Below are 71515 nucleotides of genomic sequence, written 5' to 3' on the forward strand. Positions count from 1 at the left end.
GGGAAGGGACAGAAGTCACACCCCCCTGGAGAGAGTGACTTGAGCCCCGGGACGGGGCCGAGGGTCGGCGCCCTCCGCGTCTGTGGGCGGGGTGGGGCGGGGGGTCAAGAAGAGGTGGCCACGCGCTCCGGCTTCGGTCCGGCCACGGCTTTGTGACTTCACGGGTTTCGCAACAAGCCGGGGCCGCCTGCGCCCCACCCACCCGGGCCCAGCCGCCTCGCCGCTCGCCGCCTCGCTCGGCTCTTCGCGCTCGCCTTTCCGCCCGCGCCGCGCCGCTCCGTCCGTGTCTGTCCGCGCCGGGGCCGCCGCCTCCAGGCAGCCCGCAGCTCCCCGGCATCCGATCCTTCCGCACGCAGCGCCCTCTCGGCGGCATTGGCGCGATGTTTTGCTTCCTAAAGGGAATGGCTTTGGTTCCCTTCCTGCTGGTGACCTGGTCGTCTGCCGCCTTCATCATCTCCTACGTGGTGGCCGTGCTGTCTGGGCACGTCAACCCCTTTCTCCCCTACATCAGGTGAGAGCCCACGGGGCGGGGAGAGGGGAGGGAGGGGGTCCTGGCAGCCTCGGTCGGTTCTCTTCTGCCTGGATCCCAGAACCCAAGCAGGAGGTCAGGAGGGAGGCATAACTGTCCTGGGTCAGGCTTGCCTGGCGTGCCCTGGGAGGTGGGGGGGGCGGTGATGATTCCATGTATGAGCCAAGGAGCAGAGAGCATATGAAACCCCCTCCCCTGCCCCCTCTTGAAGTGGCTGTGGAGGCTCATGTTATCTGCAGGCGGGGGGGCGGGGAGGGGGAGCAACAACCAATGTCATGGAGGGCCCAGGGATTGTCACTGCAAGTAAATGGGAGAGGCAGAATTCGCTCCGAAATCTGCCCCATGCCAAAAGTGATGCATGCCGTGTCACCTCCAGGTCCCTGGGAGTCTAGCCCAAGTTCTCTTGAAGAACTGAGGGCACTGGGCACCCGAATTCAGAGCCCTACATTTGTCCCCAACTTATGATATATCATCCTTGCTTCATTTGTCACATCTCTGGACCCCACCTTTCTGAGTGAAGGTCATGTCATCAGTGCCCAGTGCCAGGGACAAATGGTTTGGTCCCTTGTGTGTGCCTTCCAGCATTCATTCTCTCGGGTTCTGGGGGCGGAGGTGTTTTGGGGTGGGAGAGAGGAGGAATTGGAAAGGAAAGGAAGGCAAGAGGATGCTAAATTCCCAAGACACAATGAAGACAGCGACAGATGTGGTATGGGCATTGGCAGTGGTGGGTTTGCCCATGCAAGAAAGAGTGTTCTCTAGTTTCCCCTCTGGTCCAGTGCCCCTGGGCTTGGCTTCTCATGGCACATCTGTGTCCCAAGTAGCACTGTTTTGGTTCTCTGGTTTCCAAAGCAAGATTGATCCTCAGACTTGGTTGAAGAGGAAGAACTGCTCTCCCTGCAACACTTTTTTCTTGGAAAAGTAGTGCTGTGTTTGTTCCAGATTGCAAGTCAGAGTTGGACAGGAAGCCATAGGCGCTGGTTGGTAGGGACAAGACTGGAATTTCTGCCGCAGTGTGTTACAGAGTTGTGACTGACCTAACCTTCACGGTGAACCTGAGATGGGAGATAGAGCCTTGCAGGAATAAGCGTTGATAGGGTGCACCACCTGTGGGATATTCAAGGTACACTCCAAGGAGGCCAGGCGTTCACTCAGGTTAAGATGCTGCTTGGAACACTCACAGCGCTTCTCAGAGCACGTGGGCTCCAGTTCTGGCTTTGCTCCCGTCTCCAGCTTCCGGCAGGCAGCAGAGATTGGCTCGTGGGCTCTGGTCCCTCCCACCCATGCAGGAAACCTGCATTGAGGTCCCAGCTTTGAGCTTCTGTCTGGCCCAACCTTGGCTAGGTAGGGTATTTTGGAAGTGGACCAGCAGGTAGAGACTCTCTCTCTGCGCACTCTCTCTCCATCTTTCAAAAAGCATTAAAATACATAAACTGTTAAAGTTGGACAAAGGAAAGTGTTCAGAAGAACACTTGAGAAGCTATGAGACTGGTCTCCCTGTTACTGGGAGCTGTTGGCTGACACACAGCCCATGCATGCTGTGGGAGGCGTGTGCTTGCCAGTTGTTTGCACTCAATTTACGCGAGGAGCGGGAACACTGGATTTCCCCTTACCCTTCTGGAAACCAGAGGCAGATAAGAACTAGATCCACTCAGGAAGTGATGGAAGAAGTGCCAGGAGAAGTTCCTTCTGCCGAATTCGGCCTCACTTTGTCCTTTACTCCTGCGTTGATGTGTTACTGCTTGGGTGAGACTTGCCGTGATTGCTCTGTTTCAAGTCAGACCTGCTGTATCTGGTGATGACCCATTCCCAGTCTTTCTGTTCCCCCACAGTACCTACCACCTCCTCCCAGATTAAGTGACTTTGCTTACATGTTGTATCCGTCTTCTTCCACTGCAATGCCAGCTCATGAAGCCCCTCGGGGATGGTTGTTGAGTGAATATTTCTTGGACACTCTCCATTTTCTCCGGGCAGGGTGGACCCCCTGGGAAAGCATGGTGAGGCCATTCAGCTTGGTGGTCCATAGGCAGTTGAGCCGCCTTTTACATGCTAACATTGTGCACCAATCTGATGCTACTGATATTTCCAATGCAGGTGAAGAGCCAGGAAAGCATTCAAAGTCACTTTTCTTACCAACCATTTTCTTCCTCCTGATGTTTTTCAGTGTATCAGATAGATGGGCAAAAAGCTCGCAGATACATGGAAAGGTGCTCAAGTTCATGAATAAGAATAAAAATTCAAGTTGAAGTACATTGAGGCTGCTTTTTTTTAATCTACTGAATTGATAGAAAGCCAACTGTTTGATAACACTGGTGAGACACGGGGGCAGCAAGCTCTGCTACGGTGCTGATGGGAATGCAAATTGGCATCGGGCTCTAGGAGGGGACTGTGGCACCGTCTCACATGCATGTGCCCCGTGCATGCACACACATTTCCTTTGATTTAACAATCCTTTTGAGAATTTATCCTATTCTTCATATGTGCACATATGAAGGATGTCAAAGCTTCAAAGTTACAGAATTCCTTTTGGAAACAATATAAATGGCCATTTGTAAAGATACCAGTTTATCCAAAGAATACCACAAGAAAAAGCTTTCTATACTTATATATATCACATAGCATAATATATATTTTATATTATATAGATTATGATATAGTATAATCTATAAATCAACACACTTATATGGGGAAATCTCCAAGATACAGTGTTACAAGGAAAAAAGCAAGATACAGAACAAAACATGCTACCATTAGTAGGGGGAAAAAACAAGAAAAATATATTTGTGTTAGCTTGCATAAAGACACTAATAAAAAGCGTTATTTGTATGCAATGCATAGGACATAGCGAGATATTAGCAGATGTGAAATCAAGCCTAGCCTCTCATATGAAGTGCTTTGCAGTTAAGTGGATAAGTTTGCTATCAGAAAGTTTAGTTAAAATCGTGAGATTCAAACAACCACTAGATACAGCAAGTTGGATGAGCAAAAAGTGATAATTCTGTATTATCGCAAAACACCAATACAAAAATTTCAAACTCATGGAAGTCAGCCTCAATAGATTAGCTTTAGTGTTTTGCAAGGCCACACTCACATTCTCATGCATGCTCATGCTTAACGTGTAGGGTTTCTCATGACCCAATGCCCCGAGAGCTCTTCAGTGCAGTTACCAGCACCTCCCGGCTGATAGATTCCTTTTCTTTTGCATCTTCTTGGGCACACGTCTCTTGCACCCATGACACCCTGTGACCTTACACTCAAAGCTTTCCCAGCGATCATCTCACTTTCCGTGCAAGCACCCCTTGGGTGGGCATGGCTCCACTCACAGCCACAGTCTGGGCTCAGGAACTCATTGGCAGAAACATGAGTCATTTAAAATTAAGCCCTTTTAAAAGGGGAACCAAAATTGAAGTAAATGAGGTCCGGGGGGTGGGGGGGGGGGTTGGTCAGGCCTCTGACTTCAAAAATAAAACTAAAAATCAGGAAAAGATAACTTTGAACTTGCATTGTGTGAACAATCTCAAATTTTGGTTCACAGTCACAACTATGTGCTAATTTTTTTTTTTAAGATTTATTTATTCATTTGAAAGTAAGATATACAGAGAGGAGGAGAGACAGAGAGGAGGAGAGACAGAGAGGAAGATCTTCCGTCCGATGATTCACTCCCCAAGTGACCGCAACTGCCGATGCTATGCCGATATGAAGCCAGGATCCAGGAACTTCTTCCAGGTCTCCCACATGGGTGCAGCGTCCCAAAGTTTTGGGCCGTCCTCGACTGCTTTCCCAGGCCACAAGCAGGGAGCTAGATGGGAAGTGGAGCTGCCGGGATTAGAACCGGCGCCCATATGGGATCCCGGTGCGTTCAAGGCGAGGACTTTAGCTGCTAGACCATGCTGCCGGGCCCCTACGTGCTAATTCTTACAAATGGACTAAAATGACTCTGATGTTGATTTTTTAAGATTTATTTATTTATTTTTAATTGGAAAGGCAGATACACAGAGAGGATGAGAGACAGATAAGATCTTCGGTCCAATGATTCACTCCCCAAGCGGCCACAATGGCTAGAGCTGAACCAATCTGGAGCCAGGAGCATCTTCCAGGTCTTCCAGGTCCCAAGGGTGCAGGTTCCCAAGGCTTTGGGCTGTCATCGACTGCTTTCCCAGGCCACAAGACTGCTTTCCCAGGCCACAAGCAGGGAGCTGGATGGGAAGTGGAGCTGCCAGGATTAGAACCGGTGCCCATATGGGTTCCTGGTGCATTCAAGGTGAGGACTTTAACCGCTATGCTATTGCACCGGGCCTGAATAACTCTCTCTCACACAATGTGTACCTTCCAAGAGGGCAGACGTGGCGTATACTCACCTCTGGCATTTACAACAGGTCCTGACATGTGGAAGGTAGATATTGGTTGAATGAAGACTGAGATAATTCATGCCAGATGGGCTCATTTTATTCTATGGTCAGTTTTCTTCAGTTGTTAACCGGTTGTGCTAGCATCTCATCACTCAGTGGCTTGTGCATAATTTCCTATGTTACCCATCACCACTGCTACCTTCATGAAATCCCCCAGGTTCTGTAAGACTTGTGATCTCAGTAGTCATTTCACCTTGCATTGCTGGGTATTCTCACCGTTTGATAATCCTCTTGGGAAGGAACAGAGAGCGGAGGCTAAAATCAGCAGCTTTAGAGAAGACAGCCCAGGCTATGTAATTCAGTTACTTTACAAAGTTAATGGGAAAAACAGAATTAACTGGCTTACTTTGCTGCAAACATGCCTCACTTATTTTCATCATATGCATTTTTCCAGAACTTTTTTGAAGACCTCTGCTAGGCAGTTCAGCTCTAGGAGTCTGGACAAGTTGCTTGACTTTCTCTGCTTCTGATGGCTTAATACCTGCACCTGCTTCATGGAGTAGTAGCTAACACTCTCAGAGCTCATTGACACCTTGGCCCAAGAACATAGTGAGTTTCCTGATATCAAGGGCCCACACTGCATTTTCTGGATAGATACTGGTATTAACAGGACAGGATGTGAAATCAGGGACTAACTTAGAAGCCATCTGTTTGTTTGTAGTTGTGATGCCAGGAACTCTCCTCCAACATTGACTTGATGAACTTTCTGAGTTAGCTGATCACTTCCTCCTCTGGAGGACCTCACCCAGTGCTGGCCCCTCTGGCGGCTTGCTCCTCTATTCCTTTGTATTCTTGTGAAATGCCCATTATTTTGATTTCCAAGTGGTATTTACATTTATGTCATTCCATTCTTTATGATCGTGGGAGCTATTATATTTCAACTGTTGACCCATGAACACGGAAGAGAAGGACAGTTTCTGGAACAATCTGGTTGGATGCTTTGGGTTCAAGAATGCCAGGCTGAAAAAAAAAAAAAAGGCAGTCCATTTGGTAATGAAGACTACTGTGAAAACTCAGAAATTACAGAATTACAGAAGGGAAAATTGATTCCGTACTCAAATGACTTCTAAAGTGTTTCCAGGACTTCCTTCCACTTTAAAGAAAATGAAACTGAAAATCAGATGATTCAGAGTAGATTTTAAAAAATGTTTCATTTTAATTTTAATATTATTACATAGTTGAGAGAGATGTATGCCCTTATGGGTCTCCTTTTAGGGTAGGGAGGGCCAAGGTATGGAGAAAGGTGGGTGGGACAAATGTTTTAATTTTGTTTTCCTCCTGTATCTGCAGGGAGGGGAGGGGAGGGGAGGAGCCGCTCCTTGCGGTCAAACTACATCAGCACTGGGGACAGAGAACGTCTTTAGATTATTCCTGTGACCCTGATGTGGGGAAAAGTGTCCTAAGGGTGTTACTTGAATAGTTTCGGTTAGTTCTGAGAAGTTGTTTGTTTCACTGCTCCTGGGTTGAGAATATCTTTCCAAGGCCTGTTGGTTGACCAGGTCTACCTTAGTGTATCCCCAGGCCCAGGAACATGTTACAAATCTTTGCAAGGAGAGTTGTCCAGCTTGTTCTGTTTTACATCATATGTTGAGGCACTCAATGCCCTCTGCTGGCCTAGCTGAGCTGGCCATCATGTCTTTTATGTCTATCTGGGCATGTTGTCCACTGCACAGGCAATAACTACTGAGGAAACTCAGTCCTGACACATGGACTCGGGTTGGACCACATATATTACAATTTTGCTTGTGGCTAGGGTTTGAGTTCAACAGTCTAGCTGAGGAGTTCCCTGAAAACCTCACCTGGGGTGACCTCAGACTTGACTCTCGTGTGCACCGGCCAGTGCAGGATTAGGTGCAGTCTGTTACCTGAATCAGGCAATGCACATACAGTTGGTGCAGCTGCCTGGTCAGTTCTACCACCAGCCCATCCCTCGCATGGAGTGATGGGTGCTGCGGCCTAACCCAGCTCACCATAGACCCTGTCTTCATACACACCAGTGTGTGCCACAGCCCGGTCGAGACAACCCCAACGTAACTCCCACCAGGCCCACCCCTAGCTCTGGTTTTTGTGTGCCAGCGTGTGCTGTGGCCTAACCTGATCTGTCTTGCGTCTCCTCTGGCTCTCGTGTACACCCATTGGTGCAGCAGCTTAGCTCAGCCCACTCTGCCCCAGCCCTGGCCCACGCGTATGCTGACAGGTGCTGCCACCTTGAGCAATCTGGCCAGTCCCTAACACTGGCTGTCATGCTCACCAGCGCGAGGTGCATACCAGGAGGGGTTAGCCTAAACTCCAGTGGCCTTCATCCATGTATCTTTCAGTGCTCTTAGATAAAAAAACAATGTATGTATGCCCACGTCACTTTTGATGACTTTTGCTTCCATAAAAACTAAATTTAATAATTGAAAGGCAGGAAGACAAAGAGTCCTCCCAGCCACTGGTTTACTTTCCAAAAGCCCATTGCTGTCTGGAACCAGGACAGGGTGAAAGCTGGAGCCCAAAATCCAAGGCCTTTTTTTTTTTTTTTAAATTATGATGATTACACAGAATTTCAGGAAGTTGTGACTTCCTTCCCTATCCAACCATCCCAATAGGGACCGGGTAATGAGGTCTGTGTCTGGATTCCCCTTTTCTGACATGGTGGTAATAGAACTTCCATTTACTGTGCTGTGACTATTTTCCCATTGAATGTCATAACCATAATTTAATAAGGATAAAAATACAGGCACGCCATCTAAAACTTCTAGATAGAGAAGTATCAGCCTTGAAATGGCAATTCATAATTGACTACTTTATTCAAGGAAACATGACCTAGTGTATTCAATTCTAACAAAAATGTAATAAGAAAACTGGAGACCCCAAACCTTCACTTCCTGAAAATTAATCAAGGTGCTGGCATGCAGTGTCGTTTGACCTCTGAGGCAATTATAAATATGTGCTTCCTCTTCTGTTGGTTCAAAGTTTCCACTTTCATTTCAATACATTAAACTCACCGAATTTTTGTTTTTTAATTTTATTATATTTTTGACAATCTTTACATAGTTAATTAGGGTAAAAAGATTCAAGGGCTATAGGAAAGTGGGTAAGACTATTATTTCCATATTGTTTCCTTCACGTTTAAAGGAGAGTATTAAGAGAGAAGGCCCACCCAATTTCCCACCCTCCCCAGGTCCCGGATGTAGGGTGTGCTCCGAGGTTCTTTCTCAAGTGCTTTTGATAGTTCACCAGTTATGAATCGCTGCCAATCTTGCTACTCCAAGCACGATGAGGTCTTTGAAGAATCCACTGATTGACATAGTCCATCACAGAGTCTCCGTTTGCCCTGTATCTTGCTGCCAACATATAGCTGAGATGGTTGATTGACCTGTTCTGTCTTCTCTCTTTTCTTGGTTAGGGTTCTGAGTCTGGCATTTCGATTGGGAAGATCTCCAAATAAACTTTGTGCTAGCAGGTACAGGGCCCGGCTCAGTCCATGGCCCTGATTAGCTGGTGGTTGCAATCGCTGGGTTGGTTCTGTTTCCAGCCCAGACTTCCACTGGAACCAATGGGTGTTGCAGTCCAGCCTGGTTCTGCACAGCACATACTCGGCCCTTGCATAAACCAGTGGGAGCTGCAGCCTAGTTGGAGCGACCCACAATAACCCCCACCAGGCCCGCCCCCGACCCTGGTTTGCCAGTATGTGTAGCAGTAGTCCAGTCTGTCCCACACCCCCCATTCCACCAGCCCCTGTCCTGGTTTTCATGCCTTCCCATGGAAGTGTTTTATTTAAGATTTATTTATTTATTTATTTATTTATTTTTATTGCAAAGTCAGATATACAGAGAGGAGGAGAGACAGAGAGGAAGAACTTCCATCCGATGATTCACTCCCCAAGTGACAGTAATGGCTGGTGCTGTGCCAATCTGGAGCCAGGAACCAGGAACCTCTTCCGGGTCTCCCACATGGGTGCAGGGTCCCAAAGCCTTGGGCTGTCCTTGACTGCTTTCTCAGGCCACAAGCAGGGAGCTAGATGGGAAGTGGAGCTGCCGGGATTAGAATTGGCACCCATATGGGATCCCAGGGTGTTCAAGCCAGGGACTTTAGCCACTAGGCCATGCTGCCAGGCCCAACTAACCAGATTTATTTATTTATTTATTTTATTATTTTTTTAATAAATTCATGTATTTTCATTTTTTAAAAATAATCTTACTTAGTTGATCAGGATACAAAGGGTCAAGGGCTACAGAGTGAAAGTGGGTAATACCATTGCTTCCACTTAATATTATCATTTTCCCTGTATCTGGGGTTAGGGGAGAAACAAAGGGAGGAGCCCCACCCAGCCTCCCACCCATCCCAGGTCCCCTACAGGAGGCATGCTCCGAGGGTCCTGCTCAAACAGTTTTGAAAGTTCAACATGTCTGAATTGCTGCCAGTCTCGCTGTTCCAATCGCAATGAAACCTATTCAGAGTCCACTGGCTGACAGTCTCTTGATGATTAGGGTTCTAAGATCAGCAGTTCAGTTGGAGGGATCTCCAAAGAAACCTCATCTGAGATAATCCCAGACCTGATTCTTGAGTGAGTTTGCTAGTAAAGACTCCAACACTGTCCCTCACACCAATCAGCTTATGCACACGCTGGTTGTTGCGATTGATGGTCCATTCTGTTTCCAGCCCTGTCTTCCTCGTGAACCAACGGGTGTTGTAGTCCAGCTTGATTTTACCCACTTCATACTCGGTCCTCACACAAACCAGTTAGAGCTGCAGCCTAGTAGGGGCAACTCCCCATAGCCCCCCTACCCTGGTTCCCATGCTTGCCAGTATGTACCGCAGGCTTGTCCAGTCTGACCCACATCCCATTTAGCTCTCGCACTTGTCAATGGGCATTGAAGCCTAGTTCAACCCAACCAACCTACTATCCAACCCATACACCTACTGGTAAGAGCCTTTCTGTCTAGCCACCGCTGCCCCTGTCTTGGTTTTCGTGCTGTCCAGTGAGAGAGGTAACCCAAGAGGGAGGTGCCCACTATTTCCCTTCTAGGCCACACCCACTCCCAGATTATGCATTCTCCAGGTGGTTCTGGCATTTGACTTGATAGAATTACCCCCCAATGCCAGTCTCTTCCAGCTAATGCTGTGGCTAAGCGCAACCAACCCTCACCCACTCTAATTTTTGCTTGCACCAGTCGGAACAGTCAGCCCACTGTGGCCCTTCCCTTATCTACCTCACATGAGGCCCACAGGTGTTATAGCCCTGCCTAGTCTGATCTGCCCCTATCCCAACTCATGCTTTCCAATGAAAGTAGTTGTCCAGCAGGGGAGCCCACATTCTCCTGTTGGCTTTGCCTCCTCCCCTTGATTATCGCGTGTGCTGTTTGGGTGCTGCAACCACATCTGGCACGGCTCATCTCACCTTGGCATTCTTTATTGTGTACTGGTATGTGTCACAATCTGGTGCTCAGATTCGCCAGTGGATGATATGAACAGGTTCAGCCTGGTCTGCCCCCAACCCATGCCATGTGTATGCCAGTGGCATAATTTCCATTGCCTGTTCTGAGCTGTTTCCTATTGTGCTTCTTGTGCTTACCTGCGGGAACTGTCCTGCCAAAGGAGTTGTCCAGGCTCCTCCATCAGAAACTCTCCCAGTGCCAGATTTCGCGCATACCATTGGGTCCATGAGCCAGCACTGCTCAGTTCACCTCCTGTCCTGGAAGGGACAGTAGCTTTTCCTGACTGGCCTTCAACCCAATCTGGTTTTTACTGTTGGATGTTTCAACCCAGCCACGGCTCTTCCATACCCCCATACAGCTCACACATGGTTCAGTAAGGGCTGAGACCTAGCCTAGTCTGTCACACATCTCCCCTGGTCCTCCAGAGCCCCAGATGGTGTTGGAGTCTGGCCCAGCTTGGTGCTTCCAGTCCCAGTCCACGCTTGTGCCAAGTAAAACTCACCAAATTTAAACATGTGAATATTTTTTGTCGTTTTTCCCACTTTTTTCCCCTTCTTCCCACTTTTAATAAAGTATTGGGGGCCAGTATTTTAGTGTATTGTATAATGCTGCGGCCTTCAACGGCAGCATCGCATCTGAGCACCAGTTCGTGTCCTGAATGCTCCATGTCCGATCCACCTCCCTGCTAATACACCTGGAAGAAGCAGCAAAGGATGGCTCAAGTGTTTGGGCCCCTGCTACTCATGTAGGAGACCTAGAGGAGAGGTATTCAGCCTGGTCCAGCCCAGGCCATTGTAGCCATCTGGGGAGTGAACCAGCAAATGGATTACTCATTTTTTCCCTGTCTCTGCTGTTTCTTCTTTCTTCTTCTCTCTTCATAACTTTCAAATAAATCTGTTTTTAAAGGCATTAGGGTATTGTTCAAATATCAGTTGCTACAAGGCTGGCAACTATTGGACTTGTTTTCAGTCTAAATTTTACAGTGCTGCATGTTACGGTCCTCTAGTTTACCTGACTGCTTGCATTGCAGTTCATTAAGAACCTGCACGTTACTGATGGATCCCGAAGGGATAGTGGGTGCCACCCTACATGGCTTTGTACGCTCACCCGTGCATGCTAGCACATTCAAAGAAATGCAAAACAGCATGACAGAGTTTCTAAATTGTGACCTTTGAAATGAATTCTAGATGCCCACTTGGACTTTCTCATTGTGTGAGTGGCCCCCCAGCAAGTTCCTTGTCTTTACTTGCGTGCGACTGTTCCCTCACTGTTAAGTATTTTGGTTATGATGTTATGAAGATAAAAAAGATGTGTCTGGCAGAGTCTAAGTGCTGAGAAAATGTTCATTGCTTTTTTTTTTTCTTTGTCTGTGGTAATATTGTGGTCCAAAGCAGGAAAGATTTCTACTGACTTCCCTCAACTAAGGGTTTCTGGCTTGCCCACTTGTCACCTGTCTCTCTCTCATTGTGTTGGTGTGAGCTATTGTCTTCTCTTGGTAATCTACTGAAGGGCCTTCTAAAGGCTCACTGAGCGTGCCTGCCCTCGACAAGGTCCTTTAAAAACATCACTGAACATGTCACTTGGCTGCTCTCAGCTCTCTACAGCTTCCCATCATGTTTAGGGTAGACCCCCAAAGTCCTGGCCATGATCTTGACGCCCCTCCTCCACGTGACACACGCACCCACATGTCCTCATTGTCATGGACCTGCAGCCAGAACCATTCAGCTGCAATTCCCCTAACCCGTTGCCACCCCAGGGCCTTGGCACGTGGCTGTGATTGGAGTTTTGATGGTCCAGATGCTTGAATGCCTGCCGTCTTCAGTGTCGCCCTCTCCCATCACCCTGCAACAATTAGGCAGCTCGCCTTTCTCTGACTTATCCGTCTTTCCCTTCCTTCACAGCATTCATCATTGCTGGATTATTAATCTTTATTGCCTCTATAAAAGTAAATTCCGCAAAGGAGGGGTTTTTTCTGTTTTCACCTCTACACTCACCGTACTTGCAAAATTGTCCATTTTATAAGAGGCGAGAAGGTCAGTGTTCATGGGCCGAATCAAAAAGCTTTGATTTGTGCTACATCCTAAGCTTTTTGAAGATATCCCATCACCTAGCACAGTTTCTGACACATCGAAGGCACTTAATTTTTATGATTTTTGTGGATGAATTGTTAATTTTTTAAAAGTCTGGCTCAAGAAAGGGAGGGGAAAAAGAAGGGGGAGAGAGAGTCTTCCATCTATTGGTTCTCTTCTCAAATGGCTACAATGGCTGGAGATAGGACAGACCAGAGCCAGAAGCCGCAGGAGTGATATGGATCATCTTTCATTGTTTTCCCCAGACCGTTAGTAGGGAGCTATGTCCAAAACTGGCACCTAAATCAGCTGCTGGCATCACAAGCAATGGCTTAACTCGCTGTGCCACAATACTGGCCTCGCTTCATGTCCTGGTTGTTCCACTGCCCATCTAACTCCGTGCTAATGGCCTCGGGAAAACAACAAGAGATTGGACCACCGTGTGGGAGATCAGGATGAAGCCCTTGGTGTTGACCTGGTTCACCCCTCGTTACGACTGTCTCTCACACACTATCTCCTTTTTCTTTGTTAACTCTAACTTAAATAATTATTGTTGCTGTTGTGTGAATAAAGAAAAAGAGACCTCTGATTGATGAAAAGAAGGAAAACTGGGTCAATGTGACTATACTCTGGTGCTTCAGAGTATATCACCCCCTACAAAGTTAACCCTGATCATTAAAGCCATCTAATAAAATGTAGAATTATTTTATTACCGTATTGTTCCTTTCAAATAATGTATAGGCAATAATGGTCTCCTTTTACTGGTGTTATGCTTCAAGTCCTCTTCTATTTTCTGAGTACGGACCAAATCATTTCAGGACAATTTTAATAAGCCGCAGGTCAGACGTAGATTATGTTGCATACTGTTAGCATCTAAATCCTCCCAAAAAACTGTAACTCCAATCCTTGGAGGGTGATAGGCTCACAGATACAGAATGATCTAAAGAACTGCAGTTGACCAAGGTTGGGAAGTCTTTTGTTATCCTGGATGTTTTTTGGTCCTGTTTTTCTTCCTTGTGCATCAAGTCATTATGCATTGACTTCCCATTTCAAATTAGTTTGGAAAAGGAAATGTAAATATGGAAATGTGGACACAAATCAATTTCCTAAGCTCAACATGGTTTAAAACAACTATGGAAACCCAACAGCTGCAATAGCTTCTAAACCACATGAAAATGAACACACAGCTTTCAGTTTCCAGGAAATGCCACCTGCACAAGGAGGCCTTGGAAGGTCATGACCGGGACGTGGGTGAGGTCAAGCACCCTGCCGAAACCACCTGTGCACAATTGTGTGGTGGAAGTTGCGTGAAGAAGTGACGACCATCAGGCTGGGAAGCAAGTGTTTTGCCTCTCACTCCTTCTCCATTGTTTGAATACAGTCCACACGATTGATTCTAAAATCACCTACAGATACAGAAATCAGTAGTTGCTCAAGTCCCTTGAATAATGTGGCATAGTGTTTGTACATTAGGTCTGGCAGTTTGTGCGTGAGTTGAGATGCCCACATAACCTGTTGGGAAGGATGGGTTCAATACCCAACTCTTATTTCCAGCTTCTGGATCACGCAGTGCCTGGGAGGCAGCAGTGGTACTGGAAGTGATTGTGTTTCTGCACTTGTGTCCAGGCCCCTGGCTTTGAACCAAGCGAGAGGTCCATAGATGTTGTTAGGAATTGAGCCGACAGATTGAGCAATCTCTTCCTCTCTGCTTCTCAAATAATTAAACAAAATGTGAAATAATGAACTTGAATTCACTTCTTTTTAAAAATTTATTTATTTGTTTTTATTGGAAAGATAGATTTACAGAGAGAAGGAAAGACAAAAAAAAAAAAAAAAGCTCTTCCATCCGCTGGTTCATTACCCAAATGACTGCAATGGCAGGAGCTGAGCCAGTCCAGAGCCAGGAGTTCCCTCCAGGACCTGCATGTGGGTGCTGGGACCCAAGGACTTGAATCATCCTCCATCACTTTCCCAAGACATAAGCAGAGAGCTGGATGGGAAGTGAAGCAGCTGGGACACAAACCAGTGTCCATATGGGATTCTAGTTTTACCAGCAGAAGATGAGCCTGTTACACCATGACACCAGTCCCTGTTCTTGATCATTCTTGGAAGTGTCCATGTTTTCATTTTTGTTTGGGTATTCTTCATGAATTATTTTTGAGAAATTTCGGCTGTTTCAGTTAGGTACCATTTTGCCACTTAGTGCATCTAAATCACAAACTCCAACACTTTTTACATGATTTGAGAATTTGTGACTAATAAATATTTTGCTAATGAATGATGATTGTGTCTCACAGATATTTTGTTGGTAAGTGAATGACTCTTGTCCTTAATTGCAGAGCCCAATCTCAAATTTTGGAATGGTGGTGGCTGAATCCAACAACCGATTCTGAATTCAGTACATTGCCGTCTCCCCAGTGATTGTTGTAGTGAAGTCCCTTGTGTTTGTGGTGACAAAGTGTAGGGAATTTGGGGAATATCCATTAGTGCTCACGTGTGGATGCTGATTTTATCGACTCAGTAATCCCAAAAGAAATTCAGATTTACCATGGTAATATTTGTCATGGAAGTTTTACAGTTAAAACATGGTATTTGAGAAGCTGTAAGGTCTTGCCTAGTTTGCATATTCTTGGTATCCAAGCCAGCCATGGGATCCCTTCTCTGTGCCATGATGGCTCATGTGGGTGTCCAGAGCCACCTGCTGTGTGCAGCCAAGAGTCACCCGTGAGCAATCCTCGTTCCCAACCCCGTGTCTCCTGACCTGCAAGTTGACAGTCTGAATTGCGATGTGTCAGAAGTATTTTCACTATGGAAACAGACAAATGTTTGCACTTCAGGTGATTCCAAGAGCTGGCTCTTAAATATTGCCCAGAGTGTCCGTGTTTGTTCCCTGCCCCCAACCGTTCTCCTTATCACTCTGCTCTTTGTCTGCTGTTGGAGCTTGGAGGCAAAGAAGTCTGGAGTTAGACTTCTGGATTAGGGTAGAGTCCTCTATGTAGCCATGGGACTTTGAATATATTATGTGACCTTGCTAGTGCCCAGTATCCTTTTTAGAAAGACAGGGCTAGCATAGGGCCCCTTCCCCCAAAGCTCTGAAGATGAATGCACAGTAAGCATGTAACAGGGCCTGGAACTTGGTTCGTGCTTAGTAAGTGGGACCCGCTAGGTCAGTTTTCCCTAAGTACTTACTGATAGTCACTTGCTCGTCCAACAAATACACATGGAATGACTATTTGAAAAATGCTTGTGGTTCTCCCTGTATAGTTTTGCGATATCCAAAGAGACAAGAACAAAACACCACCCTGAAATTCTGAGTTTTCAGATTCCATCTTTGATGTCACATGTTAAGTCTGGGCTTTTGATGGAGGTCTTGGTTGGCCATCAACAGAAGCAACAACCCCTGAGTTTGGTTGTCTTCTCATCTCCTGTTGGAGAACTTAAAAAAAAAAAGATTTATTTATGATTTTTAAAAATATATATATTTATTTATTGTTATTGGTAAGTTAGATTTATAGAGAGAAGGAGAGACACAAAGATCTTCCATCTGCTGATTCACTCCTCGAATGGACACAATGGCTGGAACAGACTGATCCAAAGCCAGGAGCCAGGAGCTTCTTCCAGATCTCCTATGCGAGTGCTGGATCCTGAGGCTTTGGTTCATCCTCTGCTGCTTTCTCAGTCCACAAGCAGAGAGCTGGATGGGAAGTGGAGCAGCGGGGACACAAACCAGTGTCCATATAGGACGTCAGCTATTACGGAGAATCAGCCAACTGAGCCATGATGCCCGTCCTGTCTTAGAGAAGCTTCATGCCCCCAACTCCTGTCTTCCTAAGTATCTCCCTAACTCTTCCATTTCCTTCTATTTTTCTACCAAACTCTTTTCATAGTACATCTGCTCTGCCTTTGTGCCCATCCCTGGCTGGAGGCTTTCTCTACTATGTCAAAATCACCTGCTAACTGCCTTCTCTGACCAGGACCCAGGAGAAGAAGGCCCTCAGAGCTCATCGTCTGGCAGAAGTGCTGGCCAAGGTTGTGAAATAGCTCTGCCTTTTTTTCTCTTGTTGGTTCCCACCCAGTTCTTGTTGTCTACTCAGCATCAGGTGCCAAAAGGGGATTTCACACATTAAGTAACCTTCCTCATTGCAGTCTTCCTTTAGTGTGAAAATGGATATTATAGAAAAGCTGGTCTTTTTAGATTTCATATCCTTTCAGGGTCTGACAGTGAAAGGGGCACTGAGTGGAAGTTACTGACAGTAAAGACATGCAGTGCACAGAGGCCATGTTCCGCTCTTTCAACACTGAGTGTTCATGAGAAATCAGTGCTCCTGCTCTCTGCACTCGCACACAGGGTTCTTGTAGAATTCTTCATACTTTCCAACAGTTTTTCAATATTTGAGTTGAGGTGCTGCTTTCAAATGGAAGTACTCTAACTGGGTACAAGTTGTTACATGTTGGAAACCATTTTTGCCATTGGTTTTTTTTTTAAGATTTATTTTATTTTTATTGGAAAGTGAGATATACAGAGAGGAGGAGAGACAGAGAGGAAGATCTTCCATCCATTGATTCACTCCCCAAGCGGCCGCAATGGCTGGAGCTGTGCTGATCTGTAGCTAGGAGCCCAGAGTCTCCTCCGGGTCTCCCATTTGGGTGCAGGGTACCAAGGCTTTGGGCCATCCTCGACTGCTCTCCTGGCCACAAGCAGGGAGCTGGATGGGAAGTGGGGCTGCTGGGATTAGAACCAGTATCCATATGGGATCCGCATGCATGCAAGGCAAGGACTTTACCCACTAGGCTACCATGCCCTGCCATTGATTTTAAACTAGAAAAGTTGCTACATGAACAAGTAATAATTTTAAGCTGACTCTTTTCCAATTCATTTAATTAAATGGCTGTACTTGAAAAATGCTTTCATATATTTTATTACAATAATTTGTCACAATTAATATACCATCTACTTTATTGTTTCTAGGAGATGTACTAATTGCTATAATGCCCGGCCCCTTGTCATTATGTTTTGGGCAGTCTAAAGCCTTGTACAACCATCCAATTATTTTTAAATTGAAGTAGCATATTTTTATATATTTAATATTTCAATTGTGCAATTTTCAAATGTGGTTTTAGATCAGGCTTTTTTTTCCCCCCAAGGCAGTCAGGCTTAATTCTTGATTGAGAATGAACATATAATAAAGTTTTTTTTAGGTTTGGGGCTGGCACTGTGGTTCAACATGCTAACCGTCCACCTTCAGGCACTGTCATGCACTTTGGGCACCAGTTTTAATCCAGGCTGCTGCAGTGCCCATCCAGCTTCCTGCAATGGGAAAGCAGTAGAGGGTGGCTCAAGTCCTTGGGTCCCTGCATCCATGTGGGAGGCCTGGAAGAAGCACCTGGCACCTGGCACCGTAACTCTGGCTGTTGCAGCCATTTGGGAAATGAACTAATAGATGGAAGAGCTCTCTCTCTCTCCTCCTCTCTCTCCTTGCTTTGTAACTCTTCCAGGCAGAGGTCTGCACTTCTGTTGGGTAATTGCCTATGTCTCTTTCTCAGTGATACAGGAACAACACCTCCAGAGAGTGGGATTTTTGGATTTATGATCAACTTCTCTGCATTTCTTGGTAAGCATACATTGCTATAAACACAAGAGGGCAACAGCCTAGATAATGTCTCTGTATGTGAATGGGTGGGTATGTGTGGGTCTAAACTGGACAGAGGGGAAGAGGCAGTAGGGAAGGACAGCAGTGCCTATGCAGGAGTATTTTGTATTTATTTGAAAGGCAGACTTACAGAGAGGACAGAGAGATCTTCCATGCACTGGTTCACTCCACAAATGCCCACAATGGCTAGAGCTGCGCCAGTTCTAAGCCAGGAGTCAAAAGAAGAAACTCCACCTCTCCCCATGGGTGCAGCGGCCAAGGCATTGGGCCATGCTCTGCTGCTTTCCCAGGCCACATGCAGGGAACTAGATTGGCAGTGGAGCAACCTAGACATGAACTAGCACCCATATAGGACGCAGGCACCGCAGGCAGAGGATTAACTCACTGTGCCACTTTGGCAGGCCCCAGTCAGGACATTTTCAGAAAGCGGCATAAATCTACGTCCTTTTAAAAGAAAATCAGATAATGAAGGTGTATCGATGTACCTTTCTCTTTCAGGTGCAGCCACGATGTACACAAGATATAAAATCGTAGAGAAGCAAAACCAAACTTCGTACTTCAGCACGCCTGTTTTTAACTTGGTGTCATTAGCCGTTGGACTGGTGGGATGTATTGGAATGGGCATTGTAGCCAATTTCCAGGTATGGCATGAGCAGGTTTGGGGCTACCAGGATGATATCCACGTGTCTGGGAACTCAGCTACTTGTGCCCAGGCTGCCTTCAGATGACTGAAGGGTTTAAATCTTTCCTATTTGAATGTCAGCATTGCATGGTATTTGGGAGAGATAGGTGTACGTTTGCCCAAGTTTGAAGGGGGCTGCGTGCTCCGTAAGATGCCTTGGGCCACGCTGTTGTGTGCTGTTATTGATGTTGTGTGATTTGTTGGGAGCAGTTTTCTTCAGCCCTTGTAATTATTTTGCTACGAGTGTGAGAATATCTCTGTGTGTTGATTCTTACCAATTCTGCCCTTTGATCCTCTGGGGTTTAACTGGTGGCATCTGCTCTCTTCATTTTCAAGGTGAGAATAGAGGCTTGTGGAAGCTAAATAAGTTGTTGGAGTTATTCGTCTAACTCATTACAGAGCTAAACTTATATGAGCGCCAGAGTCAACCAACTCATCTAGTGACCATTGTAGAGACTGTTCCATAAATTCATATCGTATCAGATGTTTAAGAAAAGCATCATTCTAGTCTGTGGATTCCTGTTCAGTTCTAGATATCTTTCAGGAAAACATTCTAGCTGCTGAATTTCAGAGTAATGCTAACAAGCGCAGTGTCCACCTTGTAGGAGTGTTGAAATGATTCAATGAGGTGATGAGCAGCAGCCAGAACTCTGCATTGCGTCAGTGTCACGATCATTGTCAGTTCATCACTGTAAGCTGGAAGGAGCCCTGCCGTGTCACCTCCTGTCTCCACGTGAGAACAGAACAGTTGGCTCAGGGTATCTTTCACATCTGCCCAGAGGTAATTCTTTAGCTTGCCTCCCATCTGAGGTGGGATGGTTTTGTGTGTTGTTTATTTTTGCAGAGAGCAGCTTTCACTGCTAACGGACTCATGTCCATGTGTGAAGAACCGCAGCCCTCCGCTTGTAGAATCTGTGATATCTCCTTTCTCTAACTGGTGCATGAAGCTGAGCATTGTCAGAGCCTGGTCTGCACCGTGCGGCCTTGGGCCTGCCGTCTGTTGATGACGGTGGGAGGATATTATAAAGAAGGGCCCCAGAATGCTCAGGCTGATCGAGGGAAAGCACCCTTCCTTATTTTTATACCATCATCAAGAAAATTCACAGGGCAAAGATGAACTCTTTTTTACATTAGATCTTAGCCAAAAGGCTGAGAAGCAATAAAGATGAACACTTTTTCTTAAAAAAAAAAAAAAAAGATGTTTTTTTATTGGAAAAGCAAATCTACAGAGAGAAGGAGATAAAGATCTTCTGTCCACTGGTTCACTCCCCAAACGATCACAATGGCTGGAGCTGAACCAATCTGAAGCCAGGAGCCAGGAGCATCTTCTGGTCTCCCACGCAGGTGCAGGGTTCCAAAGCTTTGGGCCATCCTCTACTGCTTTCCCAGGCCACAAGCAGGGAACTGGATGGGAAGTGGAGATTGCAGTAGCCAGGATACAAACCAGTGGCAATAGGGGACCCTGGCACATGCAAGGCGAGAACATTAGCCACTAGGCTACTGCGTCATACCCCAAAGATGAATTCTTATGTCTAAGAGCCAACCAATCTTAGTATGATGAATGCTGTGATTATTCATGTTTCCCTGTTAGCAATAGAAGCCAGAGAGATGAGGACCAAATCTGTGGCCTCCTGCAGCTGGTGCCTAGGGCTTTGTGTTTCTGCTGAGTGTGTGTGTGTGTGTGTGTGTGTGTGTGTGTGTGTGTGTGCTGGAGGTAGATTTTGTGAGCTACATTTGCTTCTGGCTCCAGTTTATTTTCCTGTCTTTCTAGTCCCCAAAAGGAGAAACAGGACAACCACAGAGTCGCAGTGAGCTGAGCCCGGTGGCCGGGGCTCCCACTGGCATTTCTTTGTACGGCACAACAATATTCTATTTTGCATAACAGCAAACATCCATTTGCATCTTTCTATGCAACTGTATGTTTAGAGATTTCACTCTAGTAAAATCCTTATAACACAAAGACAGTCATTCCTCCCACCGAGGGGAATTGTTGCTGCACAGTGAAGGTGGGCTTCGAAGTGAGATAGGCTGTGCTGGTCCTGCTGGAAAGAGACATCCTCAATGCCAGGAGGAAGCAAATCTGTGGGCGCCCTGCCAGTGCAGGACACAGCCCTGCATGCCACCAGCACAGCGGGAGATAGCAGGGAAAGCGATGGCAGCCGTGCGGAGTGTGCACACTTTCATTGTTCCCTGAACAACACAATGCAATGACTACGTGGCGTAGCACTTACATGGTGTTAGGTGTGACAAACCTGGATTGGAGGATGTGTGTGGGTTATATGCAGATGCAAAACCATTTTTACATAAGCAATGCGTGCAAAGCCCGATACCCTTTGCTCCCTAGAGATACCAAGGAGTAACTCCAGCTGAGAGCTCTACTGCTATGACCGGACAATACGAGCATCATGATAGATTTGTCTAGAGCAGTATGGCTGTGAGTCGTTGAGTGGGAGTAGCATATGCTATACCTAACGTGGGGTCCTCTGGTTCACCCAGCATACAGATGTCCTTGTTCCAAGCCCTGAAAGCATGCCTTTAACTGGCTGTTTGGTTTTCTATAAAGCTTTACAAACACCACAAAGGGGAACCCTTTTTAACTCCCCAGGGAGCCAAGTGTTTACTTTCTCACTGTTCCCATAAATGTATCTTTACAACTTCCTTGTTTGATATCCTGTAATTCATTTTCAGCATGCCCCGAGCCAGCCAGCTTGAAGGGTCAAGAGCGGGGGCGTGACAGCATCTGGTGGTTTTCTTAGTCACAAACGTGACATTTATGAGAAGTTCGCGGACAGCTGTCTTCTCCTCATGAGGGGGTGGGACGACCACATTTTGGTGTGCCTTCATGAATTTCTGTGTTCTATTTGCCCTCAAAAAAGTTTTATCTTCAAATCCTCTTACTTGAGACATCACAGATTGGGCCTGCGGACATTATGTTAAGTGTAATAAGGCAGATAACAGGAAGACACACACCGTCTAAGCATCACATAGTACATAGAATCGAAAGAAATTCAACTTGCAGTCGAGACCACACTGATGGCTGCTGGAGTGGGCGTGAGGTGGAGGGCAGGGAGCAGGGAATGGGAGATGCTGTCCAAAGGCACGAGTTCCAGTTAGGATGAACTTCTGGGGATCTGCTATACAGCACGATGATGGATGCACCATTCTTATTAATACTTGGTATAAGGAATAAATAACAATCAAGCAATGCATTTTGTTTGTTTTGTTAAGATTTTACTTATTTTATTGGAAAGGCAGATGTACAGAGAGGAGGAGAGACAGAGAGGAAGATCTTCCATCCGATGATTCACTGCCCAAGTGGCCACAATGGCCGGTGCTGTGCTGATCTGAAGCCGGGAAACAGGAACTTCCTCCAGGTCTCCCACATGGGTGCAGGGTCCCAAGGCTTTGGGCCGTCCTCGACTGCTTTCCCAGGCCACAAGCAGGGAGCTGGATGAGAAGTGGAGCTGCCGGGATTGGAATCGGCGCCCATATGGGATCCCAAGGCATGCAAGGCGAGGACTTTAACCATTATGCTATCATGCCAGGCCCAAAGCAATGCATTTTGAATGTCCTGACTAGTAAAAACAGCTATATATACAAGTGATGTTGATTTAATCATTGTATGATGTCAACATGTAACCAAACATAAACAAACTCCGCATAAACCAACAGCTGGACTCTGGGGTTGAGCCAGGTACCCAGGCCAGGCACTCCAACACAGAATGGGGGAGTCCTAACTAACAGAACGAACAGGCGGTAGATTTCTGAAAAGTGGCGGGGGTGATGTGCCAGGAGTTCATGTTCTCCAACATCCCAAGCCCTGGTCAGATTCGAGACTTGTGTCTTTTGTAAAAATAGGATGTTTTGATCGGCACAGGATGCACTCCACATTGCAAGTCACAGTATAAGCCCAACTGGCATTGAAACCGGGGCTCTGTAAGTCTGCTGCTCTCAGAGTTCGCAGCCTGGCCCATGCAGTTCACGTATGAACATCCCAAAGCATAAAGGATCATTGAAATGGCCGGGATTGAGGCAGCAAATTCCTTGTTCAGGGGAAGATATGTAAATTCTTAGCATGAAAAGAAAGTGGAAAATACTGGAATACTCAGGTTAGTCCTGAGAAGACTGAATAAGTAAATGCCCTGTGGGAAAGTGGGGTTCTGGGTCATTAGTCTGGGAGCTGCCTTTGCATGGTGAGAGCAGGGATTTTGACTTAGATGGGGTGTTCAGGTGGGGCAGCTCTGCAGGGACTAACCAACTCCATAGAGAGCAGAGACCCTTGAAGCACCAAAAGCACATTCTCGCAGGTGAAGAATTATAGTTAAGCCATCACGCTGATCCCTCAATGATGGGATTTCTGATCCAAGCATGCCAGACACTAAGGCAGATGTCTCATTCTTTGCTTATCCCGCATTTGCAAATTTGCAGCAAAACAAAGCCCCCTCCTGGCAGTATCTTTTCCAGCACTGGAAGGCTGCTTTGGTCTTCTGTATGCAGCCTCACGTTTCAAGGCAGGTGCATCTGAGAGGACCGAGGGCACGGAGCCGCAGGGTGCGAGCACACGCTCCCTTTGACATCGGCAGAGGCCTCACTGCGCATTTGTGACATTCTTTGCAGGAGCTGGCTGTGCCAGTGGTCCACGATGGGGGCGCCCTCCTGGCTTTTGTCTGCGGTGTCATCTACACGGTTTTGCAGTCCATCATCTCTTACAAATCGTGTCCACAGTGGAACAGCCTCTGGACCTGCCACGTACGGATGGTCATCTCTGCCGTTTCCTGCGTAGCTGTCATCCCCAGTATCCTTCTCGCATTGGTCAGCTGTTGAGGGCTGGGGGCGGGGGGAATGTCAATGACCTCATCAAAGCCTGAAAAGGAAGACTTTATTTAGGGCCATGAGGGGCAGGAGTGGGACCACTGCAGAGTCTTGCAGTGAACGAGCAGGACTAGGGGCTCAACTCCAGACACAGCCCAGTCAAGCAGGAACTGCAGCCAAGGAACAGGGCAGGGACTTGTCAATTATGAAGACTGTATCACGGGCTGGTGCTGTGGCATAGTAGAATAAGTTTCTGCCCTCAGCACTGGCATCCTGTATGGATGCTGTTTTGAGTTGCAGCTGCTCCTTTTCTGATCCAGCTCCCTGATAATGGCCTGGAAGAAGCAAGAGAAGATGGCCCAAGTCCTTGGACCCTCCACTGCTCATATGGGAGACCCAGAGGAAGCTCCTGGCTCATGGCTTTGGCCTGGTCCAGTCTGACTGTTGCAGTCATTTGGGCAATGAACCGGCAGGTGGAAGATCCATCTCTTTCTCTCCCACTCCTCTTCTTCCTCTCCTTATCTCTACTTTCCAAATAGTAACAAAAAAATAAATCTTTAATAAAAGGAAATATCTCAGCCTGGCTTGGTCACATCAAAAGAGTCGTTGGGGGAAAGAATGATGGGAAAGGAGAAGGAAGGAAAAATGTAGGAACACTTGAGTCTCTGTTTACTTTCCTTCCCTCAAGTTCAGTTTCACGAGCCATGTGAAAATATTTAGTTTTCTTTCTAGTGCTCGTCTAAAGATGCCAAATATTGATACTGTTCTTAAAGTGATGGGACCACGATGTCCCGAGGGGCTCGACTCTCCTCTGCATATCGGTGGCAAGACAGTTTGATCCACTTAACCATAATTAGGAGGTTTTTAAAAGCTCTACTTCACTTAATACCAATAAGGCCATTAAAATGCATTTAGCCTTTTCTTACAATCACTGATTTTCAAAATGAAATTCACTTCATTTTCTAATTCAACAATGTCAGAAGAAAAAAGATTGCTTATGTCTGTATATTTTGATTCACAGAAAAGGACAAAAATGTATGCATTTGAAAGGCAGAGGAAGAGAGATGGATCAACATCTCCATTGCGCAGAAGTGTTCAACAGCTGAGCCTAGGACAAACTGAAGCCAGGAGCCTGGAACTCTAGCTGGGTCTCCTACATGGGTGGCAGGGGCCTCAGTACTTGGGTCATCTTCTACCTCCCAGGATGGGTTGGAAACTGACAAGCCAGGCGAACCACCGTGGGGCTCAGGTGTCCTAAGAGGTGACTACCACAACACCCACCCCAAAGAAAGTTCTTTATTTCCTCTCTGCCTTTGTCTTCTCTTTGAATAAGTAATCAACACAGAGGAGAACTGTGGTCTTTAAGGGAAGGAGGAGTTCACATAGTAATTTCTGTTTCTAGAAGATTCTTACTTTGAGCCAGGATAAGAGGTGACAGCCCCAGACAAACATGGATTATGCCTTGTATCAAACTAGCCTGAATCGGTTCATCCGCGTGAGCAGATCACTTGTCTTTAACTTGAGCACAGTATTATCATTTCCTTAAAAGAAATTTATTTATTTAATATTCATTTACTTTTATTGGAAAGGCAGTTTTCCAGAAAGAAAGAAAGACAAAGAGAAAAATCTTCCATCCACTGGTTCATTTCTCCCAAATGGCCACAACGGTAGAAGCAGTGCTGATCTGGAGCCAGGAGCCTCTTCCAGGTCTCCCATGCAGGTGTAGTCCCAAGGAGGGAGCCGGATGGAAGTGGAGCAGCCAGGACAGGAACCAGCATCCATACAGGATCCCTCAGCCTCCCCACTCCCCGGCTTGAAGGAGGAGGATCAGCCAGTCAAGCCATCATGCCAGGCCCCCTTAAAAGGCATTTAAAGCGTCTTTATCACCACCTTTTTCCTTACCGTCATGCTTCTGTGAAATGGTGTCATCTGATTGTTAAAAAAAACACACTGGGTGAAGCAGGGGTGCTTCCCACCTTTCCTTTTAGCAGATCTGTTATTCTGGCTTCCAAAGCTCACCCAAAGCCATCGCCAGCATCACTACCAGGTTGCTTGGGCCGAGACCCAGTCCTTCCAGCCCTGGCCTTGTTGCTTTGCATCCTTATGTTCCCTGTGGCTGTGCCTCGTCCCCTTGGCCTCTCTAGAGCTGTAGTGCTGGTCCAACGCAGTAGCCCTGCCTGAATTCTGCACACTTGAAATGTGCTTGTCGCAACTCTTACACAGAATCCCAGTCTCAAAGATGTAGTAAAGAAAAACATTTTGAAAAAAAAAATATCTCATGATCTCATGAATAGTTATATTATTATACACTGAAACAATATTACCAATGGTAATACCATCTGATTAATTATATTTATCAATATAAAAGATACAATGTTGCTGTTATTAGATTGACAATCATTCTTTGGTTAAATAAGATATGTGATCAGGATTCATCTCACACTTTGGGAGACAGTGAGAGGAGCTCCAAGTCTTCAATGAAGTGTGTTGACCTTCCCCATCCCAACTTTTTTCTTAAGATTTATTTTCATTTCTATTGGAGAGGCAGATTTATAAAGAGAAGGAGATACAGGGAAAAAAATCTTCCATGTGCTGGTTCACTCCCCTAGTGGCCACAACAGCTGGAGCTGAGCTGATCCAAAGCCAGGAGCCAGGAGCTTCTTCCAGGTCTCCCAAGGCTTTGGGTCATCTTGTGCTGTTTTCTCAGGCTGCAAGCAGGGAACTGGATGGGAAGCGGAGCAGCCAGGACAGAAACTGGCACCCGTATGGGCTTCTGGTGCATGCAAGGCAAAGATGTAGCCCCTGAGCAATCATGTCCCCCACCTCTATAATTTTATTTTACTCAGTTCCTTTAAAGTTTTAGAAATGTGGCTATTAGAAATTTTATTTCTATTGTGAGTTGTATTTGAAACATACGGAGGGAGAGAAAGACATCTTCCACCTGCTGATTCACTCCCTGTATGCTCGTAGCAAGCAGGTTTGGCGAGGCTGAAGTCAGATGACAGACGCTTCATCCAGGTTTGCCATGTGAGTGGCAGAGGCCCAAGGGGAAGGCGGGAAGCTGGCTTGAACAAGCAGCGAAGCTGGGACTGGGTCCTGCCAGGTCACTCCAGCGTTGTGGTGCAGCCAGGTAAGCCACCGTGTGCAGTGCCTGCATCCATACGGCGAGTCGGTTTGAGCCCTGACTCCCGTCGTTCTGACCCAGCCCCCTTGCTCCTGCATCCTGGGAAGCGTCAGAAGACATCTTGCTCCACTACGTGGGCCTCTGCCACCCCAGAGGGAGACCCAGCTGGGCTTCTGGGCTCGTGGCTTTGGCCGGCCCAGTGCTGGCATTTAAGCACATTTGAGGAATGAACGAATAGATAGGAGACTTATCTGTGTGTATCATTCTACCTTTTACAAAAGAAATATTTAAAGACGGGCCTGGCGCGGTGGCGCAAGTGGTTAAGTCCTCGCCTTGCACGCCCGGGATCCCATATGGGCGCCGGTTCTAATCCCGGCAGCCCCGCTTCCCTTCCAGCTCCCTGCCTGTGGCCTGGGAAAGCAGTCGAGGACGGCCCAAAGCTTTGGGAGCCTGCACCCGCGTGGGAGACCCAGAAGAGGCTCCTGGCTTCGGATCGGCATAGTATCGGCCCGTTGCGCTCACTTGGGGAGTGAATCATCGGACGGAAGATCTTCCTCTCTGTCTCTCCTCTCTGTATATCCGCCTTTCCAATGAAAAAATAATAAAAATAAATCTAAAAAAAAAAAAAAAAAAAAAAAAGAAATATTTAAAGAAAATATTTTTTTTTTAAAGAAAAACATTCCCGAGGCATAATCATGTTTTCCTGTCATGATTCAAACTGTTTTCATAATTGAGTGTTAAGGTTTAACATTGCCGGAAGTGAAGGCAGCTGGCTGGACCACAGAGATGTTAGTAAACAGTGTTAACATGTCACGATGGTGCCAGTAGTAGAGCCGCCTAGCTCGTGCTTACGAGGACCTGTTTTCTGCCCTAGTTTCCTTAACGATGCCCCTTTCCTCAGTGATTGCCTGTGCCTCACTCATTTCCATAACCAAGCTGGAATGGAATCCGAAAGAAAAGGTAATAACCTCGCGGTTGTTCACGGGGAGACTGGCAAGCCTGCCCACACGAGCACGCTGCCCGCAGGAGCCCGCTGCTGGCAGAGCCCGTGCAGCAGCCCTGCCATTTCCTAGACAAAGTCCCATGCTCCAGCAGGTTCCTGGAAAATGGAATGAAAAGATGGGCTTGTTTTGGTGCAAAAGTATGAAATCCATGCAGAGGGTTTTTTGTGACAGGCTTTTCCCTGTGGTGGTTGAAGGGCCTTTGCCTCGTCTATCATCAGTTTGCTGTTTGGTTATTTTGTATTGCGTGTGTTGCTATTCGCTGCCAGATGTAGGGGCGGAGGGATACTCCCATTCACTCCCTGAATGTTTGTTGGAATACTCTGGCAAAGACTAAACAAGGGAGCTGATACAGGAATTTGTTAACATGCATACGGGGGCAGGGAAGTCACAGAAACGCACATGCCCCCTTTCCCTACAGGAAACGGGGACAAGGAGAATACAGATTATCGAGGGACAAGTGAGTGAGATTTAGAACCTGTTGGGCTTGTAGGATGTACAGAATGCTGGGTGACATCTCCAAGGCCCGTGAAATGGACGGTGGCTTGGCAATGGCTTCCTGTGAGGCTGAAGGGGAGGACAGTGACCAGAATGAGTCCTGGTGTATTCGTGGTTGTCAGCTTTTCCTCTTGTAGTGAATTCAGCGGACGAGAGCGCAGGGAAGGGGCCAGAGCTGGTGGCTGCTTCAGTGGGCGCAGTTTCCAGAGGCTGAGGGCACCTTGCAGGAGGGAAGGGGGGACCCGTAGGCAGGCCAAAGGGATGCGATGGTTCCAAGGACACACGCAGGTCTCAGCACCAGTCTTAGCAGTGTGGTTTTCTGAGCTCCCAGCCAGCCTGATCCCATCTGGTTTCAGGGATTCTTTTTAAAACTAAGCTTGGTAAGAATGTGGGCATTTCAGGGCAGGTGAATAAAGTGTGTGGAAGTATGTGTGGGAGAGTGAGGGTGTGAATGCCAAGGACAGCGGAGGAGGAGAGCGGCTTGTTCCAAGATGGAGAGCAAAGACAACTGTGGCCAGGCACGGCTCTCCCGGGGAGCAGTGGCCTTACAAGGCAGGCAGGGAGGCTCAAGCTTGACCGAGGTTATTAGAGCACGCCTCCGGAGACTTCTGCCCAGCAAGAAAACTGCAAGTATTATGGGATAAGCGCCAGGCAGAAGCGACCCGTGGTGTGGAGTGAAGAGAGCTGAGCATTAGGCGACAGGAAGAGGCTAGTTCTGTTGCTTCAGATTTCCAATCCAGAGGAGCTAATATTGGAAGTGACAGAGGAGACATGTTTGATGGGCACTGACAAGTGACACGTACAAGCAAGAAGGCACAAGTTGAGTCCAAGATGACTGTCAAGATTTTATCTTGGGTGAGCCAGACAGCGTGTTGCTGGGGACCAGAGAAAGAGTGCCTGTGACAGGGCCGATGATTTCACAGGCAGACGTGGGCAAGTGTGGATTTTAGCATTCTGACGCCAAGTCCCTCGTGAGACATCAAGGTGGACCGTCCACTGAGAGATGTGACACGGACTGGGCTTCCATCCTCTCCGTCCTCAGTTTGGAGGTGGCCAAGGCACAATGCTCCTTTGGTTGTCCCAAGTTGGGGTCCATCTAACCCTAGCAGCCTCCACCACTCCCACCCACGTTTGACCCGAATCAGCTACAAGTCGTGTCCCTAAGCCGTGGCAGGGTTGGCATGTCGGCTCCAGCCCCCGAGATCAGCCCCATGGTCTGTTGGCGGAAAGCTTGGCGATGACATTGCTGGGCAGCTGGTGGCTGGAGAGGAATGAGGATCACAAAGTGAGCGCTGAGAACGCGCAGGCGTACACAGAGGTCGTGCGTGCTGTCCCAGCCCTGGCCATCACCGTCTTCCAGGAGCCATCCAGAGGAAGCTGCAAAAACCCTGAGCACAGGGGGGCATTCACGTCTGATGAGATTGTTAACACTGCTTCACAAATGGACCAGTCCTCTTCAGTCCTAGAACTTTCTGGAACCATTAAAGAGATCCGGGGCACTGCCCAGCCCGTGGCTCACACGTGCCACTCTCATGATGTTGTATTGAACATCCACAGTGGGGTCCTGAAGAAGTACAAAAGCAGAATACTCCAACAGAGCAACAGGCAGATCTGAGCCCAGCCCTACGGAAACCCAGACGGAGTTTCTGAGCCCTTAGGCCACAGAAGAAGGGTGGCCAAGGAAGGTGGTAGCTTGTAGTCATTGCCAGCGGGACGTGCCTCCATTTGTTGAGTGCTATGTGTAACACTTTAAAAGATAAAAGAAATGCTGAATTGAAGTGTACACAGCATGTTGTGAAGATGCCAATGGGTTCGCACCGGAAGCTCACTGTGGGAGCAGAGGCGGCACCCGGAAGCCAAGGGACGGAAGGGGATGAGCTATGGCAAATGCAGCCACACAGTGTGTAGGACAGAGCGCGCTGAAGGTGGGCAGAAGGGAGCCCCCGCCGGTCATCAGGTTAGGTTTGGAGAAATGGCTTATTCAGTCACCTGTCGGCCACATGTCTGGGTCAGAGATGAGAGAGAGGGGAGAAAGAGCTTGGAGACAGGATGGGCGTCAAAGAGTTCTTCCAGACAGGACGGTGGTGGGGACTGGACAGGGGGGAGCTGGGCAGTAATGTGAGCGAGGATCTAGCCGAGAATTTGAAAAGTGTTTCCTTTGATGGTGACTTTAAAATGAACAAGCTGGTGAACAGGTCAGACACAGGAAGAAAGTACTTTTTTTTTTTTAATCTGAAGTTTGGGAATTTAGCCCCATTTGTAGGGGCTGGTTTGATGATGGGGTACAGCCGGATGATAGCCCCCATAGCAGTAGGAAGACTTCGCTTCTCCTTAACTTAGTTTCAAGCATAGCTAAACAAAACTGCAGCCATCTGCTGCTGTAAACACGCTTGCTAGCTGATTGGCTTAACGTGTGGCCTAGATGTAAATGGATTGGATCACCAAAAATTATTGAATGGTTTTTGGGGGGTGGGAGTCGGTAGCTGTTGTGCACCAATGGGAGCTTAAAAGCCCCCTGCCTTTGCCGTGCAGTACGATGGTTCCTGGAGTGTAGCGAGATCTGCCATCGCCGAGCTTGCCTAATAAAGACTCCTGCTCTTACCCTGCACTTGTGTCCTGTGTGGTCTCTCTTGGTAACAGTCTTGCCATGGGTGATAACCTTTTTCTGAGACTTTTCAGCGCAGTGCCGCGTGTAGTTCACTCGGTTACCACAAGGGGGAGGGCCTCTACCGCGAATCGAACACAAATCAGTGTATTTTCCCAGGCAGTTAAAATGTTACATTCCACTTTCTATCCTAAAAGCGTGAAAAGTACATGGTCTCCTCTTTACTCCATCACTGACAGCTACCCTTGTTTTACCCTCCATCCTTGGGATCAATGGCTGCAAACAAAACCCTCGATGTGAGTTCCTCGGGTAATGATATAAGGGCCCCCCAAGTTTCTGTGCAGCATTTTGCTGTACACTGGCTGGCTTGTTAGGGATGGTGAGTCACTCTCAGGTCTCATTTCACACCGCAGAGCTCCAGCTGCGCCAACCTGCACACAGGTGCGTCGAAGTTGTCAGGAATCCTGGTTCAAAGCAACTTCGTTAATAGTAGGCTAAACAAATTCACCAGCTGCCCCTGGTTGTCCTGTCTTCGTTGTCCAGGCATGACCTGCAATGATGCAGGCGTTCTGTTGCTGGCACTGAACAAGGAAGCTGAGCTGTTCGCTCTCTGGCGTGGTCTGCTCGGTTTCCCCCGGGATGGGAGGACAATGGGCCGATGAGACGGTCCCTGGGGAGAGTGAAGAGCATTGGCTATGGGATTGGGACATCCCTCGATTGTGTCTTTTTGGATGAAAAAACGGAACCCCAAAACTTGCAGTAGAACATCTGCGTGCTCATTCTTTGTCACCCATGGCAGAGCAGAAAGAGGAAGAGTGTGGTGGAGGGGGAGGGGCAGACTGAGTCTTCGGGCCGGATTTGAGATGTGCACCAGTCAGAATGTAGATGTGCGTTTGGGACTTGGAATTTAAAAATGCTTTTACATAGCTTTGCTATTCATACTCTTTCTCTCTCTCTTTCTCTCTCTCTCTCTCTCTCTCTCACACACACACACACACACCAAGCGGTGTTTTCATTGTTTCCTTTCTGAACACAGAGTTGAGTTGATGAGGCAAAGTCCCCTGGTTCCCCCCCCCTTTATGATCCAGAAAAAGCTTCTGAAATAACTGCATTTCTGCTCTCTCCACAGCCTGCCTTACTGGAGGAGGGCTCTTCCAAAAGCTTATAGGAAAAAGGGATTGATAGATGAGTTTATTTTGGTGCAATGTTTTTTTTTTAAATTCATGCACACAGGGGAAAGGACGGACTGCAAAGATATTATGAACAGTATTCATGGATTTCAATTTTTTTTTCAGCTCCATAGATGAATCTTTTAACTACAGCAGTTTTCCATGAACTTCTGAAAGTGTCCTGGTATTGCTCAAAGCCACGCTTGAGGTGTAGGCTAGAGTGAGTCTTTTAGGCTAAATCCTATTTCTTTGTCGTTGCTGTCAGGATTATATGTACCATGTGGTGAGTGCCATCTGCGAGTGGACCGTGGCCTTCGGTTTTATCTTTTACTTCCTCACATTCATCCAAGATTTCCAGGTAAGTATTTATTCATTCAAATGTTAGTATTTGTCAACAACTAGAATAAGTTAAAAAAAAAACAAACATTTTTTATTTTAAAGTGCCCTTTCTTTTTACTCTTAATTTGCTTGGGGGTAAAAATGTGTGTTGTGCAACTTAGTTTATTAGCTTGTTCCCAAAGGGAAACATCTTAACAGCTTTGCCAAGCAATGAAATGCTCATTTGCCCTCTGCCATTTGATGCTAATTGTCATTCTGGTTGTTTTCCTGCTGGGGAAGTCTCACTCATTCCAAATCATTGAAATTCTAAAACAACTGAAAAAAAAATTTTTTTTTAAACTTGAAAAATATTCCCAAGGCACAGATAAAGTGGGACCTACCAGATTTGGCTACAAGAGAAAAAAAAAATCCTACATTTGGAAAAAAGCTTGACAGGTTCTAGGAAGCCAGGACAGTTCTATAGGGCGTGGCTCAGGTTAACCCACAGCACGGTGGGGTCATTCCTGCGGTGGTACCAAGCTGTTGGAGCTGTCATCGGCAGCCCCAAATCTCCCCTAATCGTTTTTTTTTTTCCTTCCCTTCCCCTTTTAAACAGAGTGTCACCCTAAAGATATCTACAGAGATCAATGGTGATGTCTGAAAAAAGAAGAGTTCTGTCTCTGTCTCCCTCAGGGAATGTCCCAGACAAGTTGGAGAGGTGCAGAAGACCAGCAGGGTCTGGACTCCGCCCTGAGGCCGGTCCAGGACTTGAATGTCATTAAGAATTCCCCGTAGTGGTTCTGTCCCCAAAGGCACGTTTCCCTGGAGAAGGCACGGACGCACCCGGCACTTGGAGCAATGCATCAATGCCTTTCTAGGTAGACACTCTTTCATATCGACATTTGTACACAGGAGAGAGAAGATGTTACAGGAAATGCAAAGATCCTATTTTTGTACTGAGTTTACAGGCTTTTGTCTGTGTATGAGTACTCTAAGGTGCTTACGTAGTGTTGAGGGCTCATTTTTACATTGTATTTATACAGAATGTAGTATAGGATTTTTTTTTTTTAAATCACGAGAGCATTTGTAAAATTCTACTTAGAGTGGTCATGCACCCAAATCTCAAAAATTTATTTAATAACGGAACACTAAGTTACACTGGCTTTTAGTCAAGCTGAGCAACAGAGGCCCGCCTTCCTGCATCACTGCCCACGCACCTCCTCTCTCAGGCACCATGGGAGGCCACGTCTTCACGTCCCGCCGCCTCGTTGCTCCGTGCGCCCAGGACCGCGAGTTGGCAGTGTGTGGCGGAGGCAGGTCCAGCTGAGTCACCTGGCAAGGCAGACTAGGAGCCGCAAGTCCTTCCTCTCTGGTTCCTGGCGTATGGCTGCCACGCGGCCCACGCCAGCGCACACGCCCCTGAGAGCCGTGGCCGGAACTTGGCAGGTGCAGGAACTTGGCAGGTGCAGGAAAGTGGCCGGTGGCAGGTGCACCGGATTCGCTCCTCCTCTGAGTGCCTGTGGCTGCACACCCCGGAGCAGCGTGGGACCTTCGAGCCAGGCCCTGGGGGCCAGCCCAGCCTCCAGAACACACCCAAGTCACCAGCGACAGGTGGAAAAACCAAACACCACCCCAAACCACAAACCCGTAAGGGGAACGTCGGTGCTGAAAGAGCGCAGGGGTGAGACTGGCTGGTCAGCCCCCTCTGCCATGGCCTGCCCTGCCTCCTCTGAGTGTCGCACGGTGGGAAGCCACTAAACGTGTCCCGATGTGCTGTAACTGGTGATGCTGCAGTTCCCCGTTGTCACACTGAAACCCAAAGACACTGACCGACGCCGCGTCAAGCCTTCACCCGCCGAAAGAGAGAATGTACCTGGTCCGTGGAACCTGCAGTGGAGTGAGTCCACGCGTGTGTCTGGCTTGGAGCAGGTATCACCTGTCAGCATTAAACTGTCACGTGACCGTGTTTGCACATCCCTCCCTATAGTTAGACCGGAAGCCCCTGTGGGCAGACGAAGTGACCTTTGTAAACCCAGCGGTTCGCACAGTGCCTCCTTGCATCCCATAGGTGCTTAATAAATATTCATTGCCTACGTGCATGAATACATGCATAAACCTCTGAAAGACCATCTGGAGTACTGCCTCGTGTGTGAGCCCTGTTTGATGATTTTGTTTTTGCTTCCTGAACGGTGCCGCTGTTTGGGTCTCCCCGCGCTCCAATGACAACTCTCCCCGATGTGGACAAGTTACACAGAGTTACAGGGACTGGACGGCACACCTGCCTGGGCAAACTGAGAAGGGCAAAAGCCAGAGTGTCCCATTCTGCTGACTCCATGCAACTGGTAAAGCTGGCCAAAAATCACCTTTTGGGATTATTTTTGTTTCCCATGAATTTGTATTTCCTTGGACCTCACGGATGGAAGAGTAAAATAAAAGGAAATATTTATTTTAGTAATTTGTGTGTCCGTGAAATTGTAAAATGCCGCCTGGGGGTTACTACAAAGGTGCACGTCCGAGAGATGGTGTAATTGTGTCATTTTAGCCTCCGGTTTACTGTAGTTCTGCACCCGGGCCTGACTGGGCTACCTTTGTGCAGATTGTCAAACATGAGTTTCAGAAGTTCCTATCCTTCGAGACCTTTAGAGTTATAAGTGTCTGAAGTGCAACTGCTGAAGGAGAAAAAAGGCAGCTCACTGGCTCAAGTCCCTGAGAAGTCCAGCCGGGGCTGGCGTCGGGACACCTGAGTCAGACAGAGCCTCCTGGACTCCCCCTCATCCGCTGGCGTCATTCTCAGGCAGACTATCCCGGAGTGAGAGTGAGAGGGCTTCTGGAACCTTCCAGCCCCCAATCCATCCAGTGAAAAGAGAAGGCTCCTCAATGTTTCCAGCAAAAACTCAGTTTTGAAAAATCCCTGTCTCTGACGGGTTGGCTTGAGTCACATGCCTAGGGAGGAGTGTTGTTCCGATTGGTCAGACCCAAGTCACATGTCCACCTCAGGAGCAAGCAGGGGTCAACGGCACCCAAACTCCTGGGCTGGTGGTAGATGAACGTTGTAAAAAAAGGGGCGGGGGAGGGGAATGAGCTGGAGCTTGGACCAACCAAACAGGAGCACATCCCCCAGCAATCCAGTCCTCACCTTCCCCACCTGAAGAAATTCCTCGCACTTACAGTTCTTTCAGATCGAAAAGCAGAGGTGAGCCTTTTAGGTAAGAGATGCCTTCCGCTAACCTCCAAGTTCTGTTCACGTTTTTTGCGGCTCTGTGCTTCACTGACCCCACCCCACCCCACCCCCCATCCCGGGCCTGTCAGACAGTTGGCCATCTCAGGTGAGACATCTGTACCGAGAGCTTCAGCGACCTGCAAGCACTTCCCCGCCAGCAGGCTCTGGTTCCAGCCTGGGGGGTTCTTTGCCTGATTCCTCATCAAATAGCCTTTCCCCCTCACTTCTTCTATTTTTTTTTTTTTAACCACTAACAGAAAGGATCCCACAGAAATTGCAAACTGCATTTCATAAACCAAATTAAGTACATCAGTGTTGTGTGTGTTTGGGTTTCCTAACATCTCTTACATGTGGCATTGTCCCATGTTCCCATTCTTTGACTCAGTTGGAGACATCTTGGCGTGGTGTTTGGGCCTGGAATGAGGAAAGGGGAGTGGGAGGGAGTAAGTGGTCTCCCGTGCTCTCCCACCCCCTCCTCCTGGCACGCCAGCAAGCCCAGCCGGCTCCCCACTCACATACTCTTGGTCTGGCTCCGGATGCTCGGCATTCTCAAGGCCAGAATGTCATGCGTCTGTGTCGTGGCTATTGCACAAGAGAACAACCACAGCATCCAGCCCTCGGGGAGAAGCTTCTGGCACTGCTCCCCGCCTCCCCAGCAGGCTTGTCTCCCGCAGGGAAGGGCAGCAGCGGCTGCACTCATTTCAGGGTGGTGGTGGTGGCCTCCAAAGTCTGTACTTGGAAAAGGACAGGCCTGCAGAGCCTAGAGTTTCAGTAGTAGAAAGGGAGGAGAGGTGGGGGAGGGAGAGTGGAGGGAGGAGAGGAAGGAGGGGAGGGGGGAGAGAGGAAGGAAGGGGAGGGGAGGGGAAAGGAGAGGAAGAAAGGAGAGAGGAGAGGAGAGGAGGGGGGGAGGGGAGGGGAGAGGACAGTTTCCGTCTGCTGATTCATTTTCCAAATGGCTGTGATAGCTAGGGCTGGGTCAAGGCTGCCCAGAACCAGGAGCTCCATCCTGGTCTCCTATTTGGGTGGTAGGAGCCCATTGCTCAGGCCGTCTTCCACTGCCTACCTAGATGCAGTAGCAAGAAGCTGGGCCAGAAGTCAAGCAGCCAGGACTGAAACCAGGCACTCCACATGCCTGGGTCTATCTTGCCGTGCCACAACTTCTCCCTCCTCCTCTGTCCCGCTCCCCTCTCCCCACAAACTGGATGCACATTTTCCCAAAAGGTAAAAACAGTGAACTGCTATTAGCTGGAGTCCTGGCTCAGGGCAGGAAGATAATCTCCAGGTAAATGGGATTCAGCTGCCTCCCTCACAGCCTTTACTGCCTGAGCCATTTACTGTTGTTTTAAAATGTTTAAATGAGTAATCCCCATTCAAAAGTTAAAATAACAAAAAGGCATATGATGAAAAGACTCTGTTTGCCTCTGCCATTTGCCCCCACTCACTCATACCCTCATACATACCCTTATGAGAAGGCAAGACAAATATTTTTAAATGTTTTCCGTTCAAGTATTACCCTATATGATTGTTAAATTCAGCTCCATGCCTTGGAGATGTTTCAACCTTTCTTATCTGCCTCTCTCTCTCTCCCTCACTTCCTTCTCTCATTCCTTCCTTCCTTTCCAGGCTCATGGATTCTTTTCTTTCACGTTAACTCTTACGCCATTACCCATATTTCACTGTATGGCTGTGCCATCATATACTTCAGAACGTCTTCTCCAAACTTCTACTCCAAACTTCTACAATTCCAGGTAACTGGTGTGTGCAGCTATTGTTTTACACATGTGCAATGATAGCTAGCTCTCCGAGGAATCCCGTGGGTGGGATGTGGGGCCCGTGGCAGCTGGAACGTGACAGATGTGGTCATCTTGCCATTGCAGCCCTTTCACATGAACACTCCTTCTGGAAATCACCCAACGAGCTGTACACACTTCCTTTCCAACCAGGAACACTGCACATCCACTCACCTCTGGACACTGCACCAGAGTACCTGAGGTCTAGGTCGGGCAGGGCTGCGGGTTCTGTGGAATGTGTTATGGGACAGAGGCCAGCCAACCTGACCACCAGCCCTCTACTAACAGCCCCCTCTGTTTCCCATCACCTTTAAGCCCCTACACTTAGGGTTCACTAGCATAAGAGGGCAGGTGGGAGAGGCTGTGGGCCCTCCTCTCTGGGGCAGCCCAGCTCTTGACTGCCCTCTACCTCCTGCTCCAACTTCCGCTCCAGAGTCTCTTCAGCACACTTGGGTTTCCCTTTGTGACCTGGCCCTGTCAGCACAGCTCTTGGAATATTTTCCTTTTCTACCCACTTCCTCCTTTCTCATTGTCAACTTAAGCATAATTTTTCTTGAAAAATTTTTTTTTTCCATTTGAGAGTGTTCCCTCCACTGGTTCACTTCCCACTAGGTCTGGGCTATGCGGAAGCGGGGACCCAGGGACTCCATCCAGATCTCCCGTGCGGGTGACAGAGACGCAGGCACCTGAGCTCTGCCTTACAGGGTCTGCATCAGCAGATACCTGGAACCACGTGTAGGCGCGAGGATTGAGGCTGCACATCTCAATTCTAGACTACACGCTTGCTGCCACTATCCCCTTCCTGTAAAAAGATTTCTTTTTTTTTTTAAACACAAAGGTTAATGTGAGCCAAGTGGTTGAGGTTTTAGGGAAGCTTCTGCATAGAAAACCTTTTAGGTAACACTTTGATATTCCAGCTAAAAAGTAAAATTTGAGTCATAGCTCTCAAATGATTGACGTCAGTGTGGTAACGCTAGCTGAGAAAATACTACACTGGTTTTTCAGTTTTTACCAGCGTGAGTACAGAGATATGGTTACATAAACATCCTTATGGCTATTTCTGTAACCTTAACCTGTTGTCTGCAGAAACCAAAACATACACACATGGGTTTCTGAGTGGGGAGCTGGTAACGCACTGAGGGAGATGCCTGCATCCCACGTGGGGACATCTGCTTCAGTACCAGCCTCTGGTCCATGACTCCAGCTTCCAGCTAAAGCCTGTGCTGAGGTGGGTGTGCTGACTCAAGCCACTGTGGTCCTGCCATTCACAGGAGAGACCTAGCCCAGCCCCAGACATCACAGACATTGAGGAGTAAATCAGCAGACGGGAGGTCGTTCTGCCTCTCTCTATCACCTTGTTACTCAAGGAACTATACACATATATAGGTATGTGTGTGTGTAGATAATGTGTATCATGTCATATACTGTATATATTTATGTCAAATTAAGATTCACTAGCTAATCCTTAAAAGGGGTGGAGAAGGACAAGAGGCAGAGGAAGTGAGAGTAAGTACGGAGCAAACGGAGTTAATGATGAATCGGTCGAGGCGCAGATGTGTCTGCTTGTGCTCTTTCTGGTGCTTCTTTGCAGGCCTGTTACTCCCCATTAGAAAATGTGTGAAAGATCTGGGTAGTGGGGCTGGTGCACTGACTCAACTGGGCAATCCTTCACCTCCAAGCACCAGTTTGTATCCAAGCTGCTCCACTTCCCCATCCGCTTTCCTGCCTGTGACCTGGGAAGAAGCAGAGGATGGCCAAAGCCTTGGGGGACCCTGTACCTGTATGGGAGACCTGAAAGGAGCTCCTGGCTCCTAGGTTCAGATCGGCTCAGCTCCGGCCATTGTGGAAGAGTGAACCAGTGGAGGGATGATCTTTGTCTCTCCTTCTCTCTGCAAACCTGCTTTTCCTTAAAAAGAAATTAAACCTTAAAAAACAAAAAGAAATATCTGGTTGTGCCTCCATAAGGACAGGTCTTGGTTGCACGCACTGGACAGCTAAGACTTAGGGAGCAAGTAATAGGAGATAGTAAAAACGGTGATTTTGAGTGATGCAATCCTTCTCCCCAGGGGAGTTTGAAAGTCGTTCTTCTGCACCCTTGGGCCCTGAGAAGGAGCCCTGGAACAGCAAGGGTCCCGCAGGCCAGTGCAGCTGGAGGACAGGGGCTGGAGCCTTCAGGACTGCTAAGGCTCTGGGGTGTGTGAGGTATGGTGTCTGAGGGCTCTCTCATTGTTGCTGGTTGGTGTGGTAAGAAAGCTGGGCGCTGCCTTGGCCTTGAAAAGACTCCCCTGTGCTGGGCCTCCCCAGGAAGAAGTCCTGGTGGAATCTGGAAAAGATTATTTTAGCTGCCCCTGAATCTGGGGAAAACCAGAGTTTGCTTTTATAACGATGTATTTTACATGTTTATATTGTGGTTAAAAATATGTACAAAATATTATTTTAAGCATTAAATTTTTTTTTAATTTATTTGAAAGGTAAAATTACAGAGCCAACAGAAAAGACGGCAGGAAAGATCTTTGATCTGTTGGTTCACTCCCAAGAGGGCCCCACTAGCCTGGGCTTGGGCTTGTCCAGGCCGAGGCCAGGAGCCAGTAGTTTCTTTAGGGTCTCCTATGTGAATGCAGAGACCCGGGGACTTGAACCATCTTACCCTGCTTTCCCAAGTGCATTAGCAAGGCGCTGGGTCAGCAGTGCAGCAGGTGGGTCCAAATGAAATTGCCAGCACTGCCTGCCATGGCTTCACCTGCTGTGCTACAGGGCTGCCCCCCCCCCCTTTTATTTCTTCTCGATAATAGCCATATGATTGGCTAGTAGGTTGTATTTTACTTTGGTTTTGTAATTTTATTTGCAGTCCCTTAATACTTGGTGATTTTGAGCTTTCTTTTTTTTTTCTTGTTGGCCCTTTGGGTATCTTTTGAAATCTCTATTCAAGTCCTTTGCTCATCTTTGACTTGGGACAACTGGTTTTTTTTTTCAGCATTTACACCTGTCAGAGCATGAGGTTGAGAGCAGACTGCCCCAGGATAAAATTTAGCCTTCTCGGAGCCTGAGGAAGCAGGTGAAGGACTCGGCACCCTGGAGCCCAGCTCTCCTAGTCTCTTGCTCATCAAGCTAATATTAGTACACGTGATTAGAAAGCCTCACAGACAAACTGCACCTTCTGTAAGGATCCTCAGGGCAGGGTCAGCCTAGAGTTACAAGTTCCAGGCACCTCCTGAGCCATCTGATAGAAGGTGAGGAGTGATGTTTTCAGAATTGGCCAGCCTTTTGACAGCTGCTAACATAACCTTTAACACGTGTATTAAAATGGATGTTGGGCTTAGCTCAGCCTTTCATTTCCTCTTAATACTTAAAAAAAAAAAAAAAAACCCACGCAGTTTTGTTTGAAAGCTCCCTCAAGCGGCTCTAGCGAACGAGTTTCTCCTTCCATTCGACCACACGTGGAACTCTTCCACAAGAACCACCTTGAAAGTGAAACTGGGAAAAACCTGGGTCTCTAGCCAACAGAGACAGCGAAGGTAGGTCTGCAGGTTTATTAAATAATTACCTGGCTGTTGACATGTGTTGGCAAATAGGAATAGATTAAATCAGGATCTTTGGTCACCAGGTTTACAAGTGAGGTAGAACATTCTGGCATTCCTTGAGCATTGGCTCAAACCAGGGCATGCGTTCTTGGTTCTCAATGATCCAAACCTTGACGTGCTCCATTTCTGGAGTGACCTCAAGTGACCATCGTCAACCGTGAGCCAAGGAATCACGAAGATCTGCAAGGTCCTTGGTGGTTTGCAGCACTCACAGCAGCGATCTGAAGCTGAGAAAACAGCGAGAAGCACAGCGAGAAGCCAGGCTCAGAGCAGATGCCTTTTGGACAGCCCAGCTGGGCTTGGGTTGATGAGCAGATGGCGCAGTGAAAGGCGCTTTCTGAAGAGTTACACTCGGCATACATTGTCTGATGCCCATGGAAATGTGTGGGTTTCAACACCTCCTTTCTCTTTCCCAGTTCCCACCCTCGAGGCTCAGTGCTGCCTTTCCCAAGTGTTGGCTAGACTAGTGCAGCAGCGTGTAACTGTCCTTGCCTGCCATCTTGGTACTTTGCTACATACGTGTGCGCGTGCACACACACACACACACACACACACACACACACACACACCTTTGGCGGATCACCCTTTTCCTAAAGATCCTTCAGGGGCTGCCCACAATTTCAGAAGAAATTTCAGATGTCTTAGCATGGGTTAAGAGATCATCCATGGCCTACTGCTTTTTCTCTCTCCAGTCTGTAGGCTTATTTGCCTATTCTTTCCTTCAGCATTTATTGAGTGTTACTCGGGGTGATGCTCAGTGCTAGCTTTTAGAAAGGTTTTGATGGATGAGATGGATTTCTGCCCTTCAGATATCTACAGTGGAGTGGAAAAACATTCAAGGATTTTTTTTTTCTTTTTGAAGATTTATTTATTTGAAAGGCCCTCTCCACAGAGAAGGAGAGATCTTGTAAACCACTCCCTTAAATGGCCACAACGGCCAAGGCCGAACCAGACTTAGGCCAGGAGCCTGGAACCCCACTACTTTCTCTCACATAAATGGCATGGCTCCCCAGGTCGTGGGCCATCCTCCCCTGCTTTCCAAGGCACATTAGCAAAGAACTGGAATGGAAGCAAAGCAGTTGGGACTCAAACACCAGCACTCATCTGTGATGCTGTTAGTGGCTTAACCCACTGAGACACACTATGCCGCCCCTTCCCCCCACCAAGGTATTGCTGCAGTGTAAGGTCTCATGGGACAAGCACGGTACTCTGTGACCTTGCTAACCACATAGGTGTCCGCTGGGAGCTTTCTAAAAATTCAGAATCTGGGGCATGCTTTGTAGTAGAGTAGGTTTAACTACTACCTGCGACGCTGGCATCCTAGATGAGCACCAGTTCAAAGCCTGACTGCTCCACTTCCTCTCCAGCTCCCTGCTGAAGCACCCGAGAAAGCAGCAAGATAGGGCCAAGCGTGTGAGTGCCTGCCTCCCGCCCGAGAGAGTTCCAGGCTCTGCAACTGCCGCCATTCGCAGAATGACCCAACAGATACGCAGCTCTCCCTTCCTTCCTCCCTCTCTGTAACCTTGCCTTTCACATAAGTAAACAAACAAATCTTCTTAAAGAAAAAATGCGGAATCTCAGTGGCAGACCCAGAACCAGACTTGCTGAATCCATATCCCTAGATCTATAACAAAATGCCTAAGGGATCAGAAACGAAGTCTTTATTTGAAGCCCTGATCTGCGGCGACCACACTAGCTGATCGGTTTGATTCACATCGCCATGGGTGTTTTTATGTCTGGTGGGAGACTCAGGGGAGAGGGAATTTGCTGAATAAGGTCTGATGGGAAAAGATACCCCTTTTGGAAGGGCTGGCAGGTGATGGCACAGAAGCAAAGGCACATGTAATCTGGGGGAATGACATGTCTTCTGTGTTTTAGCCTCACAGGTCGGGCAGGGCAGGGCTGGTCTTGATCAGCAGGTATCATCAACTCTTACCAACAGGTTGGGTCAAGCTCAGCACCTCTGTTTCTTCTTAGAAACCATCTTAGAATGTAGTGATTCAGAACAAATGCTTCTGGGACAAGTGCTCTGACTATCAATTAAGACAGCAATGAGGACCCTTCATCCTATGTCAGAAAACATGGGGTGGGCCCTTGGCATCGTCTCTCGATTCCAGCTGCCTGGTCATGTGGACCCCTGGAGGCAACAGCAAAAGCTCCAGAAATCGGGTTTTAGCCATTCACATGGGAGACATGGATTGAGTTCTTGGTTCTAGGCTCCCGTCCCCTAACTGTTGGAGGCATTTGAAAGGTGGGCCAGTGGACAGGAGGTCTCTCTGTGTCTCTACCTCTTCATTAAATAAATAACTTTAAAAAGAAAATGAGCACTTGGGTTCATAGAAACATAATGCATGAAACAAGAGGCCAAGGATGACGAGGAGAGAAATGGAGTTACTGTTTAAGGGAAGGATGGCTGTTTGGAGTGATGAGAAGCTCTTGAAATGGATAGTGGTGATCATTGCACAACATTATGAATGCCACTGAAACAGACAGATAACAATGGTTGAAGTGGTGCATTTTATGATATCTGCATTTTACCACATGGAAAAAGAAGTTTGTACATAAATAAGACCTGCTTGTCAGCGCCATCACTTCCTTGCTATGATGCCTCTGGCAATTCGGCTAACTTCTCAGAGCCTCAGTGTCCTCATCTGTATAATGGGGATCATGATGGCACTTGCTCTAGAGAGTGGCCATGAAAGCACTGTAGAGCTTGCTGGGGGAGCCTTATGCCCATTATGCTTGTGAAACAGCTGCAGCATTGTGCCTGCCACAGCCAGAGCTCTGCGTTGAATCACTCTCTCTGTGCCTTCCGGTCCTGCTCAATGTCACACCACCCTCACCTGGGTTTGCTCTCTGGAATAGTTTTCAAGCCTGGCTGTTCAGTAGAATCCTGGAGAGCCTTACAAACCTGGTGACCCCCTAAATGTGTCAAAGCAAAGGTCCACTAACTGCAGGGCACGTGGGAATCACGGGCGAGCTTGGTCACACACCCTTCCCGGGCCCATCCACAGTTTCAAGTTTAGTGGACACAGAACAGCCCTCCTACTTTATTCCTCCATCTGTCCAGCGCTCTTTCCTTTTCATTATTTTTTAATCACTTCCTAATAACTTCTTCCAGATCCCCTAATGAAGTTTCCCTTTGAAACACTTAGCTAGGGCCTTCTTCATGCCATCGCTTCAGTATTTCATCTGTTCTGGCTTTAGCCACAGCTGAGCATGTCTCATAATTCTCCTCTTTGAAATTCAGAATTATTGCTCTGGGTTTTCCTCACTTCGTGTTTCTATTCCCTTCTTCTCTCTCTCTCTCTCTCTCTGGGCATAATGACCATGACTAGGCCAGGCAGAAGTCAGGAGCCTGGAATGGCATTTGGTTCTCCCATGTAGTTACAAGGACCCAAGAACTTGGGCCATCTTTTCACTACTTTCACAGACATATTAGCAGGAAGCTGTATTGGAAGTGGAGCAGCCAGGGCTTGAACTGGGGGCTCACGTAGGACGCTGGTGTCTCAGGCAGACTTAACCTGCTGAGTCAGGTCTCTATACTTTTTTTTATAAAGATTTATTTTTATTGGAAAGTCATATATGCAGAGAAAAAGAGACAGAGAGGAAGATCTTCCATCCATTAATTCATTCCCCAAGTGGCCAGAATGGCCAGAGCTGAGCCAATCAGAAACCAGGAGCCAGGAGCTCTTCCGGGTCTCCCACTCAGGTACAGGGTACTAAGGTCTTGGGCCATCCTCAACTGCTTTCCCAGGCCACAAGCAGGGAGCTGGATGGGAAGCAGGGCCACCAGGATTAGAATCAGCACCCAAATAGGATCCCAGTGTGTGCAAGGTGAGGATTTCAGCCACTAGGCTACCGTGCTGTCCCGGGTTTCTAGACTTAACCCTTTAAATGAGCACAGTCTTGGGAGAGAAACAGCCATGAGTCTATCTTGTATTTGAGCAGCTCACTTAAACTCCAGGCCTCATTTTCCTTACTGATAAATCACAGGTGATAGTCATAATGCTGTTGTGATTTTCTAGCATATTGGCTTTTAAAAACACGGTAAAATCTTGAGCCCGGAAAGATCTAAGTGAGGTGGGACTCAACCATAGAATGCAGAGGACAGAGCTGAGAACACCCAAGATACCGCAGGGAGAAATAAAGCAGGACTTACCAAGAGGCACAGAGATGATTCCGAGGGTTTTCCAGGAGGCTGAGGCAGACAGGGAAGTGGCAGATGGGATCTGAGTCTACATTCAAATGTGAGATTCAGGGCTGGCTCCTGCCTGGAGAGGGTGCTATTAGCATGCAAGAGGGGCCATGGATCAGCTCCAGAAAAAAAAAATTCCCCAGAGGATTTCAACCCTAGGGCTGGAATTCAGTCCCTGGCAAAGAATGATGTGATAAGGAACCTGTTACAGTTTGCACCATTTATTATAGTCAAGGGCAAAACATGACCACGAGGGTGTTCCACAGAACTCTCATTCCGAGATAAGGTCTCCAAGAGTGTGCTGGTTCTGGCAGATGATGTGATCCAGCGGGATGGCTCACATGTCGAAATCTGAAACTCCTTGGGTGAAAAATCCCTCTGCAGGCTCCACCAGATGTTGCTTGCGCAGCACCCCAAGCCCAGAAAGATGAGTTAATCCTTGAAGGAAATGAGTTTGAACTTGCATCAAACTCAGAGGCTTTGATCCAACAGGCCATGGCAATTAAAAACAAGGCTATCAGAAGAGCTGTGGGTGGTAGCCCTGCAGCTGAGAACCGAACAGGGCCACTGGCTCAAGGCCGCATTCCAGAACGCCTCCAGCTGCAGAAAGCCTTGCATGGCGCGATGTTGTGAAAACCCTGCACTTTCAAACACTTGCAGTCATAAACAAAATCTCCGCACGCTTGGAAGGCCTACACAGAAGGATCAGCCACTTCTCCTGAGGGTTTCCAGGCTCCCTGACCTTGCTTACCTGGGACCTTCTATCCACATTCCTCAAAGTGCACAGCTTGCCATCTGATCCTTCCCCAGATCCACAGGGCCCTCTCCAACTGCATGATATGTTTCTAAAATTCTTAAGCCAAGTATCTACTTACTGTGTTTCTTTGTGTCTCTGAAATGCTGGCACTCTGAGCAGGCACACAATTTTGGAAAGGACCCCATCCATCTTTGCATCTCTAAAGTCTTGCACAGGTCCTGCTGCAACTCAGAGAGTGAGGAGCTGCTTATTAAATGACAGCTACAGTTGTATTGGCATAAAAAGACAAATGAGAGAAGAAGTAACAGGTAGTTGAATCTCACCTGCTCCCCTCCACTCCCAATGACTCTTCTAGAAGTTTCTCCTCCCCCAGCACCATCTTTGTGGCTCCTTACCGAAATCGGCCATATTGCCTCATGACTCTCTACAGTTGACCTCAGTCTGTTTCAATGACTTCCTCCCTGGGACTTGTTGACTTGGAACTTGAGACCATATTTGTTCTCTTTCTAGTGATTAAAGCTATGTAGAAACACGAGTCAGGTTTTCCATCGGGAGAAAGCAAATCTGCAGCTAGAGCCAAGGATAAGCTCATGTAGGGAGTGCGTGGAGCCACAGACCTGATCTGAGTGCCCTGACGGCGGCGGAGCTCCTGGCACTGGTTGTTCATGGGCTGCAGGCACAAACTTTCTTCGGCTGTCATGGTCATCATGTTATTCCTTGTAAAATCCCTTCTGCTTATACGTACAACCAGGCAAGTCATAATACTCAAGTGTCTGCTGTGTGATAGACAAGTCAGTAAGAAAGTGTCTGCTGTGTGATAGACAAGTCAGTAAGAAAGAGCAGATGAATACAATCTCATTAGGCCAAGTTGCGGGATTTTGCAAACAGATATCTTTCAAAACCTCCTTATTTGTGGTTTTAGTAAGTACCTCCTTGTTATTCCTCACAGAGCCAGGCTAGAACTGGGTATAAAAGAGACACATCACAAGCGCACACCCTGCAGCTTCTGAGGAGTTGATTCTTTCTCACTCCCTTTGCTTTCTGGCATCTTTTTCCTTCCTTCCTCCTTCCTTTTTTTCTTCCTTCTTTCTTTTCTTTTTCTCTTTCTTTCTTTGTGCATGCAGTTTTGGGAAAGTTCCAGTGCTTGGTTCTACAATGCCATCTTTTTTTTTTTAAGACTTCTTTACTTTTGGGTCCAGCGTGATGGCATAGTGGTTAAGGTCCTTGCCTTGCACGCCTGGGATCCCATATGGGCGCCGGTTCTAGTCCCGGCGGCCCCACTTCCCATCCAGCTCCCTGCCTGTGGCCTGGGAAAGCAGTCGAGGACGGCCCAAGGCCTTGGGACCCTATACCAGCATGGGAGACCTGGAAGAGGCTCCTGGCTTTGGAATGGCTCAGCTCCGGCTGTTGTAGCTGCCTGGGGAGTGAGTCATCGGACAGATCATCTTCCTCTCTATCTCTCCTCTCTGTATATCCGCCTTTCCAATAAAAATAAAATAAATCTTTGAAAAAAAAGACTTCTTTACTTTTATTGGAAAGTCAGATTTACAGAGAGGAAGGACTTCTGTCCACTGATTCACTCCTCAAGCAGCCAGAACAATCAGAGCTGAGCTGATCCAAAGCCAGGAGCCAGGTCTCTTATGTAGGTGCAGGGTCCCAAGGCTTTGGGCCATCCTCCACTGCTTTCCCAGGCCACAAACAGGAAGCTGGATGGGAATCAGGGCAGCCAAGATACGAACAAACACTCTTACAGGATCCTGGCAGGTGCAAGGAGAGGACTTTAGCCACTAGGCTACTGTGCCGGGCCTGTGCATCTTTATGGCTAAGGTCATATGTAGCTATGCATAATGAACATCATTCATGAAGACCTTAGACAGTGCACAGGTGTGCTGAGCAGTGGGACTTACCACAAAGAACCACCTGCCTGAGCAAGTGCTATGGCAACCTTTGATTTGCTCCACAGTTGGGAAGCTGGTCCTGCAGACAGAACGCTCCACATTTGCTGAACCTCATATCCAGGCACATGACTCAGTGCATATAAGGGAACTTATGGAAACAGTTACTTTTTGGGTAACCAACTCAGCATCTTTGGTTGCCAGATTTATAGAGCTAGTCCTTAGCGCCAGATCCTTCTCTAGACAGGTTGCTTTACTTAACAACCACCCAAATGGACCATGCTGGTTTCATCAATGGCTCATCCATTCCCTGACGTCCCAGGGCCAGATTTCCCTCCTTCCCTTGCTTCATCTTTTTCTATTCATGTTCAACTCACCCTTCAGGTCCAGCTATCTCCTCCAGAAAATGACTTTTGCCTAAACTGCCACTCTTGCTGTCTTACCACCCATCCTTAGAACGGCAAGTGCACGCCACTCAGTCACAAAGCCACACTCCCCACAAACATCATTCATGGACAATCGTGTGCCTTCTCTCTGTAGTTGGCAAAATTCTCCTAGTTCTTCTGTATGTAAGAATGTAAGTGGTACTTGAGGCGGCCACTAAAGGCTGACTGTGGTTGGCAAGCGACATGAAACCTTGCCTCTCTGATCCCTTCTTTTATAATGTTATTTACAGTTTTCAAGTGTGTTTGTCTCTTTCCTCCAGTGGGGTTATTAAGTCCTTGTGGGCAGGAAATACGTCTCTATAATCATAACAACAACACTAATAACAACAGTGGTAGGCACACAAAGGTGGTTTGTAAAAATTTATGGAAAGGGGACTGAAAAGATGTTGGTTTTGGAACCAAAGAATTTTGAAATATATACATAGTGTTTCTGTACATGAACATTTTGAAGACTGCTTGTATTTATCGAGTACTTGTATGAGCTGGCACTGTGCTGTTTTATGTGTAATATTTAACAAAATTCTGAGCACAATTTGTGTAGGAGGCATCTTATTCCCACTGGGTAGACAGGAAGCCTGAGTCCAAATGCACACAGATGGAACGGGCAGGAGAACCTGACACCCCCTCCCTGCCCAACCTTTGCTCCCATCTGATGTGATGCATTCTTTGTCCTCCTTGGTGCATGGACATGGCAGGGGCTTAATAAGTATTTCCCAGACAGAGATGGCATGGTCATCACATCACCCCTTATACTAACACAAAGCTACTCATCAGAGACAGAGGGAAAATGAATTGAAGAATTTGTAAACTCTTCCTTTAAGGGTTAGAACATACGTGAAAAGGATCTACTTAATTTTCTCAGGCTCCTTGGGTAAAGGCAATGCTACTCTGGACTCAGCAAATCATTATGGTGTATGGATGCCAGAACCCTTAGATGTCCACTCTAAGTGGAGGAGAGACACTATAGGGAAGCAGGCCCCTGGAGCCCTCTGACCAAGGATGCTTCAATGGCTCTGCTGCTGCCCATCTCCCTGGGACCACATTTGTGCCTTGATACATTTGGACGCTATGAGTACTTCCCAAGTGTGTTTCTTGGACTTTTGGCTCTACAAGAAATTGATGTAAGAAGTGGTTCCACTGGCAAGTGTGACTTGGAAATTGCATTTCCATACAGAGTGCTCATTCAATTCTTGGAGAAGTCCAGCAGGAGAGGCCCTCCTTTATTTAATGTTTACTTAATGTTTGATGCTTAATGCCAGCCCTCTCAGTTTTGTATGACAACTAGTATTTCTTGTAATCGATCCTCCACTTGGTTAGAAAAATCATGGACTAAATGGCAGCTTGTGGTGCCAGCATCCCATAATGGAGTGCCGGTGTGAATCCCAGCTCCTCCACTTCTGATCCAGTTTCCTGCTAATGCACTGTGAGAAGGCAGCAGATGATGGCCTAAGTATGTGGGCCACTACTGTTCACATGGTAATCTTGCATGGAGTTCTGGGCTCCTGGCCACAGGCTGGCCTGGCCCTGGTTGTTGAGGGCATGGGAAGTGAGCGAGTGAATGGAATGGAAGATTTCAGTCTCTGTGTCACTCTGTCTTTCAAGTAGATTAGTGGAAAATCATTAATGCTTGATTACATAGTTTCTAAGGATCTTCCTAACAATCTATGAGTTTTTCTAGAATTAGATTTCTAATTCTGAAAATTATTTCAAATTATGAAATCATAATGTACATTGACTATAAAACGCCCTACTGTGAAGTCAATGTAAAATCACAATTTTGATTCTTTGAAGTTTGTTGAAAATTTAAAGTGATTTAATCCTGCCTAAGTTTAGCAGTTCATGCTGCCTGGCTATTTTACTGAGTTGACAATAGAGAGCGCTAGGGGACTGTCGTACAGACCAGCCCTTTGCACACCGGGCAAGAAAAGGCACGACAAAGCGATAGGCACCAGCGGCTCTTGCTCCATCAGGATGGAAAGCTACTGAGAACAAACCTCTTTCCTTTCAGTCTTTTCTTCCTGCCCCTCTCTCCTACAGAGGAACAAAGGGGACACAGGATAGGAAAGATCTGACTTTTGACCTTTAGAGAGAGAAAAAAAAAACATTGCATGAAACAACACTTTGCAACTGCTAAGGGATGCTGTGTGTTCAATTCTGGGTTTCTAGATTGACAGAGTTCTTACAGGAGTAAACATAGAAGCACTGAATAGAAAAGGGAATTTCTGGGGTCTACACAGTGGCACAGCAGGTAAAGCTGCCACCCATAATGCCAGCTTGGGTGCCAATTCAAGTGCTGGTTGCTTTACTTCTGGTCCAGTTCCCTAGAATGTATCTGAGAAGGCACGGAAGATGATGGCAATACTGGGGCTCCAGCACGCACATGGGAGACCCAGCGGAGGCCCATGGCTGATGTGCTGGAGCGTGGACCAGCCGATGGGAGATGGCTCTCCTTTCACTCTGCCTTTCAAATAAGCTTTTAAAAACTTATTCTTTTTTCTTAGTGTTCTTCTTTTCCTTCACTAATTCTCTCATTTTAAATAGAATGTACAGGTAAGGAAAAGGGCATGTTTAGAAAATAGTAGAGGGCTTCAAAAAGACTGTGGTGAAATGGGATTAGAAGCTACGTTTGGCACGCGGGGGGTGGGGGGTGGGCATTGGGAGCTTGCCCCTGACCCATACACTTGGAAGAATTTATAAAGATTTTTTTAGCATCTTCTTCAAAAGGCAGTGTAGCAAGATTCCGGGTAACAGTCCAGACTCAGCAGTGAACAAGAAGCCTGTTGGTGCCCATTGCCCACTGAAACCGCCTACGTTGCCAGCTCAGGGGACCTTCAAGTGCGAAGGGTTCTGAGCATTCACCTCCTTCCCTCTTTCACTAAATGTACCAGGCGGATCAGGGTCTCCAAGCCAGGCAGAAGGATTTCAGCCTTGAGCTCTGGCCACTTGTCCACCACAGTGATACCGTCTATTACCCTATGTTGGACTCTTTCAAGAGCCCTTGGCAGGGCTCAGGTGCCCGAGGAATGGTCACATCCCACCCTGAATCTACCTGCCACATGGAGCCTCTTTGACAATCTCATTCTTGTCTCGACAAGAGCAGCAAAAGAATGAATGCGAAGGGGTACCAGAGAACATGCAAGGTGCAACTGGACCAACTTGGGACCTTCGCTCGCAGTAATACTGGGAAGAGATTGGAAGCACGAAGTGAAGCAATGTTAGCTCTTGGAAAGTTTCTAATGGCTTAGATTTCCAGGAAGTGCTGAATCACAGGGTCACAGAAGAGCAAATGATTTGTAAGACTAAAGATGAAATGAATATTTATCACACTTGCCATATTATTAGTGAGATTACCTTACAAACTCGCAGCCACTCTCAGAGGTCGACACGCTGTGATGGCCCTTCCATAGTGGAAGATGCCAAGAACCAGAGGGGGTAAGGAAACCGACCTGCTGTTTTGCTGGGATTTGAACTCAGTGTTGTCACTGAAGAAGCCACTGCTGAGAAATGTGGCACCCATTCTGCCGGGTTCTCTCACCTGTTTCCAATCTGGTGGAAGATCCATCCACGTCTTGTATCTGTGAAGGATATTTTTCCCCATGTGCATTTGGATTCTGCAAATTCCCAAAGGTAGCAGCACTCCTCGGGCACATTTGTATCTGCCTTCCTCTCCTCCTGTTAGCGTGGGCAGCTCTCCCTCACCCAGACTTCCACTCCGCCCTCCCTTACACCCAACCCTGAGTCCTGCCCTCAGGGAACACGGAGAACTGCAACCCCCCAGTTAGCAGCAGCTTGCTAGTCCCGCTTCCAAACTGCTTCTGTTAAAAGAATTGCCCATTCCAAACACATGCACCAGATGCCTTACCCAGCCCAGCTGCTCCACTCTTCCTGGGGCTCTTTCCAGCTCTGGCCCCATTATGCACACGGCAACTGAGGTAGACGGGGGCTTTCTGCCACTCCCAGTCCTGAGCCAAGCCATGATTGGCAACCCCTTTTCCAAGTCTATTCCAGGGCTGACATTGTTTCTGGAATCACAGAAAGGTTCTGTTTGCCTCTGAGTTGGACCAGCAACAGTAAAAACACAACATGGAGCATGTGGATACTTTGCATGACTGTTTACTAATAGAAAAAAAATAAATAAACGCCTTATGTAACAACATAGCAGGTACTTTCAGAAGTCTGTGGAAAAAGACATTAAAAGTTCATTTTGATGCCAAATATATTTTTAAAAGATTTATTTATTTATATTGGAAAGGCAGATGAGATTTACAGAGAGAAGGAGAAACAGAGAAAGATCTTGCTGCTTCACTTCCAAGTGGCTGTAATGGACGGAGCTAAGCCGATATGAAGCCAGGAGCCAGGAGCCTCTTCTGGGCTCAAGATCCCACGGCTTTGGGCTATCCTCCACTGCTTTCCCAGGCCACAAGCAGGAAGCTGAATTGGAAGTGGGGCTGCCATAATACAAACTGGTACCCACTTGGGATCCCAGCACATGCAAGCCGAGGACTTTAGTTGCTAGGCTTACCGCGCTAGGCCCTACTCGTTTCTAATAATCCTGGGAAGTAGATACTTTCTCTTTAACATCTGCATTTTTCATTTGTGCCAAAGTGGTGAAGCAAATTACCTAAAGCTATAACTTAACACATGAGTGAAAGCAGGCAGTCTAAGTCCAGAGTCCTTGATTCTAACATCAGTTAGGGTTCATTTGCACTATAAAGGACTTGAAATACTAACGGATCATGTTAGGTGGAAGTTTTCTCTCTTGTACAAAAGTCCAGAGGTTGTTGGTTCACAACTAGACCAGAGATTCAGCACCACACAGGGCTCAAGGCTCAAGGATTCTTGTCCATTCCAGGACTTCTAACATGTAGTGCCATTCCAAACATCCAAAAGAGATGCTAGCGTGTCAGTTATCATAACTATATTCCAAGCATGGAAGAGGGGAAGAACAGTTGTTGAATACGGACTCTCCCTCAATGTATCCACATGGCTTTCCTGCTTATAGCCCATTGAATAGAGTGGAAATGGGCCTGGGAGACAATGCCATTCTTCTGGATGGCTTAGAGGACTTCAAGGAAGGAAGGCGAATCCCATTGGAGGCTTGCTGGGCCTGGGGAGAAGTGGAAGCTGGGGAAGTGGGTAGCAGCTGGATGAGAACTTTACCCAGGAGGCACGTTTCACTGTGCCCCATTCCAGGCTTTATCTCCCCTGTAGGCCCACGGGAAGCCAGGGCTGGCCCCATGAGGACCATCACTTATGACCAGCGCATGGTCCTCTGAAGACTCATCATCGGAGCTCCCAGACACAGCATCCACCTAGGACATGGGCTTCAGGCAGGCTCTGGATGGTGGCCCACGGGCTCATGAGGATCCCTGAGGGTGGATACATACCGATTCATATCTCCACAGAATCCATAAGGGGGAGTTGGGATGAGAGGACACAGACTGTTTGAGTGGCCTTTCCTAATAACCGAAGAATAATTTGGTGGTTTCCAAAGCTCTTCCCAGCTATTGTTCCCCTTGAAATACAAAATAAGGGCATAGCAGGGATCACTCTGCTTGTCAGTTAGGACAAAAAGATGCCACCTCAGTGGCATTCAGAAGGATGATACGAGGGTCCTCAGAATCCATCTGTTCATAGGAGTGCCAGGGAATCTGTTCAGATAAACGAGGGAGACAGAAAGCTTGGGAAGAGTGATATGCAGCAGATGAATCACAAGACGCAGACTCCAGGATGACTTTGGGTTGTCTGTCATTGTCAGCATTATATCTCTGTACTTGGCACATATTAATATCTGGTGAAGGAATGAATGGAAAGGAGTACAGGTGTCCATGTATTTTGGGTTCCCCAAGCACCTCATGCTTTTGGGATGCTTGGCTAATGAAGCTTCCATTTGACAGATGTAGAAATTGGATGAACAGCTTATCCAAGGTTACACAGACACTAAAGAGTAGAACCAGGGTTCAGGAGCTGGCATTATGGCATGGCAGGTAAGGCTGCCACCAGTAATACCAGCTTCCCTATATCAGTGCTGTTTCTTTTCCTGGATGTTCCACTTCTTTTTTTTTTTCCCCCTTAAGATTTATATAGATTGCAAAGGAAGATTTACAGAGAGAAGGAGAGACAAAAAGATCTTCCACCTGTTGGTTCACTCCACGAATTGCTGCAATGGCCAGAGCTAAGCCAATCTAAAACTAGGAACTTAAAGAGTTTTTTCCCAGGTCTTCTATGTGGGTGCAAGGTCCCAAGACTTTGGGTCATCCTCAACTGATTTTCTAGGCCATAAACAAGGAGCTGGATGGGAAGTGGAGCAGTCAGAACATGAACAAGCATATGGGATGCTGGTACATGCAGGCAAAGGATTAGCCAGTTGAGCTATGGCACCATATCCCCTAGCTGCTCCACTTCTGACTCAGCTCCCTGTTAGTGTCCAAGAAAGCCGCAATAGATGCCCATGTGCTTACACACCTGCCATCTCTCCTCCTCTCTCCGTAACTAACTCTGACTTTTAAATAAACAAATAAGCAAATCTTGTGTAAGAGACAAAGTAGAGTGAGAGGACAGAACCAGGGTTCAGTCTTGGACATTCTACTCTCTTGTTTTTCTAAGAGAGAAAAACTACTTATTCTTCATTAAGAGATTTACTATAGCTCAGTTCATTCCTTCTTGGGACACAGAAAAAGTCTATTCTGTAGATATTTAATATAACAGCTAACCTAATACACAGATGTGAGTCTTGTCATTTGACACCAATGTTATAGAAAAGTTCCACTCTACTGCATAAACCATTTTTGTTCATATTGAAGTGCCAAACTAGATTGGCCAAGAGGAACGTATATTGACCTTGACTGTTGACTCTACTCCTGAGCCCACATCTGTTTTTGTTAATGGGGCTGAGGACAATCGGAGTAAACTCTCAGGAGCAGACATGCTGGGCGGTGGAATTCTCTCTCCCCATCTGTGAAGTTTGATCATCCCTCTGGCTGCAGGGCAGGTTGTCACTTGGGACAATGTCTTGTTGAACCCAGAGGTTTCTGGACTCTTCTGTTCTCTCAGGAGAAGTGTTGTTCTTTTCAGGGTTGAAGTAGAGGTTTAAGGGGATATGAGATTTTGTGGTGGAGGAACTGTAGCCAAAGGACCTCAAATAGAACTGCAAGAGCAAGACAAGTCTAAAAACCCTCTCTTAGCGAGTGACAAATTCAATGTGTAACAGCTGAGCTGCTCAGGGGCCCTATTCCTGTGTCTGCCTTTACCCCCGCTGTCCCTTCCTAGAGGGAGGGGAGGCTGTCCACACTGTGATCAGGCTCCTTTCCCCTTTCTATTTCTCCATACAGAAAATACACACAGATTGCACTGGCCTATGTTGCATCGGCATGTGTTGGTGTGGCTTCTCTCCAGTTCATCACTCATCTTCGAGGCAGGTGACCTGGCCCTGCACTGTGGGTACTCGTTAAAGGCTTTCCTGGGGCTTTTGCTTTTTCTCCTCAGCTCCCTCTGCTCCTCACCAGCAATGCCTGCGAGGGGGCTTTTGGATCCACCCGCCCCAAGTGATAATGTCTGCTGTTGGTCCACTGAGTGACAGATGCTAGACATTCTGAAACTTGGTTTGGGAAGCTTCTTCAAAGAACAGAGCTTGAGACAGCACAAGACCGGCACACAAAGAGCCTTGGTTAATGGTGTGTCCTTGGGCTGGTGTTCACAGACTGACTTTGGGTTTATTTACTACCTCAATAAAAATTTTTTTTTCTCGGGTGGGCAGAGAAAAAACATTATGGCTCATGATCCAACACTTCCACACCTGAGTTTTAAAGATTGTGATATTTATATCACACTTCTAGAAGTTACTGGTTTTCTAGCTGGGGAAACCATTTTGGAACCCACAAAGCCTTTGGATAGCCCAGCCATATCCCATCACCTCCCCATCCCCATATAGTACACTTAATCTTTTGTGAATTATAGCTCTGTCAAGAACAGCGAACTGGAGGCCTGCAACTTGTCTTCCCGTGGCACTCCCAGACTCGATGTTGAGCAAGCAGTAGGTGGTTAAATTTGGAGCAGGAGAGGAAGCCATGCCCACACCAGTATCTCTGAGGTAGGTAGATCTCCATCAAACATATTTAGTGTCCTCCAGGGTGTGGAATCAAGTGGTGATGTTTCCCCTTGATATAGGTTCCCCAGAGCAACTCTGGGAGGGAGAAGAGGCACTGTGCAGGGCTCCTGGCTCCCACCCCATTTAAGAGACCTAGTATTGAGCTTTCTGCCAATTTTGTTCTATGCAACACTGAAATAGGATTCATTTCAATATAGAAAAATTTACAAGCAGACATTATATAGACAATGCTGGAATGAATTCTTACTGCCAGCTTTTTTTTAGAAGTCCACCCCTAACTTGCAAAGGAACTGAAATTAAAGTGGAAAAAATCTTTTCTCTTTTACATTAGTAAAGATGTGTTTTTGGAAGCTTGCCCTGAGAGATCATGAGTAAGGGTGCATTGAACCAGTCACACAGTTTCATTAGGTATGTAAATCAGTACAGTCCTCTGCACTTAATTTGCTAAGCGCTAAAAGGATTGTATTTTGACCCATAATTCTTCTTCCATCAGGCTGCTATTATAGTGGAAGTTTCTATTATTATGTAATAACCAGAAACTTGGATAAAAATTTATACACAAAGATGTTTATGGTAGTATTATTTATAGTTGCAATAAATGTGATGTCATGCATTTGGTAACAGTGCAATTCTAACAATAATAAAATGGTTAAATAAATGATGGCACATGTATAAGATTTAATATTGAGGTAGACATGAAGGCTCTTCCAAAATAGCCTGGGTTCCTCCCAGATTAAATTAGAGATAAACATGTGTACAAGCCCGCTTTTCCTGCAGAGCAAACCACCACAAAATTGAGTGGCTTAAAACACTATGAAAAAAAAAAGTCTGATGGATTGGCTGGAAGTCTCTTTCGGTCAGGGTTGGTCCAGCAGGGGATGGCTGACTGAGGACTGTGTCACACACATACTCGGGACAGTTGGGACACTTGGGCTTCTCTTGCCATGTCATCTTATATCTCCCAGGTCAACCTCAGACATGCTGAAAGTATTCAGAGAGAAAAGCACCAATGTGGAAACACGTGTTCAGTCCCATCCGTCCATGTTAACTCACACAGTCATGGCCAGAGGCAGAGGAGAGAAATAAACCCAGCCCCTTGCTGGGGGAGGCTTACAGACACACTGTGCCTTTGCACAGATATATCGTACCATGGTCACGTACGGAGGCCATTCGACTCGGCAGACTTTGGGGCAGAAGCCTTGGAGCTCGGGTGTGACATCCCGCATTGTCCTTTGCCTACATTTGAGGTGGTGGTTGCTCCGATCTGGCTCCCTTCCAGACTGGCCCAGAGGAACGAAGCATGTGTGGCATCCTGCACTGGGCTCGCAGCTTGAATGAAAAATAAACCTTTGTTCTGTGAACTCACAAAACCAAGGAGAAGATTTTTTGTTATGGCTGTGAAACCAAGTTTCTCTGAACTAATATGAAAATTATGCAAGTCCTGAAATATTTCTGGAAGCTATTTATGTGGGAAAGAATTCAATATATAATTTTATATAAATAAGCAGCCTATACTTGTGTATGTTATATAATCCTAAATTTGTCAAAACAAGCTAAATATGTCAGAATGTTAACAGTGAGTTACAAGTCCTTTTAGTTTTCTTCTTGCTGTATTTTCCAAATTTTTCATAATGTGCCTGCATTATCACGGTAGATCATATTACTGACTTCACTGACTACCAATGCCCTGCCAGTAAGAGTATTATTCATTCCTGACCATTGTCACATGATCTACAATACCTCCTGTGGGGGATTTTACCTCTCCACCTCCCTGGACTTTGGCTTGGCCAAGCGACATGTCAACCAAGGTGGCATTCTCTATGCTGCCAGGTGAGGTTGAAGATGCATCCTGCGTGCTGGCCAGTTTTCCTGATGTTTCCAGGCACACATCATGTAAGGATTGCATTCTCAGCCCAGGCATGAGACCACAGCAGAATGAAGGCTTGGTGCACAACCACAGTCACCTCTGCCATCTCTCCATGAGAAACAAACTATTGTCCAAAGTTACGAAGATTTTGAGAGTTATGTTGAGGCAGTGATTTTCACTAATGCATTTGTTTTTTATTTTGTGTACTTAAACAAACAAACGAAAAAAACCAGGACCTTGGGAGCACTGGTGCGGTGAGTGCCAGGTCTGTGAACCCTGAGAGGGGCAGGTCACCTGGCTCAGGTCCTTGGTTATGCCTACGAGAACTGGTCCTCCTCAGTGGAAAAGATGGAGCAGCGGATGGCAGGTCCTGACGCACGTGGAAGATAGGGCAGTCCATTGGGGCCTGCAGAGGACATCTGGTATCATAGCAGAGGAAGGAGAACAGAACAAATTAGACAACTACTCCAGCCAAGCGATGACAACAAAATTACGGGTTAATGGAGACTCTAAGGTCAACTGTGTCAGCCAATGAACATTGGGTTCCCTCATCCTTAGATCAGTGAGATCAACAGCATGTCAGAATTATCGAAACCACTTGGGCAAAACCCTCAGAGTATGTACCACACCGGAGACCCTGGGTTGACACTGGGGAGCCATTCCCCATCCCCAGGTACTGGGCTGTTGGGAGGCTGGACTCCTCCCTTCCCCCAGAAACAAAAGGAAGAAATAGAAAATTTGGAAGCTATGATCACACCCACTTTTCCCTAACCCTCAATCCTTGCCATCCTGATCAACTATATAAACATCATCAAAACCAAAAAATAATAATTAAAAAACACCTAAAAAGGTGGCAAGCACGTTGTCACAGAGCACCAAAAGGAAAGTGTGCCCATAATGGATAATTCTTTCTTCTCCTTTCTCATTTAAAAAAAAGTTATTTATTTTTATTAAAAAGGCAGATTTACAGAAAGAGGAGACAGACACATCGGCTGGTTTACTCCCAAATGGCCACAACAGCTGGAGTTGAGCCAATCTGAAGTCAGGAGTCAGGAGGCCCCTTGGGGTCTCCCATACAAATGGCAGAGTCCCAAAACTTTCAGCCATCCTCCACTTCTTTCCCAGGTCATAAGCAGGCCACTGCTGGATAGGAAGTGGAGCAGCCGGGACATGAACTGGCGTCCTCGTGAGTGGAGGATTAGCCAATTGAGCCATCATGCCATCCTTCTCCCCCTTTCCCAATTTCAACATGGACTACTACAAAATCAGGTTGTTCTGTGGCAAATCAGATCTCAGATTCAAGCGGTCTTCCCAAACTCTTATAAGGTGGCATGTCACATAGGTGCTTTGAGAGATGTACCTAAAGCCATCCTCCCTGGGACCTGATCTCATCTACTGATAGTCAAGAGAGTATTTTAGCATTGGTAGGCAGTATGGCATAGTTCAGAAGTTAATAATCAGCACCAAATCTTTATTCTGAATTAAGATATTCTTGTTTCATCCAAAACCTTGTCAAGGAGATTCTCAAACACAAAGGCTGAGGATTTACCTAAAATATGCTCAGGTTAAGTTAAAGAAAATGTAGCTTTCCTTTTTATAAATGACTTCATTTTGGTTATGTATGCTATCCTGCTGAGCAAGAGGGAACGTGCTGGTTAAGGACCTCTGGATTCCACTCCAGGCACATGTCAGCTCACAGCTTAGCTTATCTCTGTACCATGGTGGGAGGCAGGTGGAATTCAGACTGGTGTGTTGGTCTCATGTGCTTCCTGGAATTTCAATGTCTTCACATAAAGTGATGGCCAGGCTGACCACTCCTCACCCTCCTGGCACCCTCTGCAGACATCTGGGTTAGACTACTGCTGTCTAGTGACCTTGCTTCAGCTCGCCTCTCTGTGCTCGTTTTTCTTTAAAGTACAGTTGGGGTTGCTGCTTTAATTCAGCCCAGGTAGTCAGCCCCACAAGCCCTCCTTTTGGTAACCTTTGCCGAGCTTGGCAGCAACATCACTGACTACCTGCAATGTCCTTCACCTGAGCCCCGGAGGGGGCATCTCCAAAACCTCACGGGAGCCAAGGATGGTTGGGCTGAGCCAAGGCCAACATGGCAAGGCTACTTTGGTAGAGGGAATGCAAGGCTTCATTTCAGCTCTTTTCCTGGTGCAGGAGGGATTTTCTGCTCTACTAGATGGATGTGAGCTAGACTGCCTGTCCTTGCCCTCTGGTGAAGGTCGCAGAACGAAATGAGTCACATCGCAGCCGTTGGAAGCAAGGGTTCTATGGGTTCCGGGGCCTGAAGGAGAGTCTCTCTTGCCTCTCCGAGAGCCATGTTCAGGCTGTGTTTGAGTGCATCCTTCCCATCTGGTTTTCATTTCCCCCGCATAGAATGTGGGAGGCCAGGATCACACAACATTCCCTTGTCATTCCCGACATGTCTCTGAACTCCCTTCCTGAAATGTTTTGCTCCCATCCATGTGAAATTTCTTGACTGGCATCCAGCATACACGAGGCTACTTCCTATTCCTAAGAATTTGCCCATGCCGTTTTCTCTGCCCAGACTGTTCTGCCCACATCCATGTCTCCTGGGACACCGCACCTCATCTCCTGAGAGGAGGGGTCTCTTCCTCCGACAGTCACTTCGCACGATGGACTCCATCTGAGACATTTTTGAGTCTGTCTTCCTCCTGGAAATAGAGGGAAGGTCTTGACAGGGAAGGATACCATCTGAAGCCTGTTTTCCTAATGTCTCAGGCAGAAAAAAAAGTGCTCAATCTTACTGGTTTACAAAACTAAGCCCTGGGTAGATGGTATGTGGGGTCTCTCTGTACTGTTTCTTACTGTAGCATGTGAATCTACAGTGATCTCAAAATGAAAAGTAACTTTCAAAAGTGAACAAAATTCATCATTTTCTAAAGCTTGCTGGTTAACTTCTGGTTGAAGACCAGAGTTCAAAATAAGTTCAATACCTTCACAAAGCTTCCATGTCCAAATGGGGAGGGGATGGGGATGGACATTCCACATTATTACCATTGGGTGGTCTGCACCCCATTTACCTTCAGAACTGTAAGAATTGCAAAGGCTTTGAGGGGAACCGGACACCTGTTAACAAATCATTCTCATTATTGAAAGGAGCCCCTCTGGACAGATTGGGAAAGATGGCCACCCTAGGCTGTGGGGTGGATAGTGTCTCCATGTGAGACCACAGTGCCACATGCCCTCCTATAGGTGCTTTAGAGTCAGGCTAAGACAGGAGCGCAGGCCAAATTTTAGCATTTTCTGCTCTCCCCTGCCCCTGCAGTCGGCCCCTTCTCAGCCCTGCATTCTTGGATAAAGCATCACTAGAACCCAGCAGCCCAGGGCTGGAGTGGGGGGCAGGGGAGGTTTCTTAGATTGCCCCCTCTCACTTCATAGGCCAACCGCTCTGTTTTCATCCATTTAACAGGATCTGTTCATGTTCAGTTGTTACTTATGGGAGTAGCACGAAACTGGATAATTTCTGGAACAAGTCCATATAAGCAAACAGTATGCGTATGGCTTATCTTACACACACACTTTCTCCTGGTGCACGTCTCCTCTTAGCTCAGTCACGCTGCTCTAACTATACAGAGAGTGACTTAGCAACACAAAAATTTACTGTCCAGTGCAAGTCCAAGGTTGAAGTACCGTCAGGTTCAGAGTCTGGTGTGTGCCTGCTTCCTGGATCATCTGTAGATGGCGTCTCCTTGCTATGACCTCGTGTTGGCAAGACAAGGACAGGACGCTCCTCCCAGTCTCTCTAAGACACTAATCCCATTCACCAGGCTCCATCATCATGACCTGGTCACCCCTCAAAGGCCTCTCCACTATCAGATGGGGCTCAGGATTTTGCCATATGAATTTGGGGGACACAGACATTCAGACCACTGCACTCTGCACTGGATTTGATAGCTCTCATCAGCGTGACGTTTCCTGAGGGGGCCTCTTTTTCCTCTTGTAGAATGGAAGTGAGGGTCTAGGAACAAAGGGTTGGCCCCCTTACATCATCTCTGAGGAGTGGCCGCACAGGAACGGGGGAGCAGGATGAAATACTAAGTTATAACTGTAATCACTGCACTTTTTTAAGATTAATTTTTATTTTAAAGGTATAATTACAGAGAGAAGGTCTTGCATCCGCAGGTTCATTCTGCAAATGGCTGTAACTGCCAGAGCTGAGCTGATCCAAAGCTGAGAGCCAGGAGCTTCTTCCAGATCTTTCCTACGGGGTACACGATTCCAGGGACTTGGGCCATCCTCTACTGCCTTCCCAGGCTATAAGCGGAGAACCGGCTCAAAAATGGAGCAGCTAGGACATAACTAGTACTCATATTGGATGCTGGCACCCTGGGGTGAAGGATTGGCCTGCGAGCCACAGGACCGCACATGTTGATTCCCTGTTGCCTTGAGAGGGGTTTAGGAAGAGCCTGCCAAAACTCATTGTCACTGTCCAGGTATATTTGCATCTGTTAGCGCTGTTGGTTTCTCTCCCACAATGCTGTCAACTCATCATGTGTAGGGACCTGCATGGAGTCTGATGCATCCCCGCAAGGTGGCAAACACACACTAGGAATATGGGACAGAAGGGAGGGAGGGTTTGTTGGGGAAGCTTCCAGATGGAGCAGAATGTATGGGTAACCCAAGCTTCAGTCACCCAGCCAAGAGGTGTGTGCTCAGTAGCAGGGACTGGATCTTACCAGGCAGCGGGTCCAGGACAAGGAGTTGCTCTTGCGCTGCTGTGAACCTAGAGGGAGACAACAGCAGGGACCACTTAGCATACAGTGTCACACTGGCAACTTCCTGCTCCAGAGCTCAGCTTGTGGCATCAGCCTGCCTTCCCTTGAGCTAACACGGACCTGCTCAGACCTCCTCTCCCTCAAGTACCAAGAGGGCTTCTGGAATTTCTCCATCTTCTGGCACCAAGCAGGAAACTGGGCACTCGGTAAGTGGTGTATGAATAGAATTTTTATTGTGAGGGAGGAAACACATGCTCATTTCTTTTAGACTAGCTTTCCTAAGTAAAGCTGCTTAGGAGTGGGTGGCTGGGTGAGGTCAGGGGAGATGGCTTGTGTCTGCTCACTACCCAGGGAAGGGAATGGTTCCTTCCTTAGCCACTATTGTTTTTTTTTTTTTTTTTCTGGCGTCTGTCTCTTGTTAGGGGGAATAGGTCGCTGCTGGAGGCACAGGTCCAGAGCAAGCAGGCTGGGTGGAGCTTTCTGCTTCAGCTTGGGCAGAGCAGCCCCAGGTGCTAAGGAGAACCTTCTCACCCTTCAGGGTTTGCTTACGCATGCCAATCCTGTTCTTTCGGGACATGTGGTAGTCACAGAGAACTGTTCAGGACTGGCTGGAAGATAAATTTGAACCCGGAGTTGTCCATGGGGGTAATGACCCAGGATCCATCATCCGGGTGGGTTCCTGCAGGGCCACAGCATCCTTGGAGTTTCAGGTCTGCTGCTCTTGAGGTCAACATGCAGTGAGATGAGAAAATCTAATGAAACTCAAGAGATATGTGGCAGGACTCTGTATCACTAGATGCCAGTCTGCCACAGCCACAGCAACAGGGGGCAGGCCTCTGGGGTGATGGGAAGAGTGGCATCTGTTGTGGTTAGAGATGTCGGGGCTCTGCTGGCGGAGGGATCCTCATTATAATGGGGGTAGCAAGTCAATTGCATTGGGCTGTGCAATAAGTAGATGCATTTCCTTTCATGGACAGTAGGAGGCAACTGCAACTGGGGCAAGCAGAGGATATCTTCCAAGCACTACAGGGGCCTCTTTTTCCCCCCCTCTCAAACTGAAGAAGGTCCTACTCTGCAATGGATCAGACACCTGCTGGTGATGGTTGGGCCCCAAACTCAAGATACCAAAAATGTGGAAATTCAGGCTTTTCTGCGGAAGATCAGTCTGCCCCCTCTGCACTACTACTGTTGGCTATTAAGTAGGTACTTTGCTAAAAGCTGGGTAAGTATTTTTTTAACCCTTCAAAGTAAGTACTACTGCAGTTTAGGAATCTGAAATGAGGCAAAGCTGTATGAGTTGTTTAAGATTAAACGGCCTGCAGCAGAGTAGCCTGGGACAGACACAATTAAGTCAGAGGCCAGAACCCACCTAGCTCCCCATGACTCCTTTTTTTGCATACCCTCTGAATGTACCAACGAAAAGTGTTTTGTTCAGCCAGGAGACCGTCCATCAGGAAGTGTCATGTGGCAGGAACTGTGCGCATTCTCTTCACTTCCATGGGCCTAATGCTTTGCCCAGCATTTGGCCCCACAGCAGGTACTAAATGAGTCTAGCTGAAAACCAGTACTTGGTACTGGGTTTCTTTCCTGAAGTGAGCCATGAGTCAGATTCCTATACCAGGTCAAAGGAAAGAGACTGTAGATTGTTGATGCTTTTACTATTTCAGTTTCAAAACAAGCATTGTTTTATGATCAATATGAGTTACCTGGACATCCCATCACATCTTATCAGAGTCTTCCTTATTCAAAATGTTGTTGGTACTATTACTTAATAAACTGGAGCAAAGCAATAAATTCCACAGGTCTGCAGAGCCTGAGCTTGGGCTCCCAGTACCAAAACGATTTTGATTATTGAGCTGGCATATACCCCTGCACATTCCTAAATCAGCAGTTGGCAGCAGCACGGTTCTGAAAGAAGAAAAATCAGCGCGCGCGCACACACACACACACGCACACACACACACACGCACACACACACGCACACACACACGCACACACACGCGCACGCACACACACACGCACACACACACACACACACTCACACACACACATCTAGCAGCCTCAAAGCCTCTTACACATTAATGGGTTCCTTATGGATTGCACGTCTACAATTGCGAAAGGGGAAAGGAACTAGAAAGACCATTACTTTTTGAAACAAAACCAAAAAAGTAAAAAAAAAAAAAAATCCTTTGAAAAGTTTTCTGAAGAGAGTAGGAAAAAAAATAAACCCTAACATAATGGAACTCTTAACAAATGTGTGTCAGCAACACAACAGGAAAGCAGAACCGACGCAGGCTGGGCAAGCGCATGAGCCCTAAGCGAATGAGCTCACTTGTGCTCTACGAGCAGGAGAGAATAATCCACAGGGTAGGGAGCTGAGAGAGCGAGGATGCCAAGTCATCGTAAGGGGGCTCCTCGGGGGCGGAGGCTGTGCTAGGAGCAGGAACATTCTAGAATTAAAAACAACAGACTCTTCATATCATATTCCTAAAATCTGTATCATGAAACCTGTTTATATTATCCTCAAATTAATTGTTCCATGTTCAAATTTCAGTATCCCAGCCAATGACCCACCAACAATTTCCTTATTCATAACATTTTCTTTTCTTGATCCTTGGGGGGGGGGAAATAACGAATGAGTTTCTCCATTTATAAAGCTGCTCTGAAATGTCTTCTGACGTCACAGGGGCTAGGAGGTCACACTGGGACATTGGAGTGATGGGGGGCCCCTGCCAGAACCAGGAGGTTTGTGTGACTGTGAGGCAACTTCTGATCCCATTAGCTGATGGTTGACTGACATTTTGGAACAGGATTTTGCAAGAGACTGGGAAAGGGAAAGAACGAACATGGGAAGGGAAGGCAGGAATGAGCTGAGTGCTCCCAGGCTCAGGGCAGATTTTATTATTGGATGCAGATCCGTGGTGAGCTTACGGCCAGGGGCCTGGAGGCCTGGGTTAAAGGGCCAGTCCAGGCTTTTCTTATCAGCTTTGTACTGACCTTTACCAAGCAAACTGGCTCTGTGAGAGAAAATGTTAACTTCCCTCTAGAATTGAAGGAGCATGGAGCATGGACTCGGGGAGGGAGCCCTTCCTGGGAGATTCAAGGTGATGTTTTAGAGAAAAATACAAGAAGGTGCAACTTCACGTGCCTGCAAATGGCTTCTGGGAGAAGGGACACAAGCTCAAAAACCGGGTTTCTCGGGAGTGAGATGGTCATGACTCCTAGCGGAAGTGAAGCATTCTAGCTCCAGTTTTCCTGTCACAGGCACGATGCTGATCGGGTTGAGTGGGATCAAGCTGATCATGTCATCTCTAACCAGAAAACAGTGATTATACTTTGGGGAGATTTCAGGAAACCTTTCTACCTGAAGTACATGAGAAAGCAGGAAAAAACGAGTGAGCCTGGGAGTCAGGGAGCCAGGGGTTCAAGCTGATTGGTACTAGCTTCTGCAGTTAAGACTTCGGGCAAATTTCTCCACCTCTCTGCACATTGCCTCAATGATGATAATAACAACACATGCCTAAGGAACAGGAGTTGTGGTGCAGCGTATTAGGCTGCTACTTGTGATGCTGGCATCCGATAGGGGAGCCAGAGCCAGAGTTGCAGCTGCTCCACTTCCCAGTTCAGTTTCTTGCTAATGTGCTCAGGAAAACAGCCAAAGATGGCTCTGGTGTTTGGCCACTGCCACCTGCCTGGAAGGGAGACTCGTATTGGAATTCTGGGCTCCTTGCTTCGGCCTGGCGTTTTCCCAGCATTGAAGCTCTTTGGAGAATGAACCGGTAATGGAAGATCTCTCTCTGTAACTCCAGTTTTCAAATATATACATGAATCTTTAATAAATGTGCCTAACAACGTTTCTGTGAAAAACAAGCTGTGCACGTGAGAGGCCAGTGTCTAGTACGTGCTCAGTCAACACTAGGTGCCTTTAGGACCTCCACCTGCCTCCCCCACCTGTTTCATTCAGGTCTGCTTTTTGATTCATGGCAGTCCTTTCCCTGCATGATAAAAAGTAATGATTGTGGGCCCAGCGCGATAGTGTAGTGGTTAAAGTCCTTGCCTTGCACGCCCAGGATCCCATATGGGTGCCAGTTCTAATCCTGGTGGCCCCTCTTCCCATCCAGCTCCCTGCTTGTGGCCTGGGAAAGCAGTGGAGGATGGCCCAAAGCCTTGAGACCCTGCACCCGCGTGGGAGACCTGGAGGAGCTCCTGGCTTTGGATTGGCTCAGCTCCAGCCATTGCGGTCACTTGGGGAGTGAACCATCGGATGAAGATCTTCCTCTCTGTCTCTCCTCCTCTCTGGATATCTGCCTTTCCAACAAAAAATAAATAAATTTTTTTAAAAAAAGTAATGACTGTGATAGGTAGCAGAGCATAGCCAAAGACAGACAGCATTATCCCTTAACTCTTAGTGGATCATTTGCTGCTAGGGACTGTCCTTGATCCCACCTGACGGAGGAAGACACCAAAGTTGAGTGAAGTTACATCTGCATCGGCCATCTGTTAGTAAAAACCAGTGGCTTGACATACCACTATCCCGCGTGTCACGGTTCCATGAGTTCCCTGGGCTCTGCCAGCTAGTGCTTTTGCACCAGGTGATGCTGCCTTAGCCTGCATTTGTTTGTGGAGACTCAGCTGGGCTGGAAGCTCCAAGATCGCTCACTAACGCAGCTGGCACCGGGTGCTGGCTGGCAGCTGGAAGCACAGCTGGGAGGGGCCCACAAAGCAGATCCATGTTCCTCCATGTGCTCCTCCAGGATGGCATCTGTGCCCCCAAGAAGGAGCATGGCAGGCGGAAGGAGAGAGGAGTGTCCATCTCGGCAGGATAGCCCTGCGAGTCTCAGAGTGTCACTTCTGCCACCAGCGAGGCATCAGTGCTGTCACAGGCCCTTCTTTGTCTTCTGCTTAAGTCCCAGTGGGCCTGTGATGTGGGGCAGCACATCTCGGGTGCACGAGGAGGGCAACAAGCTGATGACAGCCAGGGCAGGAGACTCTAACTATAGATGTGCTGCCCCACGCCACAGGGTCAGGCAGGGTGAGAGGTATGATGCCAACCCCACTGATCTGACTCAGGCCTGAGACCGTACACGCACTTGTGATGACGTTCAGCTGTGTGTCAAAGGCTATGGACTTGAGGCCATGTAAGCCAGGGGAAAGGTTGGCACAAACTGGAGGGACTGGCCACTGCAAAATACACCCTTTTCCGTGTCCCTTCTCAGACAATGCACAATAAATATTATATCTTGAAATCTCACAGAAGTTATATGTGTTAAAGTGAAAATAAGCCCTATCTGAATTTTTCCATTTCTACTATTTGGATACAGTCAGTCAAGCTGGGGGAGTGTGTGCGTGCATGTGTGTGCGTGTGAGGTGTGACAAGCCCACTGGGCAGAGGCGAGGGAGGATAACAGCCCTGCCTTATGCATGCTGCAACCCATTACTAAGGTTTGCCTGCTGCAGACCCCATGACCGCACGGGAGAAGGCAGGAGAATTTGCTTGACTTTGAAGCTATGATTTGAATAAACAATGAGAGGGAGAAAGAGAAGAATAGGAACAAGAATGAGGAGCAAGTAGCTCAGGGATGGAGCAAGGGACCTGGCTGGATTGATCTGGAAAGAGTGAGGTGCTCCATGGTTCATATGCTGATTGGAGTGAGACCGGCTGCCTACATTCAGAGGCGCTCCGAATAACGCTGAGGACTGGAGTTAGATCATGGAGGGGTCAGATCCCAGTGAAGTGCCAACCGCAGTCAGCCAGCGCCTGGTTGAAGGCAGCTGCCTGAGGACCCTTCCTGGGGACTGCGGGGAGAGGCCCCGGCTCCAGCAAAGCCCCTGTGCCTGGTCCAGGAATGTCTTCCTAGCTTTACTTGGAAGAGGATTTACAAGGGCTCTGAAGACCCAGTCGTCATAACCCTTCTTCCAGCACCCTCCAGAGTCTGCCAGCCTAAATCTCTCCAACACGACTTCTCTTCCAGCACCTCTTGGTGAAGGCAAGGAGTTGGGGATTTTATTTTTGAGGCCTTCTGCGCAAACACCATCTTTGGATTGTTTTCCTCCAAAGGTGGTTTCTATCATATTCTCATTTGCAAAACCTTTTCTCTTTCTTCACATTTGAAAGAAACCCAATAGGACTGTTGTAATTTTTTTCATGTAAATTACAAATATTTAGAATCCCTGTCAAGGGAATAAAATAAAAGCAGATGTTTTCCCTTATGCTGGCCCCAAGTAATACCACATTAGAACACAGAGAGTATTTGCAAGTCTCGTCCAAAAAAATATTTCAAGAAAATAAACATTTGTTGAATGCAAACAAGAACAGAATATGGTATTTTCAAACATTAATATAGAATTCAGAACTAAGGAGTCGGAAGCCCAGACAAAATGATGTGTTCAAGGTCAGAGAGTGAATCTGCAGTCAAGTCAGAACCTCTGTCTCCCAAGCCAGGCCCGCTGGGCTTTCCAGTCTCTGTAGTAGATTCTTGGCAGGAATGGCCACGGTCCTTTTTGCTCTATCAATTCCATACCCTTTGCAGCTCCTCTCATCTTGGGGTAGACTACTCCCTGCCTCCTTAACCTGGCTACCCTTGCAATCTGATTTGGTCAAAAAAGGAATGTGGTAGAAGTGACGGCGTGTCACTTCTGGGCCAAGGCCTCGAGGGACCTTGTCTACCTCTGCTGGCGCTGCTGCAGCCTGGTCACTACCATATGCACATGCCTACATGTCAGTCCATTCCTGCTATCGTGCTCCAATACCTGGAACTGCGTGACTTATAAATAATGGAAATTTATTTCTCACAGTTCCAGAGTTTGGAAAATTCATCAAGGTGCCAGCAGGGTTTGTGTCTGGAGAGGGCGCCTGGTCCTTCCTTCCTACATGACACCTTGAATATTCTTTCCTCCAAGGGGGCTGAAAAACATGACCCCCAGAGGAGATGGAAAGGTGCAAACAGCTCCCCTGTAACTCTCTGATAAGGTCAGTGAGCCCAATCAGCAGAGTGCCCCTGAAGATGATGTTTCAGCATAGGAACTGGGGTGCGGGATGCACATCTTCCAACTAGTCCCACTAGCCTGATGGAGGATGAGAACTCAGGTGGAAAGGCTCTCTGGTATTCCAGCATCCTACACTGGCTAACATCCATCAAGCATCACCAATGAGGCTACTTCAAAAATGGTCATGAAAGCATACAATTAAAAGAAGTTTATCTTGCTGCAAAAAAAATTCGGACACCCATGCTTCTTTTTTTCCTTATGTATTTTTTGGGGTGAACTGTCTGAAGCCCTTTGTATTACAGCCTAGCTCACAGCGTCAGAACTGGGCCTCAGTGAAGTGAGCCAGTGGAGAGCAGAAAAGCTCCCCAGTGAGTGATGGGCAAAGTCAGATTCAGAGTCAATGGCAGAGGCACCGGATGTATCCTTTCTGCTATAACTCTGCTCTGCTCTGCCACACAACCATTAATAATAACACACCAATGAAGGGATGTGGCTATGTCTAAATAAAATCACATTTACAAAAATACCTCCCTGGCCCCACGGCTGTAGTTTGGTGACCCTTGATTTTAAGCCATTGAGTTTTATAGGGTGATTTGTTACACAATGAGAGCTAGCGGACACAATGTATGATTCCTAGTGGACACAATGTATGATTCTGAATTGATAGCCTCAGTGAAGAAAAGCATCAAAGGAAATGCCCATTGCTATGATTTGGAAAAAAAAAATCCTTCAAAGCTCATGCGGAAATTTTATCATCATTCTGATGGTTTTAAGTGGTGGGGCATCCTAACACAGCATACCAAAAAAGGTAATACAAGTAAGTGAACTGAGTTGAGAAATTTGATTAGTTTACAGCTCTTATCTATACTCTTGAGGAATAGTGGTTTTTTTTTTTTAACTTACTACTTGTTAAATTCTTTATGTGGTGCATTAAGCTTATGATCGTAAAGAAAACTGAAAGCATGCCACTGTAAGAATGAAAAACTAAATAAGGAAGGAGGGGCATGGATGGGAGGGAGGGCCAGAGGAAGGCAGGCTAAGACAGGAAGCTTCATTTTGCTCTTAAAACTGTGTATTTGAAATAAATGAACTTTGTTCCTTTTATATAAATTTCTTTTTAAAAACATTTCAGGGATGGGGCCTTAGGAGGTGATTTGGTCTGGAGGGCTCTGCCCTCATTGATGGATCAATGCCGTTATCACAGAAGTGGGCTTAGCTCTAGTCAAGCTTGAGGTGGGAGGCAGGGACCTAGCCACACATAGAGTTGGCAGTGGTTTGCAGCTGCTCCTCGGGTGATTTCCATAGCTACTCTGGTAGCAGAGCATGTTTTTCAAAAATGCTTGAAAATATCTCCCATCCCACGTGTGCTTCGCAATGGACATGCTACAGACTGACTGGATCTCAACCTTTGGCAGAGAGACTGGGACACAAGTGTTGCTCCAGACACAGGCCCTTCCTGGCAATGGTAGCTCTACCCGCCCCCCCCCCCTTTTTTATTTGCTCCTTGTAAGAAGTGTGATTATTTTGAGAGCAGTATGAAATCAGAACTTCAAGCCACTGAAGCAGCCCCAAAGGATGAGAGCTCCCATGTAACTGGGGAAATCATATGGGATCCTCTAGGCCCAGCCATTACCT

At 47.3% G+C, this 71515-nt stretch overlaps 1 protein-coding gene across 2 annotated transcripts; it reads left to right on the forward strand.

Annotated features, from left to right (window-relative positions):
• Positions 1-283: 283 nt before the first annotated feature.
• Positions 284-34738, forward strand: DRAM1 (DNA damage regulated autophagy modulator 1). 2 transcript variants are annotated; one of them, XM_040984345.1, is made up of 7 exons: positions 284-511; positions 17972-18039; positions 18577-18719; positions 23378-23555; positions 27598-27656; positions 32235-32327; positions 32904-34738. In XM_040984345.1, exons 1-7 carry the CDS (start codon positions 381-383, stop codon positions 32946-32948), a joined length of 717 nt encoding a protein of 238 aa, XP_040840279.1. In that variant the 5' UTR covers positions 284-380; the 3' UTR covers positions 32949-34738. The 2 variants fall into 2 exon arrangements, with proteins under 2 accessions (XP_040840279.1, XP_040840270.1); XM_040984336.1 differs by lacking the exons at positions 32235-32327; positions 32904-34738 and having other exon boundaries at positions 27598-28088.
• The last annotated feature ends 36777 nt before the right edge of the window (positions 34739-71515 follow it).

The sequence above is a fragment of the Ochotona curzoniae genome, unplaced genomic scaffold (genome assembly GCF_017591425.1).
Source record: "Ochotona curzoniae isolate NIBS_2020 unplaced genomic scaffold, NIBS_Ocur_1.0 contig_1014, whole genome shotgun sequence".
Lineage (NCBI taxonomy): Eukaryota > Metazoa > Chordata > Mammalia > Lagomorpha > Ochotonidae > Ochotona > Ochotona curzoniae.

Coding starts and splice junctions, on each gene's coding strand:
- DRAM1 (XM_040984336.1), top strand. CDS start 381: ATGTTTTGCTTCCTAAAGGGAATGGCTTTGGTTCCCTTCCTGCTGGTG. Junction 18,040..18,576: donor CAACTTCTCTGCATTTCTTG/GTAAGCATACAT, acceptor TTTCTCTTTCAG/GTGCAGCCACGATGTACACA. Junction 23,556..27,597: donor CTGCGTAGCTGTCATCCCCA/GTATCCTTCTCG, acceptor CCCTTTCCTCAG/TGATTGCCTGTGCCTCACTC.